Source organism: Mus musculus, chromosome 1 (genome assembly GCF_000001635.26).
Source record: "Mus musculus strain C57BL/6J chromosome 1, GRCm38.p6 C57BL/6J".
NCBI classification, from domain to species: domain Eukaryota; kingdom Metazoa; phylum Chordata; class Mammalia; order Rodentia; family Muridae; genus Mus; species Mus musculus.
This window is the reverse complement of record NC_000067.6, coordinates 139,809,653-139,862,794: the sequence shown is the minus strand read 5'-3', so window position 1 is coordinate 139,862,794 and position 53,142 is coordinate 139,809,653. Positions and strand designations below refer to the sequence as shown.

The window sequence follows — 53,142 nt, the reverse complement described above, 5'->3', positions numbered from 1 at the left end:
ATGGCTTAGTTGGCCATAAATGGGAGGAGAGGCCCTTGGTGTTGTGAAGATCATATGCCCCCATACAGAGGAATGCCAGGGCCAGGAATCAGGAGTGGGTGGGTTGGGAATCAGGGAGGGGTGAGGGTATAGGGGGTTTTGGCGATAGCATTTGAAATGTAAATGAAGAAAATATCTAATAAAAAAGATAAATGAAATACACATGCATATTGTTGATACAGTTTCAATTTACATCTGAAGTATTGTTTAATTCATTTCTTCTCATAAATAAAGATGTTTTCGTTATATGGTGATTAATTTGTAACTTTAATGACTATGGTCAAATGCAAAAGCAGAACATTCAAAACCCCCAATCCAATATATAATGTCCAAGGATGAACTATTTCAAGCAAGAAAATCCATGTCAGTTCTTCAACATCTCTTTCTATTCAGAACTTTCTCAGATTTTCTGGATATCTTTTGATGTGTGGTTTGAGTTACAGTTAATAGGAGACATACTGACTCATTCTTCCAATTAGTATTATTTCCCAAACATGTAATAAACAACTATCATATATTACTAAAACATATAATTAATTACTACATAATACTTTAAAATCAATAAAAAAATCTAAGAAACTTTTTGCACATGAACTTCTAATATTTGGTACATTGAAATAATAAAAGGTACAAGCAATTATACAAAGGGATTAAGATTTATCTTAATAAGATTTAATCATACTGATTATGTATATGATTCTATCACTGTAATTGTATTGACATTAAAAACTTTAAGTATTTAGCATCACTTATAAACAGGCAATGAGCATTGTCTTAGGCAGGATTTTTATTGTTCTAAAGAGACATATTAGCCGCGGCAACTCTTATGAGGAATAACATGTAATTGGTGTTGGCTTACAAGTTAACGTATTTAGTACATTATCATCATTGTGGAAAGTATGGCAGTGCCCAGGTAGACATGATGCCAACAAAGCTGAGGATTCTATATCTTATTCCACAGCAGCAGAAGACAATATGTTACACTGTGCATAGTAAGAGCATAGAAAACCTCAAAACCTGTCTCCACAGTGACACACTTCACCCAACATGTCAATATCTACTTTAACAAAGCTACACCTCCTAAGAGTGTCACTTTCTACTCTATGGATAAGCATTCAAGCACATGAAGTCTATGAAAGTCATAGCTATTGAAATTACCACATACACATATATACACTGTACCAAATTAATAAAGTAAAATAACAATAAATACGGATTAATTTATAAAAACTTTAGTTATCTTTAGAGTTATTATTATAAAGGGTGCTATTCATTATCTTTAAGAGTTTCTAATTTCAACTGGATAGGCTTATACATTTTTTGATATTGAAACGTGACATTTATTCAACAAATACTAATAAGTTTAAATTTTTTCCTGTTTATATATATATATAAACATATATAAACATATATATATACCTTTGTTCATATACAAATACATATACACACATACATATGCACAATATATACATAAATACCTATTAAATACATATATGTGTGTGTGTGTGTGTGTGTGTGTGTGTATGTGTGTGTGTTTGTTATAAGTATTCTTTGCATGCCAGATGTAATCTTTCTTACATCCATTATAGATTTTCAATCCTATTTTCCCATGTAATGTTGGATCTATCACCCATCTTAAAACTGTTATTCCTTCCTTAGCCTGTTTGTTAAAGAACATTAGACACCCTAAGTGGGCAGATGGACGTATAACATTTACATCATTAGAATGTTTGTTGTGGCTCCTTGCAGGAACATTCTCTAATCCGATTTAAAAAAAAAAAAAAAAACCCACAAACTACAAAAAAACAAAACAAAACAAAACAAAACAAAACAAAACAAAAAAAAAAAAAAAACTGCTATCATAGCCGGGGTTTAGATCTCAGGAAAAGGAAGCAATCCTTTTCCTAGTGTATCACTAGGGAAAATATTGAGTTTCTGTTCCCTACTCCTTGATCTTTGACCCATGGATCATGGCTAAAGAGAGACCATACTGTATACTGGGTGAATATTCAAAACATATTCTGCCCTCTGGAAAACACTGCAACAGCCCTCCCAGCTACTGCCATGAAATGTCACACTGTAGCTGTATCTTCAAAAGACCTTTTTATCTTTCTATTAGACTAGTTGCTGCAGAATAATGGGGAACATGATAAGATGGATTCTATGATCATGGGTCTTGGTCAGATGCAATACTGTGTAGAATTCCACAATGGTGAAAAGGGCATTTTTTAAATCCACAGATGGACTTTCCCCAGAGGCATTGTTTGCAGGAAAGGTGCTATAACCAGAACAAGTATCCATTTCAGAAGAACAAGGTGCACCTTCCACAGAAGGAGTGTTGCAATATCACTCAACCTGTTACCAGGTTTCTGGCTAGTCTCCACAGTGAATCATGCTACATCAGGAGCACACTATTGGGCTATGCTACAGGCAGATTTGACACTAAGAATAAAGCTTAGCCAGGGCAGCTTTGGTGAGTGAAAGTCCATGTTGTCAAGGCCATGTATATTACTTATCCTTTCACCATCTCCACATTGTTCAAGGGTGCATTGGAAAATGATAAGGATGTCTGTGAAAAGAGGTTGACTATTCACAGAATGAGGTATTTAGGCTACTTGCTTATTGAAATCATCCTCAGCAAAAGTCACTTATTGATGAACATTTCCATGGTAATCAAGTTTCTATATACCTTTGGCAAATTTGGAAAGATCTATTTACATAGATCTCTTACACAGAGGTCCTTATCATTAATTTTGCAATCATGATTTTCTTTAAGGCTCATCTAACCAACAAATTAGCTATAGGCCATAAATCAGTGAACAAGTGCCCATCTGACCATTTCTCTTTTCAAACAAAATATATGATGATGTGTACTGTCTGATCTTCTGCCCATGGCCCAGATTGACATCTTGACCCACATATACTTGCTCATCTATGTTCATTCCTGCCCTTCCACAATACATAGTGAATGCAAGCAACCTAAATGTTCTTCAAATGATGAGCAGATCATAAACATCCCTGCATTATACAATATGGAATACTATTCAACTATAAAGAAAATTGAAATCATAAACTTCTCTGGTAAATGAGCAAACCAGAAAAGATTGTATGGAGTATGGTAACCCAGACCCATGAAGACAAACTTCTCATGATCTCCCTTATTAGAGACTCCTAGCTCCAAATCTTCACATGCAAGTCTATACACCAAATCAGCTGCAGAGACCAGAAAGGTAAATATAGACCATTGCCAGAGTAGTAGGTTGGATGAGCAACAGAAAGGAGAATAAGATACAAATTATTTAGCAGGACGAATAGGAAAAAGGAAATAGTGACATATTTAGGGAAGTGGAAGGAGAAAAACACAAGAGAAAGAATATTGAAATAGTGCATGGGAATGTCATAAGGAATTATATTATTAACTCCTCAATCAGAATTAATGTGTGTGTGTGTGTGTGTGTGTGTGTGTGTGTGTGTGTGTGTGTGTGTGTGTGTGTACATGCGCAAACAGACAGTTCTATATGTGAAGGCCCATATGTACAACCAAAACCATCTAACAAACAACAGTCCTTGACAAGAGAAGCACTCTTCTGAGTTGTTGGTCAAGGTTGTCTAATAGAAGTCAAGATACTGATGACTGTTTCCATGACACTTTGTTGTCCCCAAGAGGAAGATCATTCCATATTGTGTATTCCATACCACAGGGCCCAAATGATCCTAAGCTGAATCTGTTCTGAAGATTCCTACCTGGGGCCTACCATTCATTGTACTATAAGTAGCCATGAAAGCTTACAAAGAAGAAAATCACCAACTGTCCTAACCAGCTATCATGCCTATAAGAAGGCAAAAGTAATTTATTCTCTCCTCTTTCTTTCAGCATAACAATGTGCCTGACAAGGAAACTTGGCACTAAAAATTGAATGCTATTACATTGCTCCATAAATGTAAAATGATTAACTTATTATTGTGAAATAATTGATTGAAAAATGTTTGTTTTGCTCCTCCTTTTTGAACTTTGACATTTACCAAACTGGATGCTAGTAATACACTGAAGTCCAATGTGATACACAGCATTGTTAATGACGGGGTTCCCAGAAGGACCACCACATCTGGAGCTTTAAGTTTGAGAACATGGGGTTCTGCAGCATGTTGCTCTTATCCAATATCCTCCTAACTGCATGGCTTTCTACTGCTAAAGGGGAAGGTAAGTGGAAGGGGATCTGAAACATGCAATTTCAAGCCAAATATTTTAACTCCTGTATGTCTATGAGAATATTTTAAATTCTTTTTACTAAAGCAGTATTAATAGAAACTAAATTATAAAATATTTAAATAAAATCAGAAAACATATTGATAGTAAAAATAAATTTATTTTTGGAAATAGTCTCTGATAAGCAATAAGAGAGAAATTGAATAAAGTGATTTTTCTCAGTTCTCTAATTTGAAAAGTGTGAATAGCCTCTAAATTATAATTTAGAGACAAAGAAGAAATTTATCTTATAAATGTGTAAATAGTACATGTAACAAGATTAATTTTCAAAATGAAATTTCACCTAAATAAATACAGCCATTGAACAGGACAAAGTACCTAACAGACTCTAAATCTATCTAGGTCGATGTGGGATTGATTTCATCCCTACGAATTGGATATCTTTTAATTTCATAGTCATTAAAATGAGTAACTTTTTAGACTTCAAACTAATTATTTTTCAGCAAACTGACATGTCTTTAAGAAGATAAAAAAGAATTATGTTACTTTGTAAGTGAGCCACCACAATGTTAACATTTTCTTTTCTGATCTCTCCAATGTATGTAGAAAGTGGGAGATCATGTTACCACTCTATTAACACTGTGTCTGAAGAGGATTTAACAAACATCGAGAGTGATTCATAAAGACACTACATCCATGGGTTAGCAAATAATGCTTTAAAGATAGAGTAGGATTCTGGAATTTAGTCACTGTGCCTGAATCTGTTTTCATGGAGTATTTATTTTCCTATTTGTTGTTTGCTAATGTGTCCACAAAATGAGGGTGATTTATGAACTCTTCAATCCTCAAATTACATTTGTTTTAAGATCCACCCCTTTCTCATTTTGAATCATTTCAGAGATTTAAACTCATTGTCTTTTGCTGTAACTTTGAATTCACTTTGAATTTTTTGTCATAGGAAAGCAGGAATTCAGTGAGAGAAAAGTCTATCTATGAAATTACAAAATATTTGCTTTCAATTATTTTGTACTTGTATAACTTTGATATATTAATATAATTATATTGCTCTTCTTATTTCTACAAAACTGTCCCATAGTCTCTTCCTTGTTCTGTGACTCAGGTTTTCTTTTTTTCCCTAATTATTATTGCACACATATATCTATATCTATATACATATGTATCTAAATATATGTCTAAATACAGTCTGCTTAGTCCATTCAATATGATTTGTAAATACTGTATGGCTGATATTCTGTACAGTGTGGAGAATAATAGTCACACTTTTCCTTTTGAATGAGTGAGTTCACAAACTATACAGTAAGAAAAGCAAAAGAACAAGTAATGAGTAAGATGTAGACAATTAGGTGACAAAGAGACAGACTGAACGATGATAGACAAACAAACAGAGGGAGAACATTATTTCAGGAACTAAGATGTTCAACACTTCTAGGGTAACTAACTTATGGCAGCTAACTTATGGTAGATATTTGGGCTTCCCCTCTGAAAGTCTTCCTGCATGATACTTCTAAGTAATAGAACACAGAACAACGGTAGAGATCACATAATCAAACCAAGTGCTCCCAATTTCTAGCAGTAACTGACTAGAAAAGTTGAAACAATAAGCTGAAGTTTCCAGTTGTGCTTCCCACCCTCACCTCCTGTAGATAAATTGGCTATCTGATATTTCTTTTTTTTTTTTCTACTCTTCTTGAGAACCCAGATGGAGAACTCAGGCTAGCTGCCTGAACATGCTTCCTCTGGGGGTTATCTGCAATCAGTGCTAATGACGTTACCTTTCTGTTATTTTTTTTTCTTTTTTGTGGAACCTTCATGCATTGGAACACAGTTCTGCCTTTGAACTTTAGTTGGCTGACATAAAATAGATTGCATCAATCATTTCTTCAGATTATTAGTAGAAGCCAATTTGATTATATTAATCTGCCTTCCTATCATCCATCTATCTACTTATCTATCTATACATTTATTTATCATCTATCATTTTTATAATCTTGTTAATATAAAAGAATCTTGATTCTTTTTTCCCTTTTATGCAAAAGAGATTCTTTTTATTTCTTTTATTATTGGATATTTTATTTATTTACAGTTCAAGTTTTACCCCCTCCCTCAGTTCCCCCCCCCCAGAACCTCCCTACCCTACCCCCCGTTCTGCTTCTATGAGTGTGTGCCCGACCCACCTACCAACCTCTAAATCCCTGCCTGCTCTCGCATTCCCTTAACCTGAGGCATCGAACCTTTATGGGAACAAGGGCATCTTATTCCATTGATGCCCAACAAGGCCATCATCTGTTTCATTTACGTCTGTATCCATGGGCAACTCCAGGTGTATCCCTTAGTTGGTAGTTTAGACCGTAGGAGCTCTGGTTGGTTGATATTTATGTTCTTCTTATGGGGTTGCTATCCACTTCAGCTCCTTCAGTCCTTTCTCTAACTCATCTATTGGGGGCCCTGTGATCAGTTCTATGTTTGCCTGCCAGCATCTACCACTGTATATGTCAGACTCTGGCAGAGCCTCTCAGGAGACAGCTATATCAGGCTCCTGTCAGCATGTACTTCTTAGCATCCACAATAATGTCTGCGTTTGGTGACTGTATATGGGTAGAATCCCCAGGTGGGGCAGTCTCTGCATAGCCTTTCCTCCAGTCTCTGCTCCACACTTTGTCTCCTTATTTGTTCCCTTAAGTATTTTGTATAGGAAGGACTGAAGCACCCACACTTTGGTCTTCCCTTTTCTTGAGCTTCATGTGGTCTGTGAATTGTACCTTGGGTGTTCGGAGCTTTTGAACTAATATCCACTTATCAGTGAGTATATACCATGTGTGTTCTTTCATGAAAAAGAGATTCTTATCTCATAAAATATATCGTAATTACAAGTTTCCACTTTCTTTATGCCTCCCATTTGCTCCCTCTCTCTTCTCCATCTAGATCAATTCCATTTCTGTCAAAAAAGAATCTGGTTCTAAAACACAACAGAAAAACATAAATAAATAAAACAATACAATAATACATAAACTATTGCATTGAATTTGGAATATGAGAACTATGGAAGGAAATGAACCCAAGAGAATGCACAAGAATAAGAACACCATTCATTCACATACTACAGAATCCCATATAAACACTAAAGTAACATTATAATATATACACAGAGGATGTGGGACAGACCCATTCAGGGCCTATGTATGCATGATGCTTCAGTCTACAGGAGTTCATATTAGATTTACTCAGTTGATTTGGAGGGTATTTTTCTCCTAGGTTCTTGTATGACCTCAGGCTCTGTATGTTCTTGCTCTTTCTAGGAGTTTTCCTGAATTTTGAGGGAAGGGGTTTGATGGATAGGCCCCATTTGGAGCCTAGTGTTCCAAGGTCTCTCTTTTCCACCCCAAACTTTCTACTTGCCTCTGTGTGCCTGTGTGTGTGTGTGTGTGTGTGTGTGTGTGTGTGTGTGTGTGTGTGTGTGTGTGTGAAATGTGTAGCTGTTGATATGTCTAATGGTTCCCACCTGTTGTAGAAGGAAACCTCTCTGGACATCACTGAAGAAAGTGCTGATTGACTTTAGCCAAATATAATTAGGAATAATTTTATTCCGTTTTTTTTAATTAGGTATTTTCTTCATTTAAATTTACAGTGCTATCCCAAAAGTCCCCCATACCCTCCCGACAATTCCCCTACCCACCCACTCCCAATTCTTGGCCCTGGTGTTCCCCTGTACTGAGGCATACAAAGTTTGCTCGACCAATGGGCCTCTCTTTCCACTGATGCCAACTAAGCCATCTTCTGATACATATGCAGCTAGAGACACGAGCTCCAGGGGATACTGGTTAGTTGATATTGTTGTTCCACCTATAGGGTTGCAGATCCCTTTAGCTCCTTGGGTGCTTTCTCTACTTCCTCTGTTGGGGGCCTTGTGATTGATCCAATAGCTGATTGTGAGCATCCACTTCTGTGTTTGATAGGCCCCCGAAATAGTCTCACAAGAGACAGCTATATCAGGGTCCTTTCAGCAAAATCTTGCTAGTGTGTGCAATGGTGTCAGCGTTTAGAGGCTGATTCTGGGTTGGATCCCCAGATATGGCAGTCTCTAGATGGTCCATCCTTTCTTCTCACCTCCAAACTTTGTCACTGTAACTCCTTCCATGGGTGTTTTGTTCCCAATTCTAAGAAGGGGTAAAGTGTCCACACTTTGGTCTTTGTTCTTCTTCAGTTTCATGTGTTTTAAAAATTGTATCTTATATCTTGTGTATTTAAGTTTCTGGGATAATATCCACTTATCAGTGAGTACATATCATGTGTGTTCTTTTGTGATTGGGTTACCTCACTCAGGATGATGCCCTCCAGGTCCATCCATTTGCCTAGGAATTTCATAAATTTATTCTTTTTATTAGCTGAGTAGTACTCCATTGTGTAAATGTACCACATTTTCTGTATCCATTCCTCTGTTGAGGGGCATCTGGGTTCTTTCCAGCTTCTGGCTATTATAAATAAGGCTGCTATGAACATAGTGGAGTGTGTGTCCTTCTTACCGGTTGGGACATCTTCTGGATATATGCCCAGGAGATGTATTGCCGGATCCTCCAGTAGTACTATGTCCAATTTTCTGAGGAACCGCCGGGCTGATTTCCAGAGTGGTTGTATAAGCTTGCAATCCCACCAATAATATAGGAGTGTTCTTCTTTCTCCACATCCTCACCAGCATCTGTTGTCACCTGAATTTTTGATCTTAGACATTCTGACTTGTGTGAGGTGGAACCTCAGGGATGTTTTGATTTGCATTTCCCTGGTGATTAAGGATACTGAACATTTTTTCAGGTGCTTCTCTGCCATTCCGTATTCCTCAGGTGAGAATTCTTTGTTTAGCTCTGAGCCCCATTATTTAATGGGGTTATTTGATTTTCTGGAGTCCACCTTCTTGAGTTCTTTATATATATTGGATATTAGTCCCCTATCTGATTTAGGATAGGTAAAGATCCGTTCCCAATCTGTTGGTGGCCTTTTTGTCTTATTTACAGTGTCTTTTGCCTTACAAAAGCTTGGCAATTTTATGAGGTCCCATTTGTCGATTCTCAATCTTATAGCACACGCCATTGCTGTTCCATTCAGGAATTTTTCCCCTGTGCCCATATTTTCGAGGCTTTTCCCCACTTCTTCTCTATAATTCTCACTGTCTCTGGTTTTATGTGAGTTCCTTGATCCACTTATATTTGACCTCAGTACAAGGATATAGGAATGGATCAATTCATATTCTTCTACATGCTAATCGCCACTTGTGCCAACACCATTTGTTGAAAATGCTGTTTTTTTTCCACTGGGTGGTTTTTGCTCCCTTTTCAAAGATCAAGTGATGATAGGTGTGTGGGTTCATTTCTGGGTCTTCAATTCTATTCCATTGGTCTACTTGTCTGTTGCTACACCAGTACCATGCAGTTTTTATCACACTTCCTCTATAGTACAACTTTAGGTCAGGCATGGTGATTCCACCAGAGGTTCTTTTATCCTTGAGAAAAGTTTTTGCTATCCTAGGTTTTTTTTGTTATTCCAGATGAATTTGCAGATTGCCCTTTCTAATTCGTTGAAGAATTGAGTTGGAATTTTGATGGGGATTGCATTGAATCTGTAGATTGCTTTTGGCAAGATAGCCATTTTTACTATATTGATCCTGCCAATCCATGAGCATGGGAGATCTTTCCATCTCCTGAGATCTTCTTTAATTTCTTTCTTCAGGGACTTGAAGATCTTATCATACAGAACTTTGCTTCCTTAGTTTAATTCACACCAAGGTATTTTATATTATTTGTTTCTATTGTGAAGGGTGTTGTTTCCCTAATTAATTTCTCAGCCTGTATATCCTTTCTGTAGAGAAAGGCCATTGACTTGTTTGAGTTAATTTTATATCCAGCTACTTCACTGAAGCTTTTTATCAGGTTTAGGAGTTCTCTGGTGGAATTTTTAGGCTCACTTATGTATACTATCATATCATCTGCAAATAGTGATATTTTGACTTCTTCCTTTCCAATTTGTATCCCCTTGATCTACTTTTTGTCAAATTGCTCTGGCTAGGACTTCAAGTAAAATGTTGAATAGGTAGGGAGAAAGTGGACACCCTTGTCTAGTCCCTGATTTTAGTGGGATTGCTTCCAGCTTCTCACCATTTACTTGGATGTTGGCTACTGTATTGCTGTAGATTGCTTTTATCATGTTTAGGTATGGGTCTTGAATTCCTGATCTTTCCAAGACTTTTATCATGAATGGATGTTGGATTTTTCAAATGATTTCTCTGCATCTAAGGAGATGATCATGTGGTTTTTGTCTTTGTGTTTGTTTATATACTGAATAACCTTGATGGATTTCCGTATATTGAACCGTCCCTGCATCCCTGGGATTAAACCTACTTGGTTAGGATGGATAATTGTTGTGATGTGTTCTTGGAATTGGTTATCAAGAACTTTATTGAGGATTTTTGCATCGATATTCATGAGGGAAATTCGTATTTTTTTAATCTTATTTTTAATTTTTATTATATATAACATGCAATATATTACATAATAGTGTATAAATTACTATATTGTATATTAAATATGTAATATATTATTATAATATATAATATATAAAATTCATATAATATTATACATTACACATAAATTTATTTATTGTATAGTATATAATATATAATTGCATATCATAAAATATATAGTATTCAATGTATTACATATAATATATAACATATATAATATATAGTGTCCTAATGAAAATATAATATATAATGTAAATATATACATATATATGTATAGACATATATATATTTGTGGTTTTTTAGGCGGGGTATATATTATGGCGGGAAATTGGTCTTAAGTTCACTATCTTTGTTGGGTCTTTCTGTGGTTTAGATATCAGAGCAATTGTGGCTTCATAGAATGAATTGGGTAGAGTAGCTTCTGCTTCTATTTTGTGGAATAGTTCTTGCAGAACTGGGATTAGATCTTCTTTGAAGGTCTGATAGAACTCTGCACTAAACCCATCTGGTCCTGGGCTTTTTTTGGTTGGGAGACTATTAATGACTGCTTCTATTTCTTTAGGGGATATAGGACTGTTTAGATCATAAAACTTATCTTCATTTAACTTTGGTACCTGGTATCTGTCTAGAAATTTGTTCATTTCATTCAGGTTTTCCAGTTTTGTTGAGTATAGCCTTTTATAGAAGGATCTGATGGTGCTTTGGATTTTTTTCAGGATCTGTTGTTATATCTCCCTCTTCATTTCTGATTTTTTTAATTAGGATGCTGTGCCTGTGCCCTCTAATGAGTCTGAGTAAGGGTTTATCTATCTTGTTGATTTTCTCAAAGAACCAGCTCCTTGTCTGCTTGTTTCTTTGAATATTTCTTGTTTCCACTTGGTTGATTTCACCCCTGAGTTTATTTCTTGCCTTCTAATATTTTGGGTGAATTTGCTACCTTTTGTTCTAGAACTTTTAGGTGTGTTGTCAAGCTGCTAGTGTGTGCTCTCTCTCTAGTTCTTTATGAGGCATTCAGAGCTATGAGTTTTCCTTTTAGAAATGCTTTCATTGTGTCCCATAAAGATATCTGTTTCATTTTCATTAAACTCTAAAAAGTCTTTAATTTATTTCTTTATTCCTTCCTTGCCCAAGGTATCATTGAGAAGAGTGTTGTTCAGTTTCCATGTGAATGTTGGCTTTCTATTATTTATGTTGTTATTGAAGATCAGCCTTACTCCATGGTGATCTGATAGGCTGCATGGGAAAATTTCAATATTTTTGTGTCTGTTGAGGTCTGATTTATGGCCAATTATATGGTCAATTTTGGAGAAGGTCCCGTGAGGTGCTGAGAAGAAGGTATATCCTTTTGTTTTAGGATAAAATGTTCTGTAGATATCTGTCAGATCCATTTGTTTCATAACTTCTATTAGTTTCACTGTGTCCCTGTTTAGTTTCTCTTTCCACAATCTGTCCATTGATGAAAGTGGTGTGTTGAAGTCTCCCACTATTATTGTGTGAGGTGCAATGTGTGTTTTGAGCTTTATTAACATGCCTTTAATGAATGTGGCTGCCCTTGCATTTGGAGCATAGATATTCAGAATTGAGAGTTCCTCTTGGAGGATTTTACCTTTGATGTGTATGAACTGTCCCTCCTTGTCTTTTTTGATAACTTTGGGTTGGAAGTCGATTTTATCCGATATTAGAATGGCTACTCCAGCTTGTTTCTTCAGACCATTTGCTTGGAAAATTGTTTTCCAGCCTTTCACTCTGAGGTAGTGTCTGTCTTTTTCCCTGAGATGGGTTTCCTGTAAGCAGCAGAATGTTGGGACCTGTTTGTGTAGCAAGTCTGTTAGTCTATGTCTTTTTATTGGGGAATTGAGTCCATTGATATTAAGAGATATTAAGAAAAAGTAATTGTTGCTTCCTTTTATTTTTGTTGTTAGAGTTGGCATTCTGTTCTTGTGGCTGTCTTCTTTTTGGTTTGTTGAGGGATTACTTTCTTGCTTGTTCTAGGGAGTGATTTCCGTCCTTGTATTGCTTCTTTTCTGTTATTATCCTTTGAAGGGCTGGATTCGTGGAAAGATATTGTGTGAATTTGGTTTTGTCGTGGAATACTTTGTTTTCTCCATCTATGGTAATTGAGAGTTTGGCCGGGTATAGTAGCCTGGGCTGGCATTTGTGTTCTCTTAGTGTCTGTATAACATCTGTCCAGGCTCTTCTGGCTTTCATAGTCTCTGGTGAAAAGTCTGGTGTAATTCTGATAGGCCTTCCTTTATATGTTACTTGACCTTTCTCCCTTACTGCTTTTAATATTCTATCTTTATTTAGTGCATTTGTTGTTCTGATTATTATGTGTCTGGAGGAATTTCTCTTCTGGTCCTGTCTATTTGGAGTTCTGTAGGCTTCTTGTATGATCATGGGCATCTCTTTCTTTATGTTTGGGAAGTTTTCTTCTATTATTTTGTTGAAGATATTAGCTGGCCCTTTAAGTTGAAAATCTTCATTCTCATCAATTCCTATTATCCGTAGGTTTGGTCTTCTCATTGTGTCCTGGATTTCCTGGATGTTTTGAGTTAGGATCCTTTTGCATTTTGTATTTTCTTTGGTTGTTGTGCCGATGTTCTCTATGGAATCTTCTGCACCTGAGATTTTCTCTTCCATTTCTTGTATTCTGTTGCTGATGCTCGCATCTATGGTTCCAGATCTCTTTCCTAGGGTTTCAATCTCCAGCATTGCCTCGCTTTGGGTTTTCTTTATTGTGTCTACTTCCCTTTTTAGCTAGTATGGTTTTGTTCATTTCCATCACCTGTTTGGATTTGTTCTCCTGTTTTTCTATAAGGACTTCTACCTGTTTGGTTGTGTTTTTCTTTTTTTCTTTAAGGACTTGTAACTCTTTAGCAGTGCTCTCCTGTATTTCTTTAAGTGAGTTATTAAAGTCCTTCTTGATGTCCTCTACCATCATCATGAGATATGCTTTTAAATCTGGGTCTAAATTTTCGGTTGTGTTGGGGTGCCCAGGACTAGTTGGGGTGGGAGTGCTGCGTTCTGATGATGGTGAGTGGTCTTGATTTCTGTTAGTAGGATTCTTACATTTGCCTTTCGCCATCTGGTAATCTCTGAAGCTAGCTGTTATAGTTGTCTCTGGGTAGAGCTTGTTCCTCAGGTGACTCTCTTAGCCTCTATAAGCAGACCTGGGAGGCTAGCTCTCTCCTTAGTTTCAGTGGTCAGAGTATTCTCTGCAGGCAAGCTCTCTTCTTGCAGGGAAGGTGCCCAGATATCTGGTGTTCGAACGTGCCTCTTGGCAGAAGTTGTGTTCCACTCACCAGAGGTCTTAGGATCCCGTGGGGAATCCTGTGTGGGTCCTTGTGGGTGTCCAGAGTCTCCGCTGACAAGGCCTCAAGCCTTGTTCTTAAGAGTAACTTTTAAACAATCATTCCACCTTTAGGTGAATCCAGTTTTCCATTGGAAACATTAGGATTCAATACATCATTCATGCCACATCAAATAGCATAGCAGAGTAGAATCTCTTTTGGACTGAATTCAACTCAAGCTGGAATTACTATCAACTATTTAAAAACTCTTTCTTAGCATATATCTGTTTTCAAACTGAGAAATATATTTGGTTCCCCAAATGTGCTTCTGTAAATGCTACATAGGATTGCTTCATTTGAACACTAGGAGAGAGGGGAAAAAGTGAATAGAGGAAGGGAAGAAAAGAGGAAGGAGGAGAAAAAGACTCTCCATTGAAATTTCCATTTGAACATTCCACAAACACAATTACAATTCAAATATTAAAAGTTTAGTATTTTGTTCTTGGGAATCGTTTTCCTCAGGAAGAAAGGTGACAGAAGGCATTCTCAAGGGATATTGAATAAAAGTTTGATGATTAAAATAAGGAGATCTGCATCTTAAATCATGTAAGTTTGCAAATCTCTAGCAACAGACTTCATTTTACTGAACAAATATATGTACTCCTTGATGAACAGTAGTTTCTTATTAAAAAAAAAGTACTGCATCACTCTACTTTGTTTTCCTGAAGAAGAAAGAGTTTACCTGAGTTGATGTACAATTATCTTTAAACCAAGGCACCTTAATCTCTTTGACACTATATCGCTGAATATACAATTTGTTGCAGCTGACTTTACACGTATCTTGGACTCCATAAGAAACCAAAATTAAAATAAGAAAATATGAAAATAAGTAGACTTTCTTGTAGCTGATCATAGCCAGACCAAAGGGGTCTAAAACAACTTCTCAGAACTTTTGGATTTCTAACATTTAATAGCCCCTCTCTAATGATAGGCAGGAACAGTAGAAAAATAACACAATGTCCTGAACAACTTATTTTGATGCATCAGTATCCTGTAGAGATTACATTTTGCAAAATTGATTTACAATGTAAAGAAACTAAGCATGATGTATTCCATTACAAATATTTCTACAAAACATTTGAAATAAGAAAACTGTACATTTGAGAATCTATATACAAGGGAAAAAGTAGTTTTGTTCTTAATCAGTTTTACAAAGTTCTTACCATAATGTTTGCTTCTCCTTTTAAGTACAATAAGGCCACACCTATTCCAACAAGGATACACATCCTAATAATACCACTTCCCGGGCCAAGCATATTCAAACCTAACAGTAGACATATATATTTATTACTATTTTATATCGTGTTTTACTACTGTACATTTATATTATCTCTCATCACATAGAACCCAACAACTGAAGCAGGGGCTGTCCCTGACTGTGTTGCCTGCCTCTGGATCCTGTTCCCCCTACCTGGGATGCCTTTTTTGGCCTCAATGAGAGAGGGTGTGCCTAGTCTTGCAGTGACTTTATGTGCCTGAGTAGGCTGGTGCCCAGGCGGCCATCCCCCTTTTAAGAGAAGGAGTAGAGGGGATGAGGCTAGGGTCTATATGTGGAGGGACAAGGAGGAGAGGAGAGGGTTTCAATCAGTATATATATTGAATTAAAAAAAATACAAGTAAACTGTGACACAAATTTACAACTGGTGGAAAGATTGCTGCCACACCTTCCGGGGTAAGTGTACACATTAGAAGTACATATGTAAAGGCAAAAACTATTCAAATAATATTTAGAACCAAAGAATTCTGTGCCAGACTGAGTCTAAGAATGAATTGTGAAGAAAATTTACAGACACCTATCATAATACCTTTCTTTTATAAATTAAAATACTAGATTTAAATAGAAAAGCGTGAACTGAGGAAATTGTAATTATAGAGTTTGTAATTTTATAAACTGATTATGCCTTCTAATTCTGCAATATGGGCCTGATTCATTCACTTATGTGATTTTTTATTTAAACTATGTGATTATTAGCATAAGGGGCATCTTTTAATTACAGAGGTTATCTTGAATGTCACAAAGTGCAGAAGAAAAAAAACACTAGTGAAGAATATATACTCATATAAACCAACTAGAAGGCAAAGAAATTTATTTATGCAGAATCTGAGGCTAATTAAAAATAATTTTCTAATGTAGCATTGGTATCAGTTAGCAGATCTTGGATAAGGTGATTTAATGCACACAAGATATAAAATCCACATTCGAGCAATAGCTTGGTGTATGTGAAGTTTAGATTCAGGATTTTGAAAGTCAAAAATTTTACTTTTTCTCCCTTACTCAGTAGGTTTTCCTAAATACATCAAAGAATATGTTTATTTCAAAGAATTTACAGAGGTGTAAATTCTTCACAATTATTTAAAATTAAGAGCCTGTGAATATTAATAAATAGCCCAAGTGAGAATCAAAGCCAGCAATTTCAAAGAATTAGAAAGTGAAAAGGATCATGTTCTTTGCACTGAATATCTATTATTATGAAGTTTTTATCATCTTTAAAATCATGAAATACTATATGTGATAGCATGAAGAGAAAAGAATGCATAACAAAAGACACACATGCTCCTTCTTAGAATTGGAAACAATCACCCATGGAAGGAGTTACAGAGACAAAGTTTGGAGCTGAGACAAAAGGATGGTCCATCTAGAGACTGCCATATCCAGGGATCCATCCCATAATTAGCCTCCAAACGATGACACCATTGCATACACTAGCAAGCCTCTGTTGCAAGGATCGTGATATAGCTGTCTCTTGTGAGACTAGGCCGGGGCCTAGCAAACACAGAAGTGGATGCTCCCAGTCAACTATTGGATGGATCACAGGGCCCCCAATGGAGGAGCTAGAGAAAGTATCCAAGGAGCTAAAGAGATCTGCAACCCTATCGGTGGAACAACATTATGAACTACCCAGTACCCCAGAGCTCTTGACTCTAGCTGCATATGTATCAAAAGATGGCCTAGTCGGCCATCACTGGAAAGAGAGGACCATTGGTCAGGCAAACTTTATATGCCCCAGTACAGGGGAACGCCAGGGCCAAAAAATGGGAATGGGTGGGTAGGGGAGTGGGGGTGGGGGGTGGGGGGGGACTTTTGGGATAGCATTGGAAATGTAATTGAGGAAAATACGTAATAATAATAAAAAAAAAAGACACACATATATCAGGAGAGGACAGAGGAAGCCTGACTGATATGTTAATAATAAAAAGATGCATTCATTTCAATGTCAATTTTACAGTTATCAGTATATATACATTGTATCTGCTGTTTATTTTTATAGTCTTAATCTTAGTGAAATTAAATATTTCTCATTATTTATAGCTGCTTCTTTTCAGAAAAGACATGCTCACCCCCTTATGTTCCAAATATTATCTACACACCTCACAGGATTATACACAGAACTGCTGATGAAATCAGATATGAATGTAAAAATGGCTTTTATCCTGCAACCCGATCAGCTGTTTCAAAGTGTACACTCACTGGCTGGATCCCTGTTCCAAGATGTACCTGTAAGCTTCACTTACATATTTAATCTCCATGATCCTGAAATTAGTCTATTAAATATGCTCAGATGAAAATACAGTAACAGCAAACATTTAACTTTTTATTTATGTACAACCCTTAGAAATATTCTAATTTTAAAAGTGAATAATACTTAATGCAATAATATAAGTAATATTAAAATTTAAGATTCCAAGTAATATTTAAAATACATTATAGAAGACTAATTTTTAATTTATATATATTATATATAAATTATATATTAAATATATATTTTTATTTTTCTAGCTAATCATTTTCTAATATTTTTAGTAAATTATTGGGTAAAATAATGTCATATAAATATTTATTTTACTTATTTATTTGCATCATAAAATTATTGCCAGTATAAGATAGCCTATTATCTGTCTTAATGACTTTAGGCAATCCCATAGCATTGAAGGCTTGTAAACAATGATAAATTACATTTCTAGAGGCCTCTCTTGTATGTAGAGAAGCAAAAAGAAATCCTGAATATTCCTCAATAAAATTTGCCTCATAACAAACCTTTGTTTTCCCCTCATTTCTGTCAGCTAGTTTTGAAAATGACTCAGTTACTGGTTCTGCATCAGTGTGGTGCTGTCAGATATTCTTGACTGTCGGTCATCCGAAGACTTTCTAGGCACTATGTCCAACATGCCATACATACTAGGTGTAGCCACCTGCGGCCACGTGAACTGGGTTCCCCTGAAAGGCAGGCTGGGGCTGAAAAAGATCAGACGGTGGTGAGAAAAGAATGAGGCCAAGACAAACTTTTCTGTTCAAAGCCTCTGTAGTTTACTGAGAGTCCAAGCTTATAAAGAGGGTAGGCCCATCCCCGCCAGCCCATTCTTGGTGCCTGGAGCCAGCTTGTAGGCAATCTACAGGGTGTGTCCCCGGGAATGTCTCAAGGACCTTTCAGCAGGAAGCAGAGTCTTGGAGAAGAGCAAAGAGAGCCATCAAGTTCAGAAGGCTCTTCCCTAGGTAATCTCCTTCTTAGTGGCAGCAAGGTCAAAGTATGGATTGGCCTGCTTAAAGGCTGAGGGAGGCTACAATTCCTCCCTAAACGTATAATAAAAATTAGCTAGAGTGAAGCATAAAATTTATTCATGCTCCATAGTCCTGCCTGGGAGTTATGGTGGCTGGCAGCCATGCCTGGCTTGGGGACTCAGATTTTCCTGATCTATTCTTATCTGTAAAGGAGAATATATGCAGCTTGTTTATGTTTATTTTGCACAAACATGGCTCTGTGGTGTATTATTAATAAACCACGGCCTCTTGGCATATACCTCTGTCTTATATTGATACAGTTCTGAAATCTGGTTGCCCGTCATTGACTGACTGGCCCTCATTATGCACCTTGTTCCCAAATCAGACCAAAGCCACAATTTATACTTAAAATTCTTCTTCATATCAATGAATTTCTGCCACCTGCTCTTGCTGGAGGTGAGCTGCATGCTTTCTGAAAACAGGCTGTAAGGCATTGACTGACCTGCTTGAAAAACAAGGTGGAGACAGTTGAAAAACAACAGGATAAAGACTTCTTTGGGGAATGTCCAGGTACTCTATTTAGTTGCAAATTAGCAATGATTAAGCTCAGAGTCTGACCTCCCAGTGTAAGAGAGGTGACTTTGAGAGTCAACAGAAAGGCTGTAAATTCTCTGGAAATGGAGGGTATGCTCCAAATTAACTCTTCTGGCTAAAAATGATTTTTAGCCATCATGAAGATTGGAATCATACTTACTAGAAGATTCAAGATCTGTGTCCACTTGATGAGGCAATCTTTCAGGCAGCCATCGTGCTTCATCTTTTTTTTTTGTGAAAAAACTCACACAGAACCTCTTCCCCAAATTAAAGAAGGGTCTGGACCATTCCATGTATTAGTTAATGGGTCCTGCCATTTAACCATGCCATAAGAACTGTAAGTAACTGGATGCCAATGGCGATCTACTGCAGACTGTCCTTTAATGTCAGTTTGCAGAAAAATTAAAATGAATAAGACAAAAGTAAAATGTGCTTTTGGTGACCTTGGGGGGGTATAATTGCCCCTGTTCTGTTTTTAAAAGCCAATTTTTCAAAGTGTGATGAGCACGGTCAACAATTCCTTGTCCCATGGGGTTACAAGGAATTCCAGTTTTATATCTGATATGAAATTTCTTACAAAATGAAATAAAATTGTTGCCAGTATAGATAGCCTATTATCTGTCTTAATGACTTTAGGCAATCCCATAGCATTAAAGGCTTGTAAATAATGATCAATTACATTTCTAGAGGCCTCTCTTTGTAGAGAAGCAAAAAGAAATCCTGAACAAGTGTCAATACAAACATGTATATATTTTAATTTTCCAAATTCTGCATAATGAGTTACATCCATTTGTCAAATATGATTGGGCATAAAACCTCGCAGATTAACTCCTAAATGTGGAACTGGAGATAATATAATACATTTAGAGCACTGTTTTATAATCATTCTTCATTGCTCTTTAGTGATCTTGTGTTGAAGCCTTAAGATATGGCTAGAGAGATGAAATTTATCATGATCACATCTAGCCAATGCAACAGGATCTGAAATTAAGGCCTCCCCTATTAGAGCTCTGTCAAGGCAATCATTGCCTGCAGCTAAAGGTCCAGGAAGACCAGAATGAGCTAGTATATGACCAATATAAAATGGGTGTTTTTGAGCAAGAATGATGTTTTGCAATGGTGAAAACAAAGATCCTGCTGGGGTATTAAAGTTAAACGTACCACAAGTGTCCAATAAGGGAATTGATTTTGCAACATATAAACTATCAGTAAAAATATTAAAAGCATCATTTACAGACTGGAAAACATTTAATACTGCTGTCAGCTCTGCTAACTGAGCTGAGAGGCCAGGAGTCTCTATGACTACCTGTTGATTATTCATAAGATATCCAGCTTGCCCTTTAGAGGAGCCATCAGTAAAAATCAAAAAAGCATTACACAAAGGCTGTAAAGAGGTCATATTAGTAAATATCACCTCATGTACATTTAAAAACTTTATCAGCCTATCCTGAGGATAATGATTATCTATAGTTCCTATAAATCCTATTTGAGCAAGCAACTAATCTGTTCTGTGATGCTTCAGCCGAGTATCTTGATCTACACTATAAGGCTGAACAATGATATCTGGCTCTTTCCCAAACTAAGTTAGTGCCTGCTTTCTTCCAAGTATTATCATCTGAGCTACTGCTTCATAATATGGCAGGATAATAAGTTTAGGAGATATCCTCAAATGTATCCACATTAGAGGAGCCCTTTGCCACAACAATCCAGTAGGCATGTGAATTGTATTAAAAAATAACAGATGTAAAGGCAAAGAGTAATCTATATATGTAACAAATTGTTCTTCAATAGCGCTTTCCACTTGTTGTAAGGCCAGCAATTTTCTGAGGTTAAAGAACTAGGGAAGGTAGGGTCAGAACTCCCTTTAAGAATATCAAATAAAGATTTCAATTCCTCTGTAGCAAGCTTTAAATAGGGGCAAAGCCAATTAATGTCACCTAACAATTTTTGAAAATTATTTAAAGTTTTTAAGCTGTCCCTGCGAATAACTATCTTCTGGGGGAAAACAGCTTGATCTGTAAGTCTAAAACACAAGTAATTATAAGGATCCTGAGTCTGTACCTTCTCAGGAGCTATTTGTAGTCCGTTATCAGCTAAAGCCTGTTGTAAATCTCTATAACATAAAAGCAAGTCCTGAGGGTCTTTTCCCACCATTAAGACATCATCTGTGTAATGAATGATGTAGATCATAGGTCATTGTCTCACAGGCTGAATGGCTTGTGCCACAAACTTTTGACATAAGGTAGGACTATTAGCCATGCCCTGTGGAAGAGCTGTCCATTGATATCTCTTCATAGGTTCTTTAAAATTAATAGCAGGAATATTGAAAGCAAATCTTTCACAATCGTCAGGATATAAGGGAATAGTAAAGAAACAATCTTTCAAATCTACCACAATTTTATAATATCCTTTAGGAATGGCTACTGGAGATGGAAGCCCAGGTTGTAAAGCTCCCATAGGTACCATGGTTTCATTAACCTTTCTTAGATCTTGTAACAGTCTCCATTTACCTGATTTTTTTCTTAATACCAAATATTGGAGTTTTCAAAGGAGACTGAGATCTACTAAATGCCCTGCCTTTAATTGCTCCTGCACTAGCAAAGAGGCAGCATCTATTTTCTCTTTAGGTAAAGACCACTTATCAACCCAAACGGGAATATCATTAAGCCATTGAATTTTATCAGCATGGTGTGCAGGCAAGATAGTGGCCATTACTGAAAATACCCTAAGCCTCTTGTGTTAGAGTGAGGTTTAGTACTTTCAAAAGTCTTAATACCTCTTCCCTCCTTTCCTAGCCCCTGATTGGGCAAAAACTCCTTGTCTTAGCATCTGCTTAGTCACTGCTTCATTAGGACTGCACATTATAATGCCCACCTGGAACAAGAGATTTCTTCCCCATAGGGTAACAGGAAAATTTGACATAACATACGGCTGAATTTGTCCTGAATTGCCCTCCTCATCTATCCAGGTTAGCAATTTAGAGCTTTGTTTTGGGTTATTGGCATAATCAATTACTTGAAGGTGAATAAGTGTATCAGACAAAGGCCAAGTTGAAGGCCAATCTTGTCCTCTAATAATTGTTACATCAGCTCCAGTATCTATTAATCCTTCAAAACTTTTTCCTTCTATTATCAATTTAAGGTTAGGTCTCTGATTAGTAATAGATTGAACCCAATATACATCAGAGGAACCAAAGCCACTTTGTCCTCTCATTCTTAACAAATCTGGACAGTAGCAGATGCAAAGGAACTAAGATAAGTTGAGCAATTCTTTGATTAGCAGGTACAGTTATAATACCATGAGGGGAAGCAGCCATGATTTTAATTTCTCCCTCATAATCATTATCTATAACACCTGGAAAAATCTGCAGACCTTTTACAGTAGAACTGTTTTGTCCTAAAAGAAATCCACAAGTTTCTGTGGGTAGAGGTCCAAAAACTCCTGTAGGTAGAGTTTGAACTCCCATTTCTGGGGTTAATACTGTGTGGGTTGTGGAACAGAGATCCATCCTGCACTTCCTAGCGTTGCCCTGACAAGTTCAAAATGGATTTCTTTGATTGGGCAGCAGCTTCATGGCCCCATAAGCTACTTGCTGTGGGTATCTCAGGGCCTGAGGCTGGCCCCTCTTCTCATTTCCTGGCAACAGACGAACTTGAATGTCTGTTTTGGATTTACATTCCCTAGCCCAATTGTTGACCTTCCTGCATCGAGTACAAACTCCTGGAGCACGGCCTGCTTGCCAACACTTGGCACCTCTACTCTTAGGAGAATCATTTTTAAAATGACCCAAACTTCCACACTTAAAACATGCGTTATTCCCTCGTTTTTGTGCAAGCATTGCACAGTGGTTCTTTGCAAAGCACCGGCCAAGGCCAAACCCTGAATATATGACTGCCCAATCTCTGTACACAGCAGGATATATCCCGCTAAGTCTGTCTGTCCTTTGTGCAGCCGAATGCTACATGCTGTGTTAGCATTCTCATAAGCCAATTGCATAATGAAAGGAATTCCAGTTTGAGAATCTCCAAGAATTCTACTGGCTTATTTCAATAGCCTATCCAAAAAGTCCTTGTAAAGCTCATCAGGACCCTACCAAATGCTAGCTAAACTTCCACCAGGATCCCCTTGAGTTGATAACTGATTCCAAGAGCTGCAAGCAGTCATAGCAACCTGCTTGTACACTCCTACAGGAAACTCAATCTGATTAGCATTGCCTTCATATTGACCTTCCCCTAAAAGCATGTTAAAATCCCAGTCTGGATTACCTGTCTGAACATGCAAAGCAGCAGTTCTCTTACTGGCTTGTTACCATTCGGAATTCCAAAGTAAGAAATCTCCTCCTGACAGAGTAGCCTTACATAGTGTCTTCCAAACTTGGGGGGATTAAATGTGACTCCATGACAGTATCCAATAATGCTTGTGTGAAAGGAGGTGTAGGGCCATATTGTGCAACACCTGATTTTAACTCCTTTATCACCTTGAACTCCAAAGTCTGGTATTGTCTGACCCTATTATCTTGCTGATCAATTATCTCAACTATAGGAAAGTCTGACATGTCAGAAGTATCTTGCCCTTTCCCATGAGCCTGACTTACAGCTCTTTCTAGCGGAGATTGGTACATTTCAAAATAGCTGTTCTTCCCTGTATTTGACACCTATTTTAGTTCCCGAAGATCATTAGTCAATTTCTGCAACTTGATTTCAAACTCTAATTGACTTAGCTTCATATCCATATGAGTAACATCTCCTATAGTGGAGTCCGTATGTGGAGCAGGAGGTTCGCAAGGAGGCCAATACTCACCAAAATATTTGGCGGCTACTTTTTCTGAATGATCTTCCTAGTCTAATGTTAGCTCATCATCAGAATTTCTGTATCTTTCTAATTTAGGTCTGAAAGGGCCTTCTTCTGAGAAAGTCCTCTCTGGCAGACGTTCTTCCTGAGATTCTTCAAACTCTGCCTGGGTACTATCTGATGCCTGCCAGGTCTCTTCACCAATAGCATTTTTTATGAGCTCCCAGAGGCAGAGTGTGAAATTATCTGCCTGGGTGTTTCTCAGAGCTTCTCGAATTCTCTCCCAGGTTCTCTTATCTAAAGTTATTTTCTTAGTTTATATATATTTTTATTAGGTATTTTCCTCATTTACATTTCCAATGCTATCCCAACAGTACCCCATATCCTCCCACCCACTCCCCTACCCACCCACTCGCACTTTTTGGCACTGGCGTTCCCTTGTACTGGGGCATATAGTTTACAAGTACAATGGGCCTCTCTTTCCAGTGATGGCTGACTAGGCCATCTTTGGATACATATGTAGCTAGAGTCAAGAGCTCCGGGGTACTGGTTAGTTCATAATGTTGTTCTACATATAGGGTTGCAGATCAAAGTAGCTCCTGGGGTACTTTCTCTAGCTCCTCCATTGGGGGCCCTGTGATCCATTCAATAGCTGACTGTAAGCATCCACTTCTGTGTTTGGTAAGCCCCGGCATAGTCTCACAAGAAACAGCTATATCTGAGTCCTTTCAGCAAAATCTTGCTAGTGTATGCAATGGTGTCAGCCTTTGGAAGTTGATTATGGGATGGAACCTAGGATATGGAAGTCTCTAGATGGTCCATCCTTTCGCCTCAGCTCCAAACTTTGTCTCTGTAACTCCTTCCATGGGTGTTTTGTTCCCAATTCTAAGAAGGGGCAAAGTGTCCACACTTTGGTCTTTGTTCTTCTTGAGTTTCATGCGTTTAGCAAATTGTATCTTATATCTTGGGTATCCTAAGTTTCTGGGCTAATGTCCACTTATCAGTGAGTACATATTGTGTGAGTTCCTTTGTGATTGGGTTACCTCACTCAGGATGATGCCCTCCAGGTCCATCCATTTGCCTAGGAATTTCATAAATTCATGCTTTTTAATAGTTGAATCGTACTCCATTGTGTAAATGTACCACATTTTCTGTATCCATTCCTCTGTTGAGGGGCATCTGGCTTCTTTCCAGCTTCTAGCTATTATAAAAAAGGCTGCTATGAACATAGTGGAGCATGTGTCCTTCTTACCAGTTGGAACATCTTCTGGATATATCCCCAGGAGAAGTATTGCCGGATCCTCCGGTAGTACAATATCCAGTTTTCTGAGGAACCGCCAGACTGATTTCCAGAGTGATAGTACAAGCTTGCAATCCCACCAACAATGGAGGAGTGTTCCTCTTTCTCCACATCCTCGCCAGCATCTTCTGTCACCTGAATTTTTCATCTTATCCATTCTGACTGGTGTGAGGTGGAATCTCAGGATTGTTTTGATTTGCATTTCCCTGATGATTAAGGATGTTGAACATTTTTTCAGGTGCTTCTCTGCCATTCGGTATTCCTCAGGTGAGAATTCTTTGTTCAGCTCTGAGCCCCATTTTTTAATGGGGTTATTTGATTTTCTGGAGCCCACTATCTTGAGTTCTTTATATATATTGGATATTAGTCCCCTATCTGATTTAAGATAGGTAAAGATCCTTTCCCAGTCTGTTGGTGGCCTTTTTGTCTTATTGACGGTGTCATTTGCCTAGCAGAAGCTTTAAAATTTTAATAGGTCCCATTTGTAGATTCTCGATCTTACAGCACAAGCGATTGCTGTTCTATTCAGGAATTTTTCCGCTGTACCCATATCTTCGAGGGTTTTCCCTACTTTCTCCTCTATAAGTTTGAGTGTCTCTGGTTTTTTGTGGAGTTCTTTAATCCACTTAGATTTTACCTTAGTACAAGGAGATAGGAATGGATCAATTCGCATTCTTCTACATGATAACCGCCAGTTGTGCCAGCACCATTTTTTGAAGATGCTGTCTTTTATTCACTGGATGGTTTTTGCTCCCTTGTCAAAGATCAAGTGACCATAGGTGTGTGGGTTCATTTCTGGGTCTTCAATTCTATTCCATTGGTCTACTTGTCTGTCACTCTACCAGTACCATGCAGTTTTTATCACAATTACTCTGTAGTACAGCTTTAGGTCAGGCATGGTGATTCCACCAGAGGTTCTTTTATCCTTGAGAAGAATTTTTGCTATCCTAGGTTTTTTGTTATTCCAGATGAATTTGCAGATTGCCCTTTCTAATTCGTCCTTCTTGATGTCCTCTACCATCATCATGAGATATACTTTTAGATCCAGGTATAGCTTTTAGGGTGTGTTGGGATGCCCTGGACTGGGCGAGGAGGGAGTGCTGGGTTTTGGTGATGGTGAGTGGTCTTGGTTTCTGTTAGTAAGATTCTTACGTTTACCTTTCGACATCTGGTAATCTCTGGAGTTAGTTGATTTAGTTGTCTCTGGTTAGAGCTTGTTCCTCAGGTGATTCTGTTAGCCTCTATCAGGAGAACTTGGAGAGTAGCTCTCTCCTCTGAGTGTCAGTGGTCAGAGCACTCTCTGCAGGCAAGGTCTCCTCTTACAGGGGAGGTGCACAGATATTTGGTGTTAGGACCTCCCTCCTGGCCGAAGATGAAGGTCCAAAACAGGACCTGTCCCGAAGCTGAGTTGCTTTGGCCTGTCCCAGAAGCTGTTATCTTCTGTATTCTACACTCACACCTGTGCAGAATACTTCCGGAGGAGTTCTGGAACCAAGATGTCTGCAGCTGATGCTCTGGCCAAGAGCTTCCAGGCTGGGCAGACCCCTATCCTCTGGCCAGGAAAGTGGCCAGATGTCTGGGGCCCAAAAAGGGGGCTGCCTTAGAAGCTCTGTGGCTCCCGCCTGACCCAGAAGCTGTTAGCTTCTGTATTCCGCACTCTCACCTGTGCAGAATACTCTCGGCAGGGTCCTGGAACCTAGATGGCTGCTGCCGATGCTCAGGAAAAGCGCTCCTGGGCTGGGCTAAAGTTATTTTCTTTTCTGAACCATGGGCAGCAAGAATCTATCTGATCTGAGAAATCTTCTAACAAATGTTTTTCAAACCCTACTCCTCTCGCCTGAAGCAGATCTTGGAGGCTGCAGACAAATGCCTGTTTAGAATTTTCTGATCCCATTTTCCACTACCAACCCTAAGTGGAATCAGTGCTGGGTCAACACTGTCCCAACTTAGCACATATCCTATCGCACCTACAGCAACAATTTAAAAAAGATGAAGTTTAAAGCCAGCGACATCATGAATACCTGTTGCTCACTGTGCTCAATATGATCTTCTTGTTCTTCCCTTCTCGTGGAGCTCCACATAAGTCAGCATTCCCTCAGTCTGTCCTGCACTGTTCAGGACCCGAGTTCTGGGCACCACCTGTAGCTGCCTGTGGCCACGTGAATTGGGTTCCCCTGAAAGGTGGCTGGGGCTGGAAGAGATCAGATGGCGAGAAAAGAACAAGGCCAAGACAAACCTTTCTGTTCAAAGCCTCTGAAGTTTACTAAGAGTCCGAGCTTATAAAGAGGGTAGGCCCATCTCCCGATAGCCCATTCTTGGTGCCTGGAGCCAGCCTGTAGGTGATCTACAGGGTCATCTCAAGCACCTTTCAGCAGGAAGCAGAGTCTTGGAGAAGAGCAAAGAGAACCATCAAGGTCAGAAGGCTCTACCGTAGGTAATCTCCTTCTTAGTGAGAGCAAGGTGAAAGTCGGGATCAGCCTGCTTCAAGGCTGAGGGAGGCTATAACTAGGATTGGGCAAGTGAGCTCAGTTCCTTATCAGATAAGCCTCTGCATAGGTTGTTTCACAAAAGCTAACTTGCCATAGAGTTACTGATCATAGATACAGTAGGAGTCTAGAATCCACCCATGAGCTACATGGAGCATACCATGTTTTGGCCGTGGCTGTTTCTTATATACTGAGTTCGACATGCATCTGAAGAAGGGAATTATGTTTCTCTATCTGGAGAGAGTTGCTTTGAACGATGGCAGTGGCTTCTCAACACATGTATACCACTGTGTTATAATGAATCAAGAGTATTTAATTTCTGGGATACTCCATTCTTTTCAATTTTTTGCCTATCTGCATCCATACATTTTCTTTTATCTAACAGTCTATAGTAAATGTGTATCACTCTTAAACCTGATATCCCCTAAGGAATAAAGCACACAATGACAGAAGAGCACCCGAGGATCTCTTCCCACTCACCTTTCTATTGCTATGTCAGTATTACTGAATTAATTACTTAGAAGAGGGATTTGGGTTTTTTGGCTGACTTGAGTTTATGGTCAAGTTGTTCCGTCATTTCTATTCTCTAACTCTTCCTTGGCATATATTTGCTTTCAAACTGAGAAATATGTTTGCTTTTCCAACTGTCTGTCTTTCTGTACATGCTACCTAGGCTTGCTTATTTTGAACACTACGAGAGAGGGAAGGAGTGTCAGGGGAGGGAGAGAGTAGAGGGAGTGAAGAAAAGAGGCAGGAGGAGAAAAAGACTCTCCATAAAAATTTCCTTTTGAGTATTTCTCAAATACAATTATAAGTCAAATAGTAAAAGTTTAGTACTGTGTTCTTGGGGGTCTTTTATCTTTGGAAGAGAGGTATCAGAGGTCACTGTCACAAGATAGTAAGTAAGAGTTTGGTAATAAAAATAAGGAGATCTGCATCCTAATTCATATAGGCATACAAATCTCTGACAATGGACTTCATTTTACTGAAGAAAGATTTGTAATTCTGGATAAAAAGTAGTTTCTTATAATAAACGTACTGCATCACTTTGTACCTCAGCTATGTGTAATAAGCATTGCCTTTGTTTTCCTGGAGCAGAAAAAGAGTTTATCTGAGTTGATGTACAATTATCTCTAAACCAAGGCACTTTAATCTCTTTGACAGTATATAGCTGAATACACAATTTGTTGCAGCTGATTTTGCAAGAATCTTGGACTCCATAAGACACCAAAATTAAAATAAGATAATATGAAAATAAGTAAACTTTCTTCCAGCTGATCATAGCCAGACCAGGGGGTTACAACAACTTCTCAGATCATTTGGATCTCTAACATATAGTAGAAACTTTCTAATGACAAGCAGGAATAATGAAAAATGCCACAATCTCCTGAATAATTTATTTTTTTAATTAGGTATTTTCCTCGTTTACATTTTCAATGCTATTCCAAAAGTCCCCCATACCCACCCCCCCAATCCATTTATTTTGATGCATCTGTTTTCTTTACAGAATCCGTTTTGCAAAATTGACTTACAATATAAGAGAACTAAGCTTGAAGTATTGCATTCTAAATGTTTCTACTAAACATTTAAAATAAGAAAACTGTACAGGGGAAATATACAAGGGATAAAAGGCACCATACATTTGAACAATTAACTACAGATAGTTAATCAGACATTGTCAGGGACTTACGTTGGCAGCTTAGGGTAATCTCCAAAAGTATTTTTGTTCTTAATCAGTTTTACGAATTTCTTCCTATATTGTTTGCTTGTCCTCTCAAATACTTGGCCATATCTTTGTTGTTTGGTATCTTAGCGCTTTAGTTTAAAAAGATACTGAGTTAAGCTATATTATTAAGAAAACCTAAATAGAAAAACATAAACTATAATGGTTGTATGAAAATATGACAGTCAGAGTATGATTAAGAGGAAAAAAAAGTGAGGAACACACTTCTTGTTCCTGATTCAAAATTAATGTTAAATGACATAAAAATTAGGAGACACACTTGATTTAAGTAGTTACCTTAGGGTGTTTTGCTGTGAAGAGACACCATGACCAAAGAAACTCTTATAGGGGACATCATTCCATTGGGGGCTGGCTTTTGAGTTCAGAGGTTCAGTCTATTATTATCAAGGGGATACAGCAGGCAAGCACGGCATTGAAGGCGCAGAGAGGTCTACATCTTGTTACAAAGGCAGTCAGGAGAAGATGGGCAAAGCCCATCCAAACAGTGACACATTTCTTCCAATTCGCCCTATTCCAACAAGGACATACCTCCCAATAGTCCCACTCCCTGGGCCAAGTATATTCAAACCATGACAGTAATCATATATTATTATTATGTTAGATCAGGTTTTTACTACTATGCATGTATATTATCTGTCTTCATGAGGAACCCCAAAAACTTAAATAGGGGCTATCCTTGACTGTTTTGCCTGCTTGTGGATCCTGTTTCACTTAACTGGGCTGCCTTGTCTGGCCTCGGTGAGAGAGGATGTGCCTAATCCTGAAGTAGCTTTATGTGCTCAAGTAGGCTGGCACCCAGGAGGCTTTCACCCTTTTCAGAGGAGAAGGGATAGAGGGGACATGGCAAGGGATGATATGTGGAGAGACTAGGAGGGGAGGATAGGGCTTCAATCAGGATGTAAATTGAATTACAAAAAAATACAGGTACACTGTGACACAAATTTAAGACCAGTGGAAATATTGCTGCCACCCTTTCAGGGGCTAGGTTTACACATTAGAGGTATATATGGAAAGGAAAAAAACTATTCAAATAATACTTAAAACCAAAGAATTCTGTATCAGATTGTGTTTAAGAATGAATTGTGAAGAAAATGTCGAGATTGCTACCTTAATACCTTTCTTTTATAAATTAAAATATTAGATTTATATGAAAAAACATAGACTGAAGAAAGGGTAATGATAGAGATTGTCAATTTATAAACTGAACATCCCTTTGAATTCTGCATATAGGCCTGAGTCATTCACTTCTATGATTTTTTATTTAAACTACAGAATTATTACCATAAGGGGCAGCTTTTAATTACAGAGGTTTGCTTGAATGCCACAAAGTCCAGAAGTAAAAACAGTAATGAAAAGTACATGCTCATATAAACCAACTATAAGGCAAATACATTTATTTATGCAGAAACTGTAGTCAAATAAAATAATTTTCTAATGTAGCAATGGTATAAGTTAGCAGATCTAGGCAAAGATGATTTAAGACACACAAAACACAAAACATAAAATGCACATTTGAGGAATGGCTTGGTGTATCAGGAGTTTAGATTCATGATTTAGTCAAAAATTATATTGTTTCTTCCTTATTCAATATGTTTTCCCAAATAAGTCAAAGAACATGTTTAATTCAAAGAGAAAGAGGTATAAAATTGAACCTGTGACTATTAATAAATAGCCCAAATGAGAATCAAGGCCAGCAATTTTGATCATAGAATTAGAAAGTAGAAGGAATAATGTTTCTTGCTCTGAATATCTTTCTGATGAAGTTATTGTCAACTTTAGAATCATGAAGTACTATATATGATGGCATCAATAGAGAAGAATTCATACCAGAGAGGAACACATACAACAGGAGGAGAGAGAGGAAACCTGACTGATTCGTTAAATATGTGAAGATGCATTCATTTCAATGCCAATTTTACATTTATCAATAGAAATAAATGGTATCTGCTGTTTAGTTTTTATATTCTTAATGTTAGTGACATTGAATATTTCTCATTATTTATATCTGCTTCTTTTCAGAAAAGACATGCTCACCTCCTTATATTCTAAATGGTATCTACACACCTCACAGGATTATACACAAAAGTGATGATGAAATCAGATATGAATGTAATTATGGCTTCTATCCTGTAACTGGATCAACTGTTTCAAAGTGTACACCCACTGGCTGGATCCCTGTTCCAAGATGTACCTGTAAGCTTCACTTACGTCTTTAATCTCCATGATCCTGAAATTAGCCTATTCACTATGCACAGATGAAAATACAGTAACAGCAAACATTTCATTTTTATTTATGTAAAACCCTTAGAAATATTTTAGTTTTAAAAGTAAATATTTAATGTAATAGTATAGGTAATATTAGAATTTAAGATTCCAAGTAATATTTAAAATACATTATAAAAAACTAAAAATTTTAATTTACTGCACCTTAAATAAATATATGTGAATAAATACATTTTTCTTTTTTCTAATTAATAATTTTCTAAGATTTGTAATAAATTATTGGGTAAGAATATTGTCATATAAAAATTTATTTTACTTATTTATTTGCATCATAGTAAATCTCAGTAATATTTGCCTCATAACAAACCTTTGTTGTCTCTTCGTTTCTGTCAGCTAGCTTTGAATATGACTCAGCTACTGGCTCTGCATCAGTGTGTTGCTGTCAGATATTGTTGATTGTCAGTCATCAGGTGACTTTGCTAGGCACTATGTCCAACATGCCACACACACTAGGATTGGGCAAGTGAGCTCAGTTCCTTATCAGATAAGCCTCTGCATAGGTTGTTTCACAAAAGCTAACTTGCCTTGGAGTTACTGATCATAGATACAGTAGGAGTTTAGAATCCATCCATGAGATACATGGAGCATACCATGTTTTGGACATGGCTGTTTCTTATATACTGAGTTCAACATGCATGTGAAGAAGGAAATTATGTTTCTCTATCTGGAGAGAGTTGCTTTGAACGATGACAGTGGCTTCTCATCACATGTATACCACTGTGTTATATTGAATCCAGAGTATTTAATTTCTGGCTACTCTATTCTTTTCAATTTTTTTGCCTATCTGCATCAGGAGCATCTTTATGTCAGAAAGTAGGTGATAAGTCAAAGCTGCTTGCCTGATGACCACCAGCAAAGAGATATAAAGGAATGGCCAAGATCCCAATATCCCCATCAAAGGCAGAGACCCAATGACTTAACTTATTTCAGTGTGTCCAGACACTCTGAACTTTATATCCTTTCCAATAGCACCAGTAATGAAAAACCAAGCTTTTAACTGAGATGAGAATTTGGAAAATCTATAATATACAACTCATAAAAATGAAAGAAGCTATTTCCACTAAGAAATAGCATTAACAACTATAAGAATTGTAAGAAAATTGAGTTTAACTTTTTTTAAAAATTTAGTTCTCTTACAAATTCTCTTTTATTTCTTTCTATTGGTTCTATTTATTTATTATTCGGTTTTGCCATTAGGATTTTTTATATAAAATTTATTTTCTCATATATTACCTCAGCTTCCCAACTCCTCCATCCCATCAACCTCATTCCTCCCCATCCCTCCCTCCTCCATTTCCCATCAAAATTGGGAGGCCCCCCAGGGATATCAACTGACTATGCCATATCAGATTTCAATAAGATTAGGCATTAATGCTTATATTTTGGCAGGATGAGGCAACTCGGTATGAGGACAAGGTTGCCCAAAGTAGGGAAAAGAATAAAAAAACAACCGACACTCCCTCTGTTAGGAATCCCACAAAAACACTGAGCTATACAACTATAACATATATACAGAGGACATAGGTTAGATTCAGGCTCCCTGATTGTCAGTTGAATCTCTGTGAAATCCCAAGAGTCCAGGTTACTTGACTCTGTGAGTTTTCTTGTGGTATCCTTGATAATTCCAGCTCCTATAATCTTTCTTCCCCATCTTCTGCAGGATTCTCCAAACAATGTGTAATATTCAGCATAAAAGTAACTTTTTTTTCTCCTGAGTAATTTTCTCGTAGACTTAATGCTTCTCTCTGCTAACCTAGGCCTAGTCCTGTACACTTTCATTTAGCCTCTGTATGATCTTATCTAGGCCAAGAATGATTTCAGCCTTTGAGACTTACTGGTGTGTAAGACCACACCTTCCTAGTACTTGTTGAGCTCTGCCTGGCTCATTCAACTCAACTGTTCTGGCTTGAACTCCACTGCAAACTGACTGAATCAATCTGGTTTCTCTCTGAGCCTTTGACTTTGTGCTGTGCTGGGCATCAAATTAACTCTGGCAATCTGTTCTAATCCTCTGGCTCCTTCTCATTTTCTAGCTCCTCCCAACTTCAGTTGTGACTAGCTTGTTCTGTCTCTGCAACCTGTCCCAGTTAAACAGTCTCCAAGCCTCTTCTGTGCTGCTTTCTCTTAAGTAGCCTCTCTTTCTCTCTGTTCTCATGAGAGTTAAACATATCCTATTCTGTCAAATCTTTCTTTGATTTATCACGTTGTCTGAGAATCAATTTGACATTTCATTCAAACATTACTGCTTCCTTCTACAAACTAATATTACCTTCATTGTTTTGGATTAAAGGTGTGTAGTAAGGGCTTGTCTGTATTACAGCCAGAGTGATTAAAGGTGTGCACTAAGGCTGAGCTACACCACACTAGAGAACAGATTTTTCCTGTAAACAACACAATCTTGGGGTTCACAATGTTGTCAAAAATCCTATAATTGTTTGGCTGTGGGTCTTTGCATCTGTTTCCATTAGTTGCTGGGTGAAACTTCTCTGATGATGACTGGGCTAGGTACCAGTCTATGAGTATAGCAGAATATCATTAGGCATTATTGTATTGACTTTTTTTTTTCATTGCCAGTCATGCTTGGATCTATTCTAGGTCTCTGGGACATATAGCCTCTGGTTTCTGGTCCTCAAGTCAGTGACAGGGGTGAGTTGCCATGCAACTCTCATGGCATGAGTATCAAACTGTGTCTGTCATTGGTTATCCACTCCCTGAATTCCTGTGCCACCTTTACCCCAGCACATCATTCTGGCAAGACACATTGTAGGTTGAAGGTTTTATGTCTGGTTTGGTGTCCTAAACTCTTTATGGGGTTTTGTCCCTGTTTTCATTACTGACCTTGTTAGTTTCTATATTCTCTGTGCCTTTTACTAGGTTTGGCTAAGGGTTTGTCTGTCTTGTTGATTTTCTCAAAGAAGCATCTCTTTTTTTCTTTGATTCTATTTTATTGATTTCAGCCCTATAATGTTTCTTAGATCCAAGATGGTTTACTCTCTGCTGTTAACTCCTCTTCCAGAGCTTTAAGGTGTGCTGTTATGTCACTAGTATGAGATCTTTCTGCTGTCTTTATGAAGGCACTTAGTACTATGAACTTTCCCCTTGACACCACTTTCATTGTTGCTCATAAGTTTGGTATTCTGTGCCTTCATTTTCATTGAATACTAGACATCTTAAATTATTTATTTCTTCCTTTACCCTGTAGTCATTTAGAAGAACATTGTTCAGTTTCTATGAGTTTATGGACTTTCTTTGGTTGTTGAAGTTCAGTTTTAATCCCTGTAGTCTGAGAAGATATAAGGGATTATTTCAATTATCTTGTATCTGTTGAGACTAGCTTTGTGACAGAGTTTATGGTCTGTTTTAGAGAAAGTTCTGTGAGGTGTTGAGACAAAGGTATATACTTTTGAGTTTGGGTGAAATGTTCAATAGATTTCTGTTAAGTCCATTTGATTCATCACATCTCTCAGTTCCATTTTTTCTGTTAATTTCTGTCTGGATGACCTGTCCATTGCTAGGAGTGGGGTGTTATAGTCTTTGACTGATAAAGTGTTTGAGAGGAGTTATGTAAATTTTTTGTTAGTTCATTTCTTTTAAATTTTTTTATGAATGTGGGTTTCCTTGCATTTGGGGCAGATGTTCAAAATTGAGATGTGCAAAATTACTAAATTTTTTGTTAGTTCGTTTCTTTTATATATATTTTTATGAATGTGGGTTTCCTTGCATTTGGAGCAGATGTTCAAAATTGAGATGTGCAAAATTACTAAATTTTTTGTTAGTTCGTTACTTTTATATATATTTTTATGAATGTGGGTTTCCTTGCATTTGGGGCAGATGTTCAAAATTGAGATGTCATACTCATGAAATACTCTTTTTGATTAGTATGAATTTTCTTTCTGCACCACTAATGATTAATTTGTCTTGAATTCTATTTTGTTAGAATTTAGAAGTGCAAAATGATCTTGTTTCTTTGGTATATTTTCCAGGAAAATCTTTTCTAGCCTTTTACTATGGCATAATATCCATTTCTGATGTTGAGGTATATTTCTTGTATGCAGGAAAAGGATGGATAATGTTTTCTCATCTATTCTGTCAGCCTGTGCCATTTTTTATGGAGAATTGAATCCATTGACTTTGAGAGCTTTCAGTGACCATGACTGTTAATTACTGTTATATTGATGGTGGTGGTGGCTATGTGTATGTGTGTATGTGTTTTTGTGTGTATGGTTGTATTGTGTGTGTGTCTTCTTTTACTCATGTGAGGTTATTTATTGCCTCCGATGTAGATGATCTGCTTGTATTAGAGCAGAGCTTATTTATTTATTTATTGGTTTTAGTTGATCTCTTTGATTGGAATTTTTCTTTCAAGTAATTATTGTAGGGCTCAGTTCTGGATAGTTATTGTTTAAATTTGTCATTCTCATGGTATATCTAGTTTTCTCCTTCTATGTTTATTGAGTATTTTTTTCTGACCACTGTAGTCTAGGATACAATTGTGGTCTTTTAAAAGTATGTCCAGGCCCTTCTTCCTTTCAGAGTTTCCATTAAGAAGTCAGCTATATTCCCAATTCTAAGAAGGGAAAAAGTGTCCACACTTTGGTCTTCGTTCTTCTAGAGTTTCTTGTGTTTAGCAAATTGTATCTTATATCTTGGGTATCCTAAGTTTCTGGGCTAATAACCACTTATCAGTGAGTACATATTGTGTGAATTCCTTTGTGATTGGGTTACCTCATTCAGCATGATGCCCTCCAGGTCCATCCATTTGCCTAGGAATTTCATAAATTCATTCTTTTTAATAGTTGAGTAGTACTCCATTGTGTAAATGTACCACATTTTATGTATCCATTCCTCTGTTGAAGGGCATCTGGGTTCTTTCCAGCTTCTGGCTATTATAAATAAGGCTGCTATGAACATAGTGGAGCATGTGTCCTTCTTAGAATTGGGAACAAAACATCCATGGAAGGAGTTACAGAGACACAGTTTGGAGCTGTGACGAAAGGATGGACCATCTAGAGACTGCCATATCCAGGGATCCATACCATAATCAGCTTCCAAATGCTGACACCATTGCATACACTAGCAAGATTTTGCTGAAAGGACCCAGATAGAGCTGTCTCTTGTGAGACTATGCCGGGGCCTAGCAAACACAGAAGTGGATTCTCACAGTCAGCTATTGGATGGATCACAGGGCCCCCAATGGAGGAGCTATAGAAAGTACCCAAGGAGCTAAAGGCATCTGCAATCCTATAGGTGGAACAACAATATGAACTAACCAGTATCCCCTTGTAGCTCGTGTCTCTAGCTGCATATGAATCAGAAAATAGCCTAGTCAGCCATCAGTGGAAAGAGAGGCCCATTAGTCATACAAACTTTATATGCCTCAGTACAGGGGAACGACAGGGCCAAGAAGTGAGAGTGGGTGGATGGGGGAGTGGGTAGGGGAGCGTGTGGGGGACTTTTGGGATAGCACTGGAATTGTAAATGAAATTAATACCCAATTTAAAAAAAGAAGATTTTTGATGAATTGAATCATATTAATAGGCATATGACATTCTTTTTTTTTTCAAGTTTTTTTTCCATTTTTTATTAGGTATTTAGCTCATTTACATTTCCAATGCTATACCAAAAGTCCCCCATACCCACCCACCCCCACTCCCCTACCCACTCACTTCCCCTTTTTGGCCCTGGCGTTCCCCTGTACTGGGGCATATAAAGTTTGCGTGTCCAATGGGCCTCTCTTTCCAGTGATGGCCAACTAGGCCATCTTTTGATACATATGCAGCTAGAGTCAAGAGCTCTGGGGTACTGGTTAGTTCATAATGTTGTTCCACCTATAGGGTTGCAGATCCCTTTAGCTCCTTGGGTACTTTCTCTAGCTCCTCCATTGGAAGCCCTGTGATCCATCCATTAGCTGACTGTGAGCATCCACTTCTGTGTTTGCTAGGCCCCGGCATAGTCTCACAAGAGACAGCTACATCTGGGTCCTTTCGATAAAATCTTGCTAGTGTATGCAATGGTGTCAGCGTTTGGATGCTGATTATGGGGTGGATCCCTGGATATGGCAGTCTCTACATGGTCCATCCTTTCATCTCAGCTCCAAACTTTGTCTCTGTAACTCCTTCCATGGGTGTTTTGTTCCCACTTCTAAGGAGGGGCATAGTGTCCACACTTCAGTCTTCATTTTTCTTGAGTTTCATGTGTTTAGCAAATTGTATCTTATATCTTGGGTATCCTAGGTTTGGGGCTAATATCCACTTATCAGTGAGTACATATTGTGTGAGTTCCTTTGTGAATGTGTTACCTCACTCAGGATGATGCCCTCCAGGTCCATCCATTTGGCTAGGAATTTCATAAATTCATTCTTTTTAATAGCTGAGTAGTACTCCATTGTGTAGATGTACCACATTTTCTCTATCCATTCCTCTGTTGAGGGGCATCTAGGTTCTTTCCAGCCTCTGGCTATTATAAATAAGGCTGCTATGAACATAGTGGAGCATGTGTCCTTCTTACCAGTTGGGGCATCTTCTGGATATATGCCCAGGAGAGGTATTGCTGGATCCTCCGGTAGTACTATGTCCAATTTTCTGAGGAACCGCCAGACTGATTTCCAGAGTTGTTGTACAAGCTTGCAATCCCAGGCATATGACATTCTAAAGAAATCATGTCACATCTAGAGATTATGACAGGAAGCTAGACTTTGCAGGTTGTTTTATGATTTTCTTAAGCTGTACCCTTGTGTTCTTCCTTCAAATTTTGTTCTAATTCATTAGGAAGACAGGCTGTATTCTACAAAGAAATTCTGTGTAGTATAAATCATTTTTATTAGTAAAATAAAATTCTTTCTAAAAATGGAAAAAAAAGAAGTCACCTATATTCTGATAGGTTTGCCTCTATATTTTACTTGCTCTTTTGCTCTCACAGCTTTCAGTATTCAATTTTTTGAATATTTATTATTTTAATTACTATTTTGACAGGACTTCATTTTCTTTTCCCATCTATTTGTTCATTGTTGAGTGAACTTATTTTAATAGCAGAATTAGTGTGTGTCTCTGAACTCAGATCTTATGACATCCTTGCCCTGGGCTTTTGAGTAGGTTTACAATTACAAGTGAAGAATCTGTGTAGCACAGTGAGCCAGAAACCCAACTAAGTTTAAGTTTCCACAATGTAGACCTGCCCAAATATATTCGCACTGTCTGTGGCTTGAATATATCTGAATTTTATTTATTTTACAGTGAACTTTCTGATATTTTCTGGATATGATAAAGATGATTATTCTCTGTAATTTAGTTGCATAACATTTTGTACTTTAAATGTTTAGTTCTTGCTCCTCTGGGATGTTTAATTACTCATCATTTTCATCAAATCTTTTAGTATTTTGGGGAAAATACATTATAAAAGGACAAGTGGAACAATACAGAAGATAATGACAATGAATCTGTGTTACACGTGATTGCAAAAATTAATCTTTTATGTCATGTTGAATATGTATTAGAATGAGACTTATCAATAAAAATTAGAAGATCTTGGGGCTGAAGACAGTAAAAACTAGATGATCTTGCGATGTGCTCATAATATTTAGAACAGTTGAAAAACTGGTAAATGTATTGATCAGCAGGCTGAGAAGAGTACATCAACACTATGTATGATCCATGGTCCAATAGTCACTGATGATGCAGCCACAACCTGCATTTTGAAAGTGTAATCTGTCAAACAAGGCTCACTTAGGTACTGACCACCTCAGGTGATCATGTACTTTAAGGAATGTTATGTTTCTTTCAAGAATTGTGTATAAAGAGGGTAAACATGTTCTCCTGTGCCCACTGGAGAATGAAGAGTGGGTAAAACTTTGAGGACTGTGGAAATAATGATATTCCTACCCTGAACCATGCCTCCTTTTGTTGCTTTTTAAAACAAAATCTCAGTAAGTTTATTTAACTTATTGATATACTATGAAAAGGATGATTCTCAAAATTGTTAAAGAAGAACATTTACTATAAAAGGAATTGCACTTTTAAAACCATGTGATAAATGTATGGAGAATTTTTCTCATAAATCAAAAACTAAAATGAATGAGGTAGCCTAATGAAATTAGTTTGTCTATATACATATCTGTTGAAATAACTTATAATATACTGCACGAGGTTTCCTAAAGCAGAAACATACTTCATGAAACAGTGATATTGTTCTCATTCAATATTACAAATTATAAATAATAATCACAAATTATTACATATATAAAAGAAGTAATCATATGTTACATATAAACAATATAGGGAACAATACAGAATTTAAATTAATGGTATGGGACTAGCTCCATACGATTCCATATTCATACTATATTTGGGTTTCAGTAAAAATTATAAATAAGCAGTTATCATATTTGATATTAAAAATGTCTCTAATCCTCTTCTCTGTAGGAGTATCAGCCCTAACTTGATTTCATACAAAATGACATCCTCACAAACCAAAGTTTTCTATTGTCTTATTTCCTTGTCCCAAACCCCCACTGTTCTTTCAATTCATTAAATGTAGTTTACTAATCAAGAATTTTATATGGGATTTGAGTGTTTTTCTGGTTGTTTTATTTAATTTTTTTTTAATTTCAAGTGAAACCATGTGAATTTCCACAATTCAAATATGGACGTCTGTATTATGAAGAGAGCCTGAGACCCAACTTCCCAGTGTCTATAGGAAATAAGTACAGCTATAAGTGTGACAACGGGTTTTCACCACCTTCTGGGTATTCCTGGGACTACCTTCGTTGCACAGCACAAGGGTGGGAGCCTGAAGTCCCATGCGTCAGTAAGCCAATGTCTTTGTATTTAAATATGTTTTACTCTTTTAAAGAGAAAGCACATACATAATTACAGTTATGTTTCTCATGACAAACATAAGACCAAGGGAAAAACGTGTGAGCAAAAGGCTAGTTTCTGTCCTTTGGGAGCAGCTCTTCATGAAATGTACACACACACAATAGGGACTATGGAAATGCCTTTATCTCTTGCATATTTTATTTATACAAACTAAAGATACATGCTAATCATTTAAACATTTTTTATTAATTTTATTTCTGAATGCAATGCATGCTCATTAAACAGCTGGAAAGATAACATTTAACTTAAGCAAATGAAAGCTTTTACTTTTTTTTCATTTTTATTTTTTATGTTTCTTAGGGAAATGTGTTTTCCATTATGTGGAGAATGGAGACTCTACATACTGGGAAAAAATATATGTGCAGGGTCAGTCTTTAAAAGTCCAGTGTTACAATGGCTATAGTCTTCAAAATGGTCAAGACACAATGACATGTACAGAGAATGGCTGGTCCCCTCCTCCCAAATGCATCCGTATCAGTAAGTAACCTGCCCTTACATCACAAGTTTCTCATGACTCTCTGTCCCTTCTGTATTAACTGTGGCAAAATGTTTCATTGTTTTCAGTGTGTATAAGTGAATACTGAAGTTATTTGATAAGTATATACAACCTAAACACTCCTAGTTGATCTTATGCCATAATACAACAAAACATTTAGAAAACTTAATTTTATAGTACTATGTGCTTTTAGCTTACTGTGCATTTGACTCAAGATGATTATAAAATTATAATTTACCATTAAACAAAATAGCTAAACACATCATTGATATAATAACATTTTAACTGCTAATTAACTCTGATTTCTCTATGATGTGTTATGGGGAAGAGAATTCTTGAGTAGTGTGCATGACACAGTTTTGATGTTTTTTCTCCAATCTTTGTACCGATATGTTTATGTCATGTCATTTTTTTCTTGTTGTGTATCCTTATAAATGTGTGAGTTTTATCTCAATTTATTTTTTTAAAAATAAATACCTTTAAAATGTTACAACATCATAGTGTTGATATGCATTCCTTTTAATGTCACTTGGGATTTTAAAATGTGCTCCTAAGTTAATTTATACTTAACCATTTTTCAAATTTAGTTTTCTTCTAATTTATACTTTAGTAATTGTTTTTCTGAAAGGTGAAGAATTCTAAAAAATAATCCTTTACTTATACATGTCACGGAAGTGGGGTTTTTTTTTAGACTTAATAGTGCCAACTTTTTTTAATATACACTTGATTGCCATTATCTTGCATTTTCAGAACAATTTTGAAATTATCATATACTATTGTCTTATTTTTATGAATATGATATATATTTAAAAGTATAGACTGATTTTGAATGCTTGTCAATTGCCTTTTATTATACCACTTGGCTGATGAGAAACTTTTCTTAGCCTCATTCTTTTTAGACACTTGTCCTTTATTTAATTTCCAAGAATTTTTATCTTTATTTATTTAAAATTTTAAAAGATTAACATTATTGATCCATTTAAAGTCTTTACTGTGTTTTTATTTGGTAGCTTTTCTTTTATACTAGTTTGGCTTATAACCTTAATTTTACATATTCTTTCTAGAGTTTTTGTGAATTGGTCTGAACTATGTGAATATACAATATTTTAAAAATATTTCAGGTCTTTTTACATTTTAAAGTCCTATTAAGGCTGATTGATTTAGTTTGCTTTCTTCAAGTAACTCAAAATATCTTAAAGGAACTGAAAGCTTTATGCTCATATTCCAAGGACTTACCTATGAAAAAAATCATTTTTCTTCAGGAAACAGTTGATAAATAGATAGTGCTCAGGTCAGTGGCATTGAAAGATGAGCCTGATTCTATGACTACAACACCATCTAGAACCAGTCTTCTGAGGAATTTTTCTTTTCCCTCCTTCTTCAGCCTGAGTTTAATTCTAATATTCTAGGTATTAAAATTTCCTTTCCTTACTGTTGTGTTTTGTTTCTACTACATTATATCAATAGAATAATGCATTGTAGGCTTTTGTTTGTTTGCTTGATTGCTTATTTTCATTCTAGAATTTTCTTTTTTTCTTTTTTTCTGTTTTCATTGTTCTTTTCTCATGCAATACATCCTGATCTCAGTCACACTTCTCTCCATTCCTCCCAGTCCCCTCCACTCCAATCTCCTCCATATAAGCTGTTCTCCATTTCCCTTCAGAAAAGAGCAGGCATTTTAGGGACAGCAACTGAATACACCATAGCAGAATGCAATAACACTTGGTTGAAATTGCCATATCAAAGCTGGAGAAGGCAACCCAGTAGGCAGAAAATGGTCCCAAGAACAGGCAAAGCAGTGAGACACTTCCTCTGCCACTGTTAGGAGTCCCACAAAATGCCCAAAATAAGAAAACACAGTGTTTATACAGACCCACTCAGTGTCTAGGATTACAGCTTCCATCTCTGTATCCTCTATGAGCCCTGCTTACTTGATTCTGTTTACCATATACTCCTATTGTCCTTCAACCTTCTGTCTCCTAAAATCCTTTCTTCTCTTTTTCTAGGTTGTCCTATCTTTGCCTATTGTTTGTCTGTGTGTCTCTGCATCTGTTTCCATTCAGGTGCTCAACAAAGTCTTTCTGAAGATGAGTAGTCTAGTCACTAATCTATGAGTATAGCAGAATAATATTAGCAATCATTGACATTTTTTTTGTCAGTAATGTTTGGTACCACTACATTTCTCTGAGCCATACAGCTTCCCATTCCTGGCCATCCTCCCATTGTGTCAATCTACAGAGTTGTCTCCCTTTGTGATTACATTATTGTTTCTACTTCCATTTTTAGATCCCGGGTGGTTTTGTTCAATTCTTTCACCTGTTTGGATGTCTTTTCCTATAATTCATTAGGGAATTTTTGTGTTTCCTCTTTAAGCGCTTCTATATTCTCCTGTATTTCTTTAAGGTAGTTATTTATGTCCTTTTTATAGTCCTCCATCATTATCATGAGAAGTGACCTTGTATCCATATCTTGCTATTCTGGTGTGATGGTGTATCCAGGACGTGCTACGGTGTCAAAGTTGGGATCTGATGATGCCAAGTAACCTTGGTTGCTGTTGCTTCTGTTCTTATGCTTGCCTCCCACCATCTGGTTATCTCAAGTGTTCCCTGCCCTCAATATATCTTATTGAAGCCTGTCCTTTCTCTAATCCCAGTTGAGTCAGAACTCCTTAGAGTTCACCTTTTCTCTGTGATACTGTGGTTCTGGGATGTTGTAATCCTGAAATTCTGGGTGTGTCAGAGTTCTTAGCAGTCAAGCTTCCTCTGAGATGCTGAGATCCTGGTGTGACCAAGCTTCTGGGATTCTGGGATTCTGGGATTCTTCGATCCTAAAATCCTGGGCATGGTATGGCACCTGGAAATCATACTTCTTCTGGGGAACTTGAGTGGGGCTCCCCACTGAGTTCAAAACCATGGTAGACCAGCACAACCTGAAGGACCTAAGCCACTGGTCCAGCAGGGTTCCTGTGTCCCTGTTCCTGGTGGCTCCAGGCACTCGTGGTTGTGTTGGAACAGATTTTGTGTTCATCTCACCAGAGATCCTAAGACTCTGGGCATGCTAGGCCACCTGGTGTTTAGAGAGTACTCTGCGAACCATGGAACTGTCAGTTTTCTAATTAATTATTTTATTTATTTTCATTTCAAATCTTGTCTTACTTCCTCATCTCCCCTCCAATTTTCCATTCCCCAAACCTAACCATTTTGCCTCTAAGAAGCTGTTTCCCCGCCTACCCATCTACCCGTTCCTGCCTTATCCTTTAACATCAACCTTATCTGAAGCATCAAGCTTCCACAGGACTAAGTGCCTCCCTTCCTATTGATGTCAGATAAGTCCTCTGCTACATATGTAGCATTAGAATGAAGGAGCCTATGTATAACTTTTTTATTTATGGTTTAGTTCCTGGGAGTTCTGAGGAGCCCATTTAGTTGATACTGCAGTTCTTCCTCTGAAGTTGCAATTCCATTCATCTCCTTCAGTCCTACCCCTAACTCTTCTGTTGGGGTCCACAGTCTCAGTCTAATGGTTGACTGAGACTATATGCATCTGTCTTAGTCAGGTGCTGGCAGTGCCTCTCAGAGGACAGCCATATCAGGCTGTAGTCTGCAAGCACATCATGGTATCAGCAATAATGTAGGGATTCGGTGACTGTAGATGGCATGGATCCCAACAAAGGACAGTCTCTGAATGGCCTTTCCTTCAGTCTCTGCTACGTTTTTCATCCCCTACAATTCCTTTAGAGAGGAACCACTCTAGGTTAAAATTTTTGAGATGGGTGGGTGGCTCTATCCCTCAACTGGGGCCATGTCTATCTATTGGAGGTTGTTCTCTCTCCACTTTGTTGGGTATCTTGGCTAATGTCTTCCCCACAGGATCTTGAGAACCTCTCCCTTCCCTGGCATCTGGGACTTTCTAATTCCTCTACCCACCCCACTGCTGCATATTTCTATTCATTCTCCTGACCCTCTTGACTTCTCTTCTGGCTCTTCCCATAACTAGCCACCACCACACATACACTCACACATTTTTGCCTAATTAATCTCTCTGTCTTCCAGGTTCCTCCATCCCTCTACCTCCTGTGATCATTTTGTTGCCCCTTCTAAGTGGGATTGAAGCATACATACTTTGACACTTTGGTCTTACTTCTTTTTAAGCATCATATGGTCTATGAATTGTATTGTGGGTATTCTGAGCTTTTGGGATATCTACATATCAGTGAGTATAAACTACATATGTCCGTTCATGTATGGGTTACCTCACTCAGGATATTTTCTTTATTTTCTTCTTTTGTCTGTCATGATAGTTCCCTTTTTGTGAGTGCTCCATAACCTCAGTAATCGTGTCAGGCTTTGGGGCCTCCCCTTGAGGTGGATCCCACTGTGAGCCTCTCACTGGACCTTCTTTTCCTCAGGTTCTTCTCCTTTTCCAATCTTGTACTTCTTTCAGAGAGGAACAATTATGGGTCAGAGATTTAAAGGTGGGGAAGAAACCCCATCACTCAAGAGATGTCCTGTCTTTCTGCTGAAAGTGGGCTCTACAATTCCCTCTCCACACTGTAGGTCATTTCATCTAGGGTCCCTCCCTTTGAGTCCTGAGTTTCAGTTACCTCCTAAGTCTCTGATACATTCTAGAGAGTTCCCCCAATCAACTCCCTCCAGAGGATGTCTGCTTCCATTCTTTGTGCTGGCCCTCAGGGTTTCATTTCTTTTCTCCCACCCAGTACCAGATCAGGTTCTCCTGTCCCCCACCCTACCCCTTTCACTCCCAGGTCCCTTGATTCATCCCCACTTGTGGTTGCTTTCTTGTCCCTCCTCCAAGTGGGAGTGAGGCATCCTGACTTGGGCCCTTCAGCTTGTTGAACTTTTTGAGTTCTATGGACTGTATCTTGGTTATTATGTACCTTTTTTTTTTTGGCTAATAGTCACTTATTATTAAGTACATACCATGTAAGTCTGAGTTCCCTCACTCTAAATGATAATTTCTAGTGCCATCCATTTGGCCAAAAATCTCAGGAAGTTCTCATTCTTAAAAGCTAAGTAGTATTCCACTGTGTAAAGGATCCACATTTTCTGTATCCATTCTTCTGTTGTGGGACATCTAGGTTGTTTTCAGCTTCTGGCTGTTACAAAGAAGGCTGCTATGAACATAGTAATGGAAGACATGCCCCTGTGGCATGGTGGGGCAACTTTTGGGTATATTCCCAAGAGACGTATTACTGGGTCTTCAGGTAGATCAATTACCATTTTTCTGAGGAAACTCCAGATTGATTTCCAGAGTGGTTGTACCAGTTTGCAGTCCCATCAACAATAGAGGTGTGATTCTCTCTCTCCACGTCCTAGCCAGCATTTGCTGTCACATGACTTTTACATCTTAACCACTCAGACTGGTGTGAGTAGGGGTAGTTTTGATTTGCATTTCCCTACTGACTAAGGATGTTGAACATTTCTTTAGGTGCTTCTCAGCCATTCTAGATTCCTCCATTGTAATGTCTTAGTTTAATTCTATACCTCATTATTTGTTGGGGTTGTTTGATTTTGGTGGTGGTGGTGGTGGTGGTGGTGGTGGTGGTGGTTAGCTTCTTGAATTCTTTATATATTTTGGATATTAGCCCTTTCTTGCATGTAGGGTTAGTGAAGATTTTGTTTTCCCAATCTGTAGGTTGCTGATCTGTCTTATTGACTATGCACTTTGCCTTACAGAATCTTTACAGTTTCATGAGGGCTCAATTATCAATTTTTGATCTTAGATCCTGAGCCAACAGGTTTTTTTTTTTTTTTTTAGGAAACTTCTTCCTTTGCAAATGAGTTCAAGGCTCTTTCCCACTTTCTATTCTATTAGATTCTGTTTATCTGGTTTTATGTTGAGGTCATTGAAACACTTGGATTTGAGCTTTGTGTAAGGTGACAAATATGGGTCTATTTTCATTTTTCTACATACGGACAGCCAGTTAGGCCACCACTGTTTTTTGAAGATGCTTTCTTTTTTCCATTGCTTATTATTAGCATCTTTGTTAAAGATCAACTGTCGTCCATGAGTGGCTTTGTATCTGGGTCTTCAATTCTATTCCATAGATCAAATTGTCTATCTGTGTACCAATACCTGACAGTTTTTATCACAATTGCTCTGCAATAGAGCTTGAGGTCAGGGATGGTGATTTCCCCCCAGCTGTTCTTTTATTGTTAAGAATTGTTTTCACTATTCTTAGTTTTTGCCCTTCCTGATGAATTTGAGAATTGCCTTTCCCATATCTTTGAAGAATTATGTTGGGATTTTGATGGGAATTGCATTGAATCTATAGATTGCCTTTTGTAAGATCTCCATTTTTACTATGTTAATTCTGCCAAGCAATGAGCATGGTAGATCTCTCCATTTTCTGAGATCTTCTTCAGTTTCTTTCTGGAAAGACTTGAAGTTATTGTCATGCAGATCTTTCACTCATTTGTTTAGATTTAACCCCAAGATATTTTATGTTATTTGTGGCTATCTTGAAGGGAGCTGGATCCCCATTGGATCTTCAGAGCCTCTCATATCCTTGCTGTCTTGCACTTTCTTGAGATTCCCCAGTCCCCCAAACAACAGTGGTGCATATTTCTATTCATTTTCCTGGCCCTCTAGGATTTTGTCCTGTCTCCCTCATATCTGATTTTGCCCTTCTTCTTCTTTTCTCTTTTCCTCCCTTCTCCCATTCATGTCCCTCCCTCCCTCTGCCTCCTATGATTAGGTTTTTTTCTTTACCACTATTCTTAAATGCTATGTTTCACTTGAAACACAAACCTAATTTTATGAGTACAAAGGTTATCTACTATATATCTCTAATTTTATAGTTAAATTTCTTCTAGTCTTAATTTTTAATTACTTATATAATGAATTCTGGTAGTTATTCTCTAGGAAGAACTCTGCTGGAGATAATTCCCCTTTATCTTCTTTTATTGGATAATCTCTTCATTGATGTCTTTGTTCAAAAGGCTAGCACCACAAGATATGGAACTTAAGGCAGACACTCATTTTTTTTTAAACTTCCTATGGTCTGTGTGGCAGTAGATAGGGGTACCATTTTTTTTGAATTTTGGTACTGTGTGGTTGATGATGACTTTCTACTGATTTTTTTTTCCAAGATGTTTTCTTTAAGCATTTTCAGAGATGGATTTCCAGGAGCTTCATGGGACTTGTCTGATTTGAGTTTACTCAGTTCTTGAATATGAACATTCATACCTAATGACCAATTGTTTTCATTTTCCTTTACACTAAAACTTTAATTTTGTTTGAATCTTGAATGTTTTATTTTTATCTTTAAAATGTTGGCATTTATTTCAGATTCCTGATGCTCCTCTTAAGATCTTACTGAATGGAATTAGTGGTTTTGATTTCAGACTTTTCCTATGTCCTCACAAGGGCACTCAGCAGTCAAAAACAAAAACATATAGCAAAGTATTATGCAGTTAGATGAGCTCTGAATTTTTTGCTAGAATTTTCAATGTCTCATCTCTTCATGTAATGTTTACTAAAAATACTAGGTCCAAGCATTTCAGATATACTTAGCAAAAGTATAACATATAGATGTCTATGCTTATTTTGACCCTACCAAAAGCCCAGAAACCCTCATTTGCCTTCTGTAGCATTATAAACTTTAAAATCTTATTTACAAATGTATTTCTAGAAAAATGATAAAGAGTGGGAATATATAGGGTCATATATGATCAAGTTTTCTTTAAAAGCATTGTCTATCTACATTGGCATCTGTGTGTTCAGAAGCTGTTAAGGTATTTACTAGTACTTGAAGGCTTCAGAGCAGACATGTTTGCTGTAGTTAAGCAAGGGCTTTAGATGAAAAGGAAGGAAGAACTTGCAACTCTGTTTATATGATTAATCTTTCTTCAAGTAATCATTTATTTAACCAGAAATCACTAAAGTCTTAATACTGTATTCTTTTTGGTTCTGCTTTAGCCTGTAATTTGACTTGATTTTCAAACATTCAAATGTTGTCCCCTTAGACTCAACAAGGACATGTGGGCCTCCTCCACCTATTGACAATGGAGACATCACCTCCTTGTCATTACCAGAATATGAACCATTATCATCAGTTGACTATCAGTGCCAGAAGTATTATCTCCTTAAGGGAAATAAGACAATAACATGTAGAAATGGAAATTGGTCTGAGCCACCAATGTGCTTACGTAAGTACCTTATTCTCATAGATTATAGGAGATTTTGTTTTATATTATGGATATTTTTCTGTTAATAATAGAAAATTCACAAAATAGATGTATTATTTTGTTTGTTCTCCAGTGCAAAACATTAGCATGTGATAAAAACAAGATTATTAGATACTTTTTATAAAACCCACCTGTCAAATAAAATTCTGCATGTTATTCTTTACAATTAAGTTTTTACTAACATGTATTAATGTCCACAAAACTTGGAACCAGCATGATATTCTATACCTATTATCTCAGTCAGTGTTCTATTGCTGTGAAGAGATACCATGATCATGGCAACACTTAGAAAAGAAAGCATTTGTTGGGAATAGCTTATAATTTCAAAGATTTAGACTACTATCATCATGTTTGGAAGCATGCTGGCATGAAGGCAAACATGATGACAGAGAAGTACCTGAGCATTATACATCTGACTCTGTAGACAGCAGTAAAAAATAGATATACTGGTTAGTTCATAATGTTGTTCCACCTATAGGGTTGCTGCATATGTATCAAATGATGGCCTAGTCGGCCATCACTGGAAAGAGAGGCCCATTGGACACGCAAACTTTATATGCCCCAGTACAGGGGAACGCCAGGGCCAAAAAGGGGGAGTGGGTGGGTAGGGGAGTGGGGGTGGGTGGCTATGGGGGACTTTTGGTATAGCATTGGAAATGTAAGTGAGCTAAATACCTAATAAAAAATGGAAAAAAAAAGAAATAGACATACATCTTCTAACAAGGCTATACCAACTCTAACAAGGTCAATAGCTCCTAATCCTTTTGGAGTGTCACCAATCCCCAATGAATAAGCAATAGGTGAGCCTATGGAAGCCATTCTTTTTCAAATCACAGCTATCTACATCCTGCATTTATTAAATCCATACAACACCCCCTGCCCTTAGATAAGACGATTAACTTCTACTAGTCACTGTCTTGCATTCTAGAGTTTGTTTAGTCTATCTTTTCATTCTGTAATAAAGAACACAAAGTGGTTGTCTTCCTATATTTGGCTCATTTCTCTTAATGTCCTCCAATGCCTTTTTCTAACTAAAACAATAAAATATATCTTTAATGTCTGAACAAACTTTCACATTTCAGTACCCCACATTGTCATTATAAATTCATCAATTGGTATTAGTTCAGAAAGTTTTTTCATCTTATCTACACTCATGTAGCAGTTTCCAATAATCATATACATGCAGTTTTAGGAGGTTCATTTTATTTCCTTTACTATATAGCAAAAAAGTATTCAGCAACAATATATGTAAAATCTATTTTTAAATTTTACGAAATCTCAGTTGTCATCTATAGTAACTTTTCTTAGTCACATTCCCATCAAGACCTTATGAGGTTTCTACCACACATTCATTACCGTTTGTAATTTTAAGGGCTGTTTTCTCTAATGCTATTCTGAGTGACAAGGTATCTTATTATGGCTTTGGTAAAAAATGACAGCAAATGATATTAAGGGTTTTTTTTTCTTACTTCAGTTCATATGTATTTTTTTTAAATATCTACTTATTTATACAATTTTGGTTGGCTTATTTTTCTTTTAAAATACGTTTTACCACAGACTAATGACAGTTCATTTCAATGTTATCAACAAATTGAAATCCTGATCAATTATTTAACTATAATATAAGACAGATATACTGCAAAGTCTTTTCCAAAAAAAAGATACAGTCAATTTAGTAGAAGTGGTGTAATAACTTCTAATCAGGACATAATCAAATCAAATCAAATGAAACCAAACCAAATCCATCCCAAACAAAAACAATTAATTTTCACTTTTTTATGTTTTCTTGGCATAAGATATCCCTTTAAAAGATATGTAAATACCTAGAAACAAACAATAGACAACCATTTACTCTGATTCACCTGGCTTCCTATTTCTTAGTTGTATTAATTATGCTCTATGCTATCCACAAGTACCTCATTGTGATGAAATCCAGGGGTCAAGGTTTGCTTTTTGCCTTACAATTTGGAAACCCTTCCACACATTCAATGTCCAAAACCAATGAACTGTTTCCCTGTTGTGTTTCCTTGTACTTTCAATGGTTTGTTCTTACATCCTTGTCATTGACCAACTTTCAGTTGACTTTGCCAAGAATGACAGACATTATCAAAATTTAATTATCTCCCAATTGTTCTTATATCATTTACTGTATATGATATCAATTCTCTAACACAATTTTATTGGAACGTCTATTAAGATGAGTTAACTGCCGATACATAAATTAGTTTTCAAATCAAAAATTAATTTTTGAAGTTACTAATAACGACATTAAATTTATAGATAATTTTCAGAAAAAACCCAAATTGGTCTATAGATATGGGTAATTTCTGTTAGTTTACGTATTATTTAATGAAATTTGGTAATTTTTCCTTCAGATGCATGTGTAATACCAGAAAACATTATGGAAGCACACAATATAATTCTCAAATGGAGACACACTGAAAAGATTTATGCCCATTCAGGGGAGGATATTGAATTTGAATGTAAACGTGGATATCAGAAAGCAAGAGGATCACTGCCATTTCGTACAAAGTGCATTAATGGCACCATCAATTATCCCACTTGTGTATAAAATCATAATACATTTATTAGTTGATTTTATTGTTTAGAAGTACACATGCATGTCACTAATATACTTTCAATTTGCATTTGAAATGTTGTTTAACTCATGTCTTCTCATAAATATAAACATTTTTGTTATATGGTGATTAATTTGTAACTTTAAAGACTATTGCCAAAATGCAAAAGCAGTAATTCAAAACTCCTAATCCAAAATATGATATATCCAAGGACAAACTATGTCAAACAAGAAAGTAGATGTAAGTTCTTCAACATCTGTTTCTATTCAGAACTTTCTCAGAATTTCCTGGATACCTTTTGATGTAAGGTTCTGATTTACAGTAAATAAAAGACATATTGACTGATTCTTCAAATTAATATGATTTCACAAAGCATGTAACATCCAAACTATCATATATTATATCACTAATGCATATAATTAATTACTATATAATACTTTCAAATAAAAGAATCTAAGAAACTTCTTTCATATGAACTTCTAATATTTGGTACACTGAAATAATAAAAGATTCAAGAAATTTTACAAATGGATTAAGATTTTCACAGGGTGTATGAGTCTATCACTGCAATAATATTGACATTAAATATTTGGTATCACTTATAAACAAGCAATGCGCATTGTCTTAGGCAGGATTTTATTGCTGTAAAGAGGCATATTAACCAAGGCAACTCTTATGAGGAATAACATTTAATTGGGTTTGGCTTACAAATTATTATATTCAGCCCATTACGATGTGTCACACTGAGCATAGTGTTAGCATAGAAAACTTCAAAACCTGTCTCCACAGTGACACACTTCATTCAACAAATCCATACTTACTTTAACAAAGCAAAACCTCCTAATAGTGTCATGTCCTATGGACAATCATTCAAGCACATGAGTCTTTGGGTACAGTAGCTATTGAAACTAACACATCCACATACATACTCTGTAAACAAATTAATAAAGTAAAATTATAATAAATATAAATTAATTCATAAAAATACAATTATCTATAGAATTTATATTATAAAGTGTTTCTAGTCATTATCTTTAATGAGATTGTTATTTACAGAGGATAGACTTATACATCTTTTGATATTGAAAATGTGACATTTATTCAACAAATGAGCCTATAATTTTTCAATTTTATATATATGTAACATTTGTTCATATACGTAC

At 36.9% G+C, this 53,142-nt stretch overlaps 1 protein-coding gene across 1 annotated transcript; it reads left to right on the top strand.

Annotated features, from left to right (window-relative positions):
- Positions 1–4,095: 4,095 nt before the first annotated feature.
- On the top strand, positions 4,096–52,503 carry Cfhr2 (complement factor H-related 2). The gene is made up of 6 exons (NM_001025575.2): positions 4,096–4,240; positions 31,558–31,731; positions 40,429–40,623; positions 40,995–41,171; positions 49,179–49,361; positions 51,776–52,503. Exons 1-6 carry the CDS (start codon positions 4,168–4,170, stop codon positions 51,970–51,972), a joined length of 999 nt encoding a protein of 332 aa, NP_001020746.1. The 5' UTR covers positions 4,096–4,167; the 3' UTR covers positions 51,973–52,503.
- The last annotated feature ends 639 nt before the right edge of the window (positions 52,504–53,142 follow it).

What these genes read in the sequence shown, in the direction of transcription:
- Cfhr2 (NM_001025575.2), top strand. Translation starts at nt 4,168, where the DNA reads ATGGGGTTCTGCAGCATGTTGCTCTTATCCAATATCCTCCTAACTGCA. An exon ending in TTCTACTGCTAAAGGGGAAG is followed by an intron (nt 4,241 to 31,557) that starts GTAAGTGGAAGG and finishes GCTTCTTTTCAG; the next exon opens with AAAAGACATGCTCACCTCCT. An exon ending in CCCTGTTCCAAGATGTACCT is followed by an intron (nt 31,732 to 40,428) that starts GTAAGCTTCACT and finishes TTTAATTTCAAG; the next exon opens with TGAAACCATGTGAATTTCCA.